At 41.0% G+C, this 72,089-nt stretch overlaps 2 protein-coding genes across 2 annotated transcripts; both read left to right on the plus strand.

The window, feature by feature from the left end:
* Positions 1 to 1,232: 1,232 nt before the first annotated feature.
* LOC145796030 (uncharacterized) lies at positions 1,233 to 31,103 on the plus strand. Its single transcript, XM_082881003.1, has 3 exons — positions 1,233 to 1,341; positions 29,961 to 30,674; positions 30,910 to 31,103. The coding sequence occupies exons 1-3, from the start codon at positions 1,233 to 1,235 to the stop codon at positions 31,101 to 31,103; spliced, it is 1,017 nt and encodes a 338-aa protein (XP_082737129.1).
* A 505-nt stretch (positions 31,104 to 31,608) lies between these two features.
* Positions 31,609 to 32,073, plus strand: LOC145796031 (uncharacterized). Its single transcript, XM_082881004.1, has one exon. The coding sequence runs from the start codon at positions 31,609 to 31,611 to the stop codon at positions 32,071 to 32,073; it is 465 nt and encodes a 154-aa protein (XP_082737130.1).
* The last annotated feature ends 40,016 nt before the right edge of the window (positions 32,074 to 72,089 follow it).

A 72,089-nucleotide genomic window follows, 5' to 3' on the forward strand; every position in this document is an offset into this window, starting at 1 on the left:
ATCTGAGTAACCTGGAAAAGATGTTTAAGAAATCCCAGGGAGTCAAGACCATCCCCGATATTGAAGACGGGTATACCGACGCAGCCGTGACGCTGTCGGACCGATTCAAGATGCTGTACATTGACCGATTCGATGGGTCCGGGGACCTCATGGTGCACCTGAGGTTGTTTTCCGATATCTTAAGGCCGATGGGCCTCACCAGACTACAGAAGCTATCTTTGTTCGGCCGGACCCTGTCAGGTGTGGCGGCCATCTGGTATGCCAAATTAGAAGATGACGTCAAGAGAAACTGGGATGAGATGGCCGAGGCCTTCATTGCACAATATTCGTATAACACGCAAATCGAGATTACGACCCGTGATCTTGAGACGACAAGGCAAGAACCTAAGGAGAGCTTTTCAGAGTTCGTAACCAGATGAAGGGCCAAGGCCTCGATGATGACCCTAAGGCCCACAGATAAAGATCAGATTAGGATGATTGTGCGCAATCTCCAGCCTAAGCTGATGCAGAAAATGATCGTGCTCCCCTTCCCTACCTTTTCAGATCTGCATGAGATGGGAGTACAGATTGAGGATGCCTTAAAGCAGGGCTTGATTGATAATGACCGGGAGCAACCCCGAAGAACTTTCAATCGCAACAACAATGCAGGCCTGAGCGGCACTACAACTGCAAGAGCCTCAGAAGTGAGCATGGTCACCACCATCCCCCCTTCCCCTCCAAGAACTGTAGCAGCTACGCCATTCTCCAGTGCGTCCGGAAGCAATACACAAACAGCCAAATACCAACCCAAAAGCCAAAGAGCCTTCGCCCCACTATACACGTCCTTGTCTAAGGCTTTAGGGGTTTTAATCAGAAAGGGGCACCTGAAACCCCTAGAGCCACGGCCATTACCGGAAAAACTTCCCCCTACCCACAACCCAGCCAAATATTGCGCATTCCACCAACAGCACGGTCATGACACCGACCAATGCTACCGATTACGTCATGAGATTCAAGATCTCATCGATAATGGGGTGATCCTGCCTCCAGAAAAACCCAACGTCACAACCAACCCTCTCCCTCCGCATAACCAAGCTCCACCTCCCAAACGTATCAACTTCATCCAGACTGGGGTCGTGTCTTACGATCCTAGCATCTACATCACTCCTTCCCACCTATCTAAGCCGGAGGTGTTCCTTCCCGACTGCACTGACTTGTGCATGTTGGACATCTCCAGAACCCAACCCGAATCAATGGTGGTGACTGTCGAAGACAGAGCAGGGGAGATTGCAGAAGAGGATGGGATTGCTGAGTCAAGGTTTGAGCAGTCTGGGAGTCTCACTGAGGAAGCCTACAATCCAAGTGATTACATTATGTCAGCAGGCTAGGCTAGGCCAAGTGTAGAATTGCTAGAGAGGGCAGAGCTGTGCGTGATCCAGGGGGATAGATTTGAGCAAGGGGCAGATGATTTGGCAGCTGTGGGAGAGGACTTTGCCAACCTCCATTTTTTCAATGACCAAGATCCAGGGGACACGACAGTCAACTGGTTTGATTATGAGGAATCGGCAGAGGTTACTGGGTGGTTGGATGATCAACCGGATGTTGTGGAAGAATTCCAACCAGAACAAGGCCCGGCAGGGGCGATAATATTAGTTATGGCCGGAAGCGCCGGAAGTCAAAATGAATCACCGGAGAGCGTCGGTGTCAAGAATTTCGCTCAGGATTGGAGCATTTTGAATACAGGAATTGATGAACAGCCAGCTGTACTGACACAGTTGGAACAGGAAAGGTTTGAGGATTCTGAGAAAATCAGGAAAGCTAAGGCCCTCGTAGGGACTGAAATTGCTGAATGCTGCGAGCATACAGATGGAGGGTACTGTGAGTACAAGAACGGTCATACCGGAGCCGGACAGGTGTCTATCGGCTACCGATGGAATGTGGTGGGAGGACGATGACCTATGCCTTGTCCACATGGATGAGGATTAGGGGAGTAATCAGCCAGATGATACCTGGTATATTGGTGAGGTCGATCATATGACGAGAAGCGGGCAGTATTTCAAGCCTCCATACCTAAATCAACCAGAGGCGTCTGGGAAGGATAGGGAAGCGGAGAAGCAGAAAAAAAAGTAACTTGAAGATGAGGCCGTCTTGAGACAGTTGAAAACGATACAAGCAGACATCTCCATCTGGGGACTGCTTATGGCTTCTCGAGTACATAGACAGGCCGTCCTATCGGCAATGGACAAGGCCAAGCTCTCGATAGAAACCACGCCAGAGCAGCTGGTGGGCTTAGTTTTTCCGGGAGGAGCTACCCCGATGTTAACTTTCTTCGACAAGGAATTGCCACTTGAGGGTGCGAATCACAACAAGCCACTCTACATCTCTGTGGAGTGCAGAAACAAATGGATACTCGTGGTGCTTGTCGACATAGGGTCCGCCATCAATGTGTGTCCAGCAAGGATCGCCTATGCAATCGGTTTGAAGACCGCGGACTTTGTGCCAACAGCCTAGGTGATTCGGGCATACGACAACACAAGCAGAGAAGTCATGGGGACAGCGAAAATTCAGACCAAGGTTGGGCCGAGGCAGCATGAAATTGACTTTCACGTCCTAGAGGTTCCTGCCACTTTCAATCTACTCTTGGGGCGGCCGTGGCTGCATCAAGTGAAGGTAGTTTCTTCTACCTTGCATCAAATGGTGAAATACCCCCATGGAAAGGGAGTAGCCATTGTTTTTGGGAATTCATCGATCCATCCACCGTCGGAGGCGTCTACACCAGTCCTAGAAATTGAGCACGGTATGGAGGATGTGTTCTTATCCGGTTTTACTCTAGCTGAGGCCCAGGTCGTGCAGGACATTTTGGCTGTTAATGAGGGGGTGTATGTCAGTGCTCAATCAGTATACCTCATGAACAAGCTTCAACACATCCCCGGGATGGGATAGGAAAAGAGCGGCCAGAAGGGCGTCGCAGCATTAGCCGAGGTGCCACATAACCCACATACCTTTGGCTTGGGCTATCTGCCCTCCAAAGAGGATTGGATAAGGAAGGGTAAGGAGATGGCTGGGAGAGCCAGAGCGAAGAAGGCGGGAAAACCTTTTGACTTAATGCACCGGCCCATTCAGGGTACCCTAAACGGACGCTTTGTTCGGGAGGGGGAGGACTTTCCGTTTTGTGGCTTCCCAGAGCCGTGGCTGAACGCGGAGAGGAAGCACGTGCCGGGGTTTGAGATCTTCTTTGATCTGGAGTTATCCGGGGATGATGTTGCTGAAGAGCGGACGGACCCATTGGCTGAGGCTGAGCAGAGTAAGAAAGTGCAGTCTGAGGACGCTGAAAATGAAATGGGGGTAGCACTGGCATGTCTACTTTCAGATCCTCCGATCGAGCAGAAGTGCTTGGGGGATAACTTCTCGGTATGCATGATTGGGAATGGAACGACTGCGGGCCTACCAGCAACTATTTTGGATACATCTATCGCACCCTCTCTCATTTGGCAGTATGAAGAGGGATTTTGTCGAGCAGCGCCGGATCAGGTAGTGAGCCGGAATCTGATTCCACCGAGTCTTGTGAGTCGGAATCAGGTTCCAGCTCAACTAAGTCTGAGTCCGGTATTCCTGGGGTGATAACCCGGATGCCACAGTCCTATCCAGGTCGTCTTTTTCTTTCTCTTTTGAGTCTGTTGTAACAGAAGAATCGGACGGTTCGGAAGCACTTAATGAGAATGATGTGGATGTGGTTTCTGAGTACTTTTCTGTGCCTTTGGTTTATTGTTTGAATCAGGACTTTCAAAATTTTGACAAAAACGACGAGAAAGAAATTCCTTCGGTTTTGCAACGATTAATTGATCAAGAGCAGGAAAGATTTGTTAAGCCTTTAGTTGATGAAATCACTACTGTGAATGTTGGTACTGAGAAGGACCCGCGGCTGGTCCAGATCGGGTCCACGTTGTCTTCGGAGGAACGCGAGCGCTTAGTCACTTTATTAAAAGATTTCAAAGATATTTTCGCGTGGTCTTACGAAGACATGCTTGGAATCGATCCTGAGATTGTACAACACCGGATCCCTCTTGACCCCGAGGCCCAATCCATCAAGCAAAAACTCAGAAGAATCCGCCCTGACTGGGCCATCAAGATTAAGGAAGAGGTCACTAAGCAAATCGACGCAGGGTTCTTACTGGTATCCGAGTACTTGACTTGGTTGGCCAACATTGTTCCGGTGCCGAAGAAGGATGGCAGGATCAGGGTATGTGTGGATTTCAGGGACTTGAACAGAGCTAGTCCGAAGGACGACTTTCCCTTGCCGCATATTGATGAGTTAGTGGATTTGACAGTGGGGCATGCTTTGCTCTCGTTTATGGATGGCTTCTCAGGCTATAATCAGATAGTGATAGCACCTGAAGATCGGGAAAAGACTGCATTCACCACCCCGTGGGGGACATACTGCTACAGAGTAATGCCGTTTGGGTTGAAGAATGCTGGAACTACATATCAACGGGCCGCGACCACAATATTGCGTGACATGATCCACGAAGAGGTTGAGGTGTACGTGGACGACATGATTGCCAAGTCCAAAGAAAGAGAGGACCACTACACCGTCTTGCAAAAGTTCGTTCAAAGGATCAGAGAATTTCGGTTGCGGCTGAATCCTCAGAAGTGTACGTTTGGCGTTACAGCAGGAAAAATGCTGGGGTTTCTGATTACACAAAGGGGCATTGAAGTCGACCCTTCCAAAATCAAGGCCATCTTAGAAATGCCGCCACCAAGGACTGAAAAGGAGGTGCGAGGCTTTCTAGGTAAAGTGCAATTCATAAGACGGTTTATCTCAAAATTAACCTTGACTTGTGAACCACTTTTTGGTCTCCTGAAGAAAGGAACGAAGTTCCAGTGGGACGGCCGATGCCAAGCTGCTTTTGAACAGATCAAAGAATACTTACAGAACCCACCCGTGTTGTCACCGCCAGAGCCGGGGAGACCGTTGATATTGTACCTTTCAGTAATTGAGACTACAATGGGCTGCATGCTCGCACAAGAATCAGAAGACAAGGTGGAGAGAGCCATCTATTACCTCAGCAAGAAGATGCTAGAGTATGAGACCCGTTACACACCGTTGGAAAAGGCTTGCTTAGCCTTGGTGTGGACTACCAGGAAGCTGCGGCACTACCTGTTAGCTCACTCCGTAATGTTGGTTTCACGACTGGATCCCATCAAATATCTTTTCGAGAAACCGGCACTTACGGGTAGGCTAGCTCGTTGGTCGCTGTTGCTTTCCGAATTCGATCTGAAGTATGTGACGCGCAAGTCAGTCAAGGGAAGAGCAGTAGCAGAATTCTTAGCCGATCATCCAGTGGAAGGGGGTGAAGCAGTTGAGTACTTATTCCCAGATGAGGCCATTTTGCATATCGACAACTTGTTTTGGACGATGTACTTTGACGGAGCGTCAAATCAGTACGGGTATGGAATAGGGGTGTTGCTGATAGCACCCAACAATTCCCGTATCCCTCTAGCCTTCAAACTCCGGTTCAAAGTCTCGAACAACGAAGCAGAATACGAGGCATGCATTGCTGGTCTAGAAGTAGCCCTGGAGCTAGGGGCAAAACGGTTGGACGTCATCGGGGACTCGAACCTTGTTGTGTCTCAAGCAAAAGGAGATTGGAAAGTAAAAGAAGAAAAGATGATAATGTACCACCAAACCTTGGACTTGTTAATTCCTCGATTTGAGAAGCTAAACTTCGCTCATCTATTAAGAGAGAACAACAGGTTCGCAGATTCACTAGCAACTCTATCTTCCATGATAGACATCCCGTTTGGAGTCCGGATACGTCCAGTCATTATTGACCAGAAATTTGCTCCAGCTTACGAGTCAATTGCTGCTATAGATGAGGTTCAAGACGAAAACCCCTGGTATTACGATATTTGGAATTTCTTAGAGAAGGAAGCATATCCGCTGGGGGTAAATGCCAAGGATAAAAGGGCAATCAGAAGAATGGCCGTTCAGTTCATCATCTGCGGGGGTAAGCTGTATAAGAGAGGTCATCTGGGAATGCATAAGCTATGTGTAAAAGCTGAAGAATCGAAGCGCCTAATGGAGGCCATCCATGGAGGAGAACGTGGAGCACATATGAACGGGGTAATGTTAGCGCGGAAGATCCTCAGACAAGGTTACTACTGGTCCACCATGGAGGAGGATTGTATCAGCTTTGTTCGGCGATGCCACCAGTGTCAGATCTACGCAAACCGCATGAATATTCCGCCGTCGAAGCTGTACAATATGACTTCGCCATGGCCATTTTCAGTTTGGGGAATGGACATGATCGGGGCTGTTACTCCAAAAGGATCGAATGGGCATGAGTTCATCCTGGTCGCGACAGATTATTTCACGAAGTGGGTTGAGGCCTAGTCTTATGCGGTGTTGAAGGCGTCGCACGTTGCAAAGTTCATCAGGAACAACATCATCTGCCGCTACGGGGTCCCGAACGAGGTCATTTTAGATAATGTTTTCCACTTCAAGAAGGAAGTGATTGACTTGTTGGAAAAATACAACGTGGCTTTTCATAAGTCATCCATATACAGGCCGCAAACCAATGGAGCGGTTGAGGCCGCCAACAAGAATGTCAAGCGCATTTTACAGAAGATGGTGGAAACCTACCGGGATTGGCCAGACAAGCTGCCGTTTGCTCTGTGGGGGTACCGGACTTCAATTAGAACTTCTACTGGGGCGATCCCGTACTCATTAGTTTATGGGATGGAGGCCGTTCTACCTATTGAAATTGAGGTTCCGTCTTTAAGAGTGCTGGCTGAGTGTCAAATAGCTGAAGCAGATTGGCAACAGGGCAGATTTGAAGAACTCATGCTCTTTGACGAGCGCAGACTGAAAGCACTATACCATGTTCAAGGTTATCAGCGCAAAATCGCCAGGGCTTTTAACAAGAAAGTTAAGTCCAGGAACCTGAAAGAAGGAGATTTGGTGCTCAAGGACAACCGAGCTCCCATTCACGACCCTAGGGGCAAGTTCAGACCCAATTGGACTGGTCCCTACATCATCAAGTCTATCTGGTCAGGTGGAGCTGTGGTTCTGATGGATCTAGATGGCCTAGAGTTCTCACAACCAATCAATATGGACAAGTTGAAGAAATATTACCCCTGAGAGGCTCGCTAGACCGAAAACCCGAAAGGGCGACCTAGGCAAAAATTAGAGCATGAAAAATTAGAAATTATAAAAACTGAGCTCGCAAGGTTGAAAACCCGCAAAGGGCAGTCTTAGCAAAAGTTAAAGCGCAAAAGGAGAGTGAAAATACTCGAGTGAACCCAAGTCTGAACTACGTAAGGCTCGATTCCCATCTTTGGGATGCGTAGGCAACTTCATCCTGAAGTTCATCCATAAACTTTTCCCCGATCAACTTTGTCCATTTGATCATCTCGGCCATCTTTGTCTATTCAGCATTCAAGAGTTTGGTTATGATCTCCGGTGCAGTGCTCTTTAGACTAGGGGCAACTTTTCGTTACTATGCAGTGCTGCGGTGCTATTCAGACTAGGGGCAACTTTCCAGTTGCAAGGATCCGGGGTTGTGCATCTCAGTGACAGATTTCAGGCGTGTCCAGTTCTGATCCATATCGAAAATGGTTTTTGAAAAGTTTTAATAAAAGTTGACTTTGTTCAAATTAATCTTTTTACAACTTAGACCATTTTTGGACCAAAGCGAAAAATTTTCAGTACCCATAACCTTCAATTTCATTGATTTCAATACAGAGTTCTCCAGCTCTTGCATACAAATTAAAGTTGCTTTTTATTACATTCATAAAGAAAACTTGAAAGTTCTAATTAAAGCAAATAAATCCGGGGCATAGGTGAGTCAGGTGTTCCTGCTCCCTCTCCCAGAGCTGGTCGAAGCCTTTGATGCCAGCTGGGCCCAATCTGTGCCTCTTCTTTAAGCCAATCTATGCACTTATCAGACAAAGTGCAACTAAAAGTGGGAGCGAGGGCCAGGAGTTCTCTAGTCCTCCATGCTGTGACATGCCGAGCAAGCTGTGCACCTCGGACCGGGAACGCAGCAGGATACTCTATCCCCTCTGGCGGGCAAGTCTGATCGTGGCCAAACTGACGCTGGAACCAGAACGGGAAGTAGAACACACAGTGAGTTAAGCCAATCAACTGAATCCCAGTCTGCCGGGACATGCTATAACTCATTGCCGGTAAGTTGAGCCAAGGACACTGCCAAGCAATGCGGTCTGCGGACAACTGCACATCCAGTCGAACCACCAGCCCTCATCAAGGGCATTGACTAGACAACGTCAGAAGAAGTAGCCGCGAGCTGAGTATGCTGAGCAAGAGTCTACAACTTGCAACTTATCCATCAACCACACCTGGGAAGGGATGAAAAATGAGAGAATAAAGAATAAAGAGATGTACGATGTGAGAAAAGTAAGAAAAGGGTTTTGTGAGAAAAAACGAGCTTGAGGGCCGAGTGATGTAAGCAATACAAATGTGAGATCGGGTGGGAAACATTACCTGTAGTAGTAGTGGACTCCCCGCAAATCTGGTTGTCTCTCGACGATAAAAGGCATCCAAGCCCATCAACGTCTCAGCCAGAGTCATGGCAATGCAGCCCTTGCCCTCCTCCAAGCCTTGGGCAACCTCAATCAACCGAACGCTAGACCCTCCGGAGCCCGAGACAAACAAGAAATGAGATAACATGCACAAACAGAGGGCATGTCGCCAAAAGCCTTGCCAATGATGGTCACTGCGGTCGCCGGCATCAGAAAACCGACAAATCAAACTCGGAACATCCAACATTCTGTCACAAATCAAAGATCGAACGTCGTGCATAGTAAGTCCACACATTCGTCCTAAGGCTTGGGCGTGGCCAAAGCGAAGCTGAGGCAAGATTTCTTTACCACGCTTGGATTCCATCAAAGCTTGGAAGTCTTCGAAGGTAGGACACACCTCTTGCCCGCCAAAGCTAAAGACATGTGTTACCGGATTCCAAAACCTTGCCGCGGCGTGGAGAAACGGAAAGTGCAGCGGAGTGCGATTCAGCGTGAATAGTGCATTCATACCGAAACCCCGGAAGTTCAGCTTTTCCGAGTCGTCCAAGTTGGCAATCCAAGCTGTGAGATTTTGGACAAGAAACTCTTTCATTTGGAGCAAATCAGTATGGAATTGAGAAAAACTACGAAGCTGAAGCCTTTTGTAGGGGATAAGGTTGAGTGGAGGACAGATGTCAGCATTCTACTGGTCTCTGCCATTTATGGCCGGCCAGCCAAGTATAGTGCTGACCGACCACAACTTTTGGCCGATTATCGAAGATTCTGGCCGATGGCCACTTGTTGAGGACCGATGGTTTTCCCCTGCGGCCGGTGGTATTCCTTCTTACTCCCTGAGCTGTTTTACATGTTGAACATGCTGAGGATTTGCGGAATACCACCATTTCCAATGCCCTCCGGTGATGATTTCTGCAAAGTCACGCCCATTTGCTTATCGAGTTGTTGTACATTTACTTATCGAGTTGTATTTCACTCTCTTTAAGTCTTCATTTTTGCTTACCAAGTTGTACTCACGCTCGGTTAACTTATCGAGTTTCTTTGTTTTGCTTATCGAGTTGTAAGTCGGTTCACTACCTGATTGTTACGATGCAAGAGCTTAATTTTCAAACAAATTTCAATTTCATCCACATTGTTATGTGATACCACGTGATGCGATGCATAGAACAACAAATGTAACTCCTTTTTTGAACAAAATAGCTGCATCATTTTCATCATGCCCTTTTGAAAACGTAAAACCTGCCTGAGGCAGTACAATGTGCTTAAACTACCAGTAAAAAGAAAAGTAAAGCAAAAGGAGAGTAGGGCAGCAGAGTATCGGGATTGATGCCGGTAACCTCCCCTTGCGGTCAATGCACCCCCCGCGCCCTTGTTCGGGTCAACTATGTGGCTTGGCACCTTCATTACTCAGGACAGTGCAAGGAAGTGCACTTTCAGAACATTAGTAAGCCTTCGAGTTGACCTCAAGCCGTGTCTTCTATGAGCGATGCTCGGTGCGTGCGGGGAACGTTCCTTCCCGTATCCTTTTCGTATCTTGTGAATTTCACAAATCGCTTCAATTATACTGTGTTGCAGTGCTTTGCATTTCAATTTCATGAATAGCATGTCTTTACCATGCTTCAAGTTGAATCGGCCCCTTCAAGTTTCTTTCTATACACATTGCATGCGTTGTTGCGTCGTGCTTTACTTACATGTGTTCAAGTTTCTTTCTATACACATTGCATGCATTGTCACGTTATGCTTTACTTACATGTGTTCAAGTTTCTTTCTATACACATTGCATGCATTGTCGCGTCATGCTTTACTTACATGTGTTCAAGTCTCTTTCTATACACATTGCATGCGTTGTCGGGTTATGCTTTACTTACATGTGTTCAAGTTTCTTTGTATACGCATTGCATGCGTTGTCGCGTCGTGCTTTACTTACATGTGTTCAAGTCTCTTTCTATACACATTACATGCGTTGTCGCGTTATACTTTACTTACATGTGTTCAAGTTCCTTTCTATACACATTGCATGCATTGTCGCGTTATGCTTTACTTACATGTGTTCAAGTTTCTTTCTATACATTATGCTTTACTTACATGTGTTCAAGTTTCTTTCTATACACATTGCATGCGTTGTCGCGTTATGCTTTACTTACATGTGTTCAAGTTTCTTTCTATACACATTGCATGCGTTGTTGCGTTATGCTTTACTTACATGTGTTCAAGTTTCTTTCTATACACATTACATGCGTTGTCGCGTTATGCTTTACTTACATGTGTTCAAGTTCCTTTCTATACACATTACATGTGTTGTCACGTATTGCTTTACTCACATGTGTTCAAGTTCCCCATTACACACATTGTACACATTGTCACGTGTCCTTTACTTACATGTGTTGGTGCTTTCATAGCATTGTTATGCTTGCCCCAAATTGCATTGTTATGCGTCCTACTCGACTTGCGTTGTCACGCACTTTCAATTGCATTGATTGCATACTGCTAACGATATTGTACCTATTAAGTTTTCTTTCTCTTTCAGGCACGATATTGTATGTACGGTTCATTTGAAGCTGGTGCAACCAGACGAACCGCACAGGTATTGTATTCTCCGCGTGAAACGTAGCGAGAATTACATGATTCTCTTACATCCTTTCTACATTGTAATATAGTTGGATTTGTGTTGATTGCTTAAAACTGTTGCATGTTATGCATCGTTACAGCTTTCTTTGTATGATCATTAGTTATGCTCGGCTTCTTGCATTTTCAGTTGCATTTCGCCCCTACCTTCGAGCGCATGTCTTTATTGTCTTGCATGTTTGTCTAAGTCTTCGGCCTTGTCAAAAATGGGTCGTCTCTGGGCTTTGACACTCACTCCCATTATTCTTACGACTTTCGAGTTCTGTCAAAGAGGGACAACTGTAGACACCCCATTTTTGACCGTCCTCAAGACTTGGACATCACCGCTTGAACACTCTGTGATCATCCATATTCGTGTTTGATTTGAGTTTTCGGAGGTCTTGGCTATGCGCCTTACCTCAGAATCTCTCGACTTGCTTGTTCTGTGCTTGGTTTTACACCAAGGACTTGTTTGTTTTTGCACCTGAGGGTAGAGAGCAACTTGTTAGCCCCCTCTGAGACCCACCGGCCGTGGTTTGAGGCCACCGGCCATGTCTTCTTGATACCGGCCATTGGTGAAATAGTCCATTGGCCGGTCGGCACTATGAGTGGTCGACCGGCACTTTATTTGGCCGGTGGCCTCATTTTCTGGCCGGTATCACTTTTTCCTCTTTTTCAGGCATAACGCATGCCAGCTGTGCCAGTTGGAGTGCACAAACCTGGCCGTCCATCCACGGGTGTGACTGGTTTGCACCTTTGCACCCTTTTAGTCCAATCTTTCAAGAGCTAGATTGACCCCTTTGCTCAAGCTTCTTGAGGAAGCTTGGACTCTTTATCTTGGTTTCCTCAAGAATTTTGCACCCTTTGCTTAGCTTCCCTTAGAAGCCTTGACCCTTTAGGATAGCTTCTCTTGGAAGCTTAGCCTTTTGCTTGGTCTATATAAGAGCCCCTCCTCTCTCCTTTGTTTTGGTTCAGAAAATCCAGACCTAATACATTCATATATCTGATATATCATCCTCTCTCTCTATATCTCCCTCTCTCTCTTCATTTTGTGTGTGTTTTATAGCCTAAAGGTGTGTTAGTTCATAGTATTGCACTAAGACACACACTCTTACACCTTACCTCGACTTTGGGAGGCATTGAGGGTTTGTTCTTGAGGTTTTGGACTGGTTTCGATCAGAAGAAGAGGGCTGCATTTGCTGTTATTCAAGGATTCTCCAAGGGTAACACTTTTACTTTATATTTCCCAATCTTGCACTAGTCTTTTACCTATCTTGCTTACTGTTTTAGACTTTGTGTATAACTGAAAAAAGTCTTATATTTGCATGCTTAAGATACTTCATTAAGGTTGTTTTGGTGTTGGGGGTCGACCTCCCCCTCTTAGGCCTTGTTTGGCCCTTTTGGTGCTTTCTATGCTAAGCTTTGGTTACTATTGTGTGTTGGCCTTCTGACCACTAAAATCCAGTGGATTTCCAGTGGTGAAGAAGAGGGTTTGAAGTCTTACATAGGGGAGGGACACCCCTCTCCCCTTTGTGTCTCATTTGTGCATGCTTTGGCCTCACAAGGGTAGCATATGTGCTTGGTTGTTTTTGGTTTCATTTCAGAGGTTTTTAGGTGTTGTTTGGTGATAATATGTCTCTGTTTTTGGTCGGATTAATGGCCTCTCCCATGCTTAATACACTTGCTTTGTATTCCCCCATTTTGCCTAGAAATGCACCTAGCCGTTAAACCCTCATGCTTGCATATTTCTACCTAGCTTTGTGAAGCTTTTGGTCATTATTTATCATGATTGAGGTCTGTTAGGTGCTGGCTTGGTTGTATTTGATATGTTTTGTGTGGCCCCCTTTGCATTCTAGCACGTTGGTATCGGGTGTGTGAGTCATTAGCATGTATTGGCTAGACTATTTCAGTGATTTGGAATCACTTATTAGGTCATTTCAGTTCACGTTTGATGCTTACATGCTTGCATTTGTTCCCCTTTTAATGCCTTAAAGAGGTGTGGTCTTATGCTCCATGTTTGGGCTTTTGTACATACCTATGTGTTTGGGGTCTTGGGTTGCCATATCAGTGGGTTTTGGAGGTCCATTTTGCATGCTAAAACTCTGTTTTGTATTGAAAGATCCATGCCATGTTTGCTCGGGGTAGGTGTTGAGCAATGCTCTCATTTGTAGTCTTGAATGCCATCTATGTTGCATCCATTCCCTAGCATGTATTGGTGTCACCTTTTGCATGCTTTTCGAAGTTTAATGTGAGTGTTTAAAGTCCAAGTATATTACCCTTAAGTATGCCTAGAGTTGTTCCCTTTCATGTTCAAATGATAGGCCTTGGCGTGTGCATGCTTGCATGCATAATTGGTACCATTTGGGCCCTTTTGGCCACTGTTTTAGGGCATGGCTGAGGCCTCCCATTTCATTTTAAGACCACTTTTGTACCTAGTTCCATACTTGGCATGATGTATGTTGCATTGCATTAGGAGCATATTTGCATTATATCTTGTTTGCATGTTCGCATCTTGTTTAGTTAAGTTGCATCACATAGTCTTGTTGTATACTTGGTATGCCCACATTGCATTAGTCTAGCTTGCATGGTTAGCTAATGTCTTGTTGCATTTGATTAGCTCGCTCGCATGGCATTGCATGAGTTGCATTACTTTGCATTGTACATTGCATACATGCACTGCATTACTTGGTTTGGGGTGTTAAACCAAGCATGAGGGGAGAGGTATGTTCGTACCCAAAGTGACGAAACACGTCTCAACCCTCGGTCGCCAATGCCCTTGACCTCAATATGAAAGGGTGTTAGCATTCATTTGTTTGTTTGCATGCATTTACATTAATTTGCAACTTGGCCTCTTAGGCCATCATGCATTGAAATGTGCAATTGATGGCCCGAGGGTCGAGGGCCACACTCCCTTGAGTCCATTGCATGATAGGGAGTGTGGCCATGCTCACATTTGCTTGAAAATTCCATTCCATACACTGCTTGCCCTCTGCTGCTGTCAACTGCAGGATTCTGCAGGAATTTCTGGTCAGCCGGCCATATACAGTGCCGACCGGCCATCACAGTCCAGCCGGTGTCACAACAGTGGGCCGATGATTCATTTCTCATGGCCAGTGACCCTTTTCTTTGGCCGGTGGCATCCCAGAATACTCAGGGAATGAGTCAAAGCAGTTCTGGAGACTTTCAGAATTTTCAGAGGGGCAGGACAGTGTAAACAGATGCAACAATGCTATGGCACCAAGTTTTCGGGCGAGACGAGTCAAGCATACATCATTCACACATCCCGAGGCGGGGCCGGGGCCACCTTCTTTTTGCATTTAATTTGTTAATTAATTATAAATTCTGTAATAATTAGTTTAGTATTTATTGATTCGGACTGTAATATTTATTCGGACCCTCCGAGCGAGGGCAGTTGTGTAATAAGTGTGCGTGAGTGTGTGCATGTCTTCCAAACCCACGTCTTTCTTCCTTTTTATTTACTAGCTTTCAATGGTTAGTCTAGAGCATGTTTCAATTAGCATACAGTATGATAGCATGTTTGCATCCATTCATTCGTTTTGCATGCACCGGGCTCGGCGCATCATTCTAACTGCATTTGTACTTCAATTCCAAATTGAATACGTGTTAGTTGTAGCATCTCACATGTCATTGTAGATTAGCCGAGCCTATCTTAGTTACATTTTGCATGTGTTGCATTAGCCATCTTAACATGAACTAGGATCATGCACATGATTACTAACTGGTTTCTGTTTTGGCTTGGAGTACTAAGTAAGCTTTTATGCTTTAGCATGCCACATGTGTGTGAATGTTGCCATGATAGCATAATTACCATGAGGCTAGCTGCTTATGTGATATAACTGCCTGAATGCCTGTGGATAGAGGTTGAATTACCTAAATTGGAATAATGCACTAAAACTGTGAGTTGTAAGCCCACTAGATAGTGGCAAAACCAACTTTTCTAAAGCCCACTTGAGGGTGGCAAAATCTGCATTTTAGCCTACTCGTGAGTAGCAAACCATTTCCAAAACAAACATAAAATGTTTTGTTCCAATTTAGGCGATTTGGTCTATACTTGTTTGCTGTGCGCATAACATAGTAATTCTAGGCTAATAACCGGAATAGGAACACATAATGCTTTCAAAACAAGATATCACAGTTAGTAGAGGCTGATCTTTGATCGGGCGAGAGGGGGTGCTCATAGCTGACCTTCCCCAATCGTACCCAAGTTCCCGAGCCGAGGCAACTTTGGTGATGACGGACACGTGGCCTTTGGCACCGAGTCAGGGTTTCCTAAATTTCCCAAAATAAAATATTTAGGTGGCAACTCTGTATCTGGCAAAGCAGTCCATGTTTGGCCCTTCTTTTCTAAAAATCTATTTTTCTCAAAACGATTTGCCGGATTTGGACTCTTTGGTTCAGATTAAGAACCGTGACAATTCGAGAGTCCGAACTGTAGTGAGCCCAATATGAACAGAACGGGACTCACCCTTCCCGGGCGTTCGGGGACGTCTACAACACCCGCTGGCTAGCTCACGTTTGTGTTTTCAAGTAGTAAAGTGACGACGTTTGGTGGAGTGCAAACTTGATCAATAGGATTATACGAGAAGATTATTTCATGCTCGTACAATTGGCGCCGTCTGTGGGAAAGAGTGCATCAACACATTCAGGCAGAAGAAGATAGCGCTCACGCCAAAACAAAATTTGGCATAACAACAATGTCAGATAGAAAGACTGTGGCAAAAGTCAATACAGTAGGTAGAGAAGAACAACCGAGCAAAAATGGGCGAGGTAGATGAGCCAACAGAGAGGACCCCCAAGCAAGGAAGTTGAGAGTTTGCACAGCCGTCACCACGGCATTTAATAAACCTATTTACCAGATTCTTAGCGAGATACGCGATGAACCCTTCGTTCGGCAGCCAACCAAGTTGAAAGAAACGCAAAGCGGCTACGATGATAGGTACCGTCGCACTTTCCATGATGAAAAGGGGCACCGAACTGAAAACTGTACGCCATTAAGGCAACATCTGGAGAAGTTAGTGGCCACGGCCACCTAGACCAATACATTGAAGCGGGAGTGCAACCAGCCCCCGAAGACTGCAACAGACCAGAAAGGATGCCAGCCGACGGTCTTCCCCAAGGTGTGATCAATGTGATACATGGGATCATTGAGCCTGAATAAGTATGTGAACTCCAAGGGATGATCAAGAAGGCTGAGCACATGAGAGAGGTACTGAGTGCACAACCTCCCGTGAAAAAAGAAAAAACAGAGGCAACGACCGTCATTACCTTCTTTGATAGAGACTTAGCAAGGCTACAAAGCCTTCACAACGACGCACTGGTAGTGACTCTACGCGTCAAGAATTTCGATATCAAACGGATCCTAATCGACCAAGGGAGCTCATGCGAGATAATGTATTACGATACCTTCAAGCAGCTCAAATTGGAGGACAAAGACTTAGCACCCGCATTGTCTCCTTTAGTCGGCTTCAACTTAATGCCAAAGTGGCTGGTCGACAAGATAATTTTGTCAGTCAAGGCAGGAACAATGACAAAGCAAGTGAAATTCTGGGTATTGAAAGTCCCGTCCACTTACAACATAATATTGGGAAGAGCATGGTTGCATGCCATACGAGCAATAGCCTAGACCTACCACCAGGTATTACGGCTCCCTAACGAAGCCAGAGTAATTGAAGAGGTCTTAGGAGACCAGATCATGTCCAAACAGTGCTTCGTAATAGTAAACGGCAGCGGGGCTGCAAAAGGGTTCCTACAAATGGTAGAGGAACCCGAAAACAACGAGTTATTCGTAGATTTCAGCAAAGCAGCCAAACAGAAAGCAGTGGAAGACTTGGTAGAGGTAAGGATAGATGACAAAATCCAGAAAGGTTCTTTTTGCTCGACTCGACTCTGTCCAGCACCGAGAGAGTACAGATTATGGAGTTTTTGATATCTGACATCGAAGTGTTTGCCTAGACTCCGTATGACATGCCTGGCATTAAGCCTAAATTCATCTGTCATCAACTCAATGTCCACCCGACCGCCAGACCAGTTATATAGTGAACTCGCCGATCAACACTCCACCATGCAGAGATAATGGTGGAAGAAGTGGGAAACCTACTGGAGGCAGGGGCAATTAAAGAAGTACACTATCCCAGGTGGATCTCCAACACGTAGTAGTACCAAAAAAAAAAGAAGGCAAATGGTGTATTTGAGTGGACTACAAGGCGGTTAATAAAGCATGCCCAAAGGACAACTTCCCTCTACCACGAATAGACCAACTAGTGGACCTAACTGCAGGTCATAACTAACTAAGCTTTCTGGATGCATATCGTGGTTACCATCAGATTGCTATGTATGAACCGGACCAGGAGGTCACATCATTTACAACACCAAGGGAATTATATTGCTACAAGGTTATGCCCTTCAGCCTAAAAAATACGGGAGCAACATTCCAACGGATGATCACCAAAATGTTTAAGCCATTGTTAGGTAGAACAATGAAAGCTTACATAGATGACATGGTGGTCAAAAGTAAAAATGAGGGGGACCATCTCAAGGACCTAGATGAGATGTTTCAAATTTTGAAAACCCACAGACTGCGACTGAATGCATCCAAGTGCGTATTCAGTGTGGGGTCAGGAAAATTCCTTGGCTTTCTAGCAACCAACTAAGGTATAGAAGCTGATCCGTCTCAGATCAAAGCCATTCAAGATATTGAGAGGCCCAACACAGTCAAGGAGGTGCAGCATCTCACTGGTTTAGCAGTCGTGCTAAACCGATTCATAAGTCAGTCATCAGATAGGTGTCGACCGTTTTTCCAGGCACTAAAGGCCAAGTTTGAGTGGGATGATGAGTGTGACCGCACTCTGGAAAGCTTGAAAGAGTGTATGACCTCTCCTCCAAGCTTGAAAGAGTATATGACCAGTACCAGGAGAGGAACTCTTTTTATACTTAGTCGTTTCCCAACATGCAGTTAGCGCAGTGTTAGTACGAGTTGAGGGAATACAACACCTATCTATCTTTTATATTAGCAAAACATTGCTGGACGCCAAAACAAGTTACCTACCATTGGAAAAGTTGGCCTTAGCTTTAATGATGGCTTCAAGAAAGTTGTCGCACTACTTCCATGCCCACACCGTGATTGTCGTAACGGTCTTCCCCTTATAAGCATTGTTTGAAAGAGCGGACTTTTCTGGGTGATTTTTGAAGTGGGGTGTGGAGTTAGGGCAGTTCGACATAAAGTTTCAACCAAGAACCACGATAAAGGCCCAATCATTGGTAGACTTCATAGCTGAGTTTGCTCCAGAAAGTCAACATGTTTGCCTGATCGACTTGACCGAGGCAACTGAAATAAGGGGGGAAAGTGTCACAGGGATAGCGCAGCCCCGAAGCAGGACGCTTAACAACATAGCGAACCATTCAGCCTTGTAGAAAGGGAAGAAGGAACAGACTGCAGAACTACCAGCAAGGACTCCCCCCAAAGTAAGGTCCTAAGACAGTCAGATAGTAAGGATCAAATCCTAATGACGGACAATAACTTAGAAGAAGGCATCATCAATGCCCTTGATCCTAAAACATCATTAGATCCCTCCACTTGCTGGAAGCTGTTCGTCGGAGAGATGTGAAAACTCTTCGTGGATGGAGTATCTAACAGGCACGGTGCAGGACTTGGCATAGCCTTCATCTCACCAGATGGCCTAACAATTGAACATGCAGTCAACCTTAGCTTTCCAGCATCCAACAATGATGCGGAATATGAAGCATTATTAGCAGGTTTGATGTCAGCATTTCGCATAAGGGCCACTAAGCTGATGGTATACAGTGATTCCCAACTAGTAGTCAACCAAATTTCGGGCGACTACGAAGCAAAGGATGATAGAATGGCCAAGTACCAAGAATTGGTGAAAAAGGAGATCATGAAGTTTGAAGTGGTTAGGATAGAGCAAATCGATCGAGAGGAAAATAGTAAAGCAAATGAGCTGGCCAGTTTTACGTCGATGGCAGATACGTCTATCCCACACCCATTGTTAATTGACTTCCTACCTAGGCCAAGTGTTGAAGAGCCAGAAGCGACCGAAGCATGTTGCGCCGATCTAGGCCCTTCCTGGATGGATCCCATCATAGTGCTTTTAAAAGATGACATCTTACCTAAAGACAAGAAAGAAGCCAACAATGGTCAAGGCATTTTGGCTTTTCCCATCACTAGCATTGTACAAAAAGTCCTTCACAGGACCATACTTAAAGTGTGTCCATCCTTGCAAGGTCGAGGCATTTTTGTTCGAAATACACGAAGGCGTTTGCAGAAGCCACCAAGGGGGAATATTGTTGACCTACCGAGCAATTTCACAAGGGTATTGGTGGCCGTACATGCAAGCAAATGCAGAGAAATATGTCAAGAAATGTGAAAAATGTCAAAAGTTCACACATCAAATATATCAACCGGCCAGAGAGCTCCTAACTTTGACCAGTCCTTGGCCCTTTGCGATGTGGGGCCTGGATATAGTGGGACCACTCCCAACCGCACTAGGCAACATAAAGTTCTTTCTTGTGGCAACGAATTACTTCACAAAGTGGGTGGAAGTAGAAGCACTTGCATCCATAAAAAAAAAGACGTCAAGAAGTTTGTTTGGCAAAACATCAGAACCCGAGTTGGCATCCCCAAGGCCTTAATATCTGACAACGGCACTCAGTTCGATGAAAAAATTTACAGGGGTTTTTGTGAAGAATACAAGATAGAATTCTACAACTCTACGCCGGCATACCCCCAAGCCAATGGCTAGGCTGAAGCTTCCAACAAAGTAGTCTTAGATGGCTTGAAAAGGAGGTTGGAAAAGGTAAAAGGCAAATGGGCTGAGGAACTTCCCCACGTCTTATGGGCTTACTGAACTACACCTCGGCAATCGATTGGCGAAACACCTTTTTCCTTGGCTTATGGCATGGAGGCGGTAATCCCTCTGGAAATTGGCCTCCCCACGATCAGAAACGAAACTTTTGATCCAGACTTAAATGGCGAGTTCATATCCCTAGAACTCGACCTTGCAGAAGAAAGAAGAGAGAGAGCATTGGTGCACATTGCCTCGTATCAATAGGAATTGTCCAGGAAATACAATAAAGTGGTACACCCCAGGCAATTCAAGATTGGAGATTGGATACTGCGCAAAGTTATAGGAAACACCTTGATACCAGGAGATGGAAAATTAGGACCTAATTGGGAAGAACCATACAGAGTGGTTGGTTTGGCTGGAAAAGGGGCATATAACTTAGAAGATGTGGATGGCAGAGCTATTCCACGACCATGGAACACGGCCAATCTCAGAGTATTTTATTTTTAGAAACACTTGTAGTTTTTTATTTTCAACAAAAAAAAAAGTAGACTTTTTTTCGGTAAAAACTCTTTCCTCTGTTTTTAAAGGTAGTTCGCCTGACTAGGGGCGATCAAGAAGGTTGACAAGTTTGACTGACACCTTTTTTCTTCCTCAAACCGAGATAAGGATCTAGGCTTAAGAAGGTTGACAGGTTTGACCAACACTTAGCTCGTTCTTCGGCCGATATAAGGATCTAGGCTCAAGAAGGTTGGCTGGTTTGACCAACACCTTTTTCCTCAAGCCGAGATAAGGATCTAGGCTCAGGAAGGTTGGCAGGTTTGACTAACACCTTTTTTCTTCCTAAAGCCAAGATAAGGAATAAGGCTTAGGAAGGCTGGCAAGTTTGACCAACACTTAGTTCGTTCTTCAGCAGAGATAAGGATCTAGGCTCAAGAAGGTTGGCAGGTTTAGCCAACACTTTTTCCTTCCTCAAGTTGAGATAAGGATCTAGGCTCAGGAAGGTTGGCAGGTTTGACCAACACTTTTTTCTTCAATCGAGATAAGGATCTAGGCTCAAGAAGGTTGGCAGCCGAGATAAGGATCAAGGCTTAGGAAAGTTGGCAGGTTTGACCAACACTTTATTCTTTCTTTAGCCGAGAGAAGGATCTCGGCTAAGAAGGTTAGCAGCCAAGATAAGGATCTCGGCTAAAAAAAAAAGTGGATAAGGCAGAGTTGGTGAGCTCGGCCAGACATGCAGTAAGGATGTTGCACTACAATAAAAGGAAAAGCATAGTGACTGAGCAGGAACAAGAAATGTTTTCATTAGGTAAAAAGTGGTAACATGAGGTGGGGCTTATAGCCCAGTTACATTTTCCCAGAACAAAAAAACGAGAAAACTAAGCGAAGGAGCCTTCCAGTCAGGCAAAAAGGTCGTCAAGGTCAGCATCCAGGTCACCACGAACTTCGCTCGTAGGCAAGCCGGCTCCGACATCAGCCTCCTAGGTTAGCTCGGTCCCAGGCACTTTGTCAACCATACTGGGCAAGGTTTGGCTCAGGAAATCCATCGGAGTGGGAACTGAAGACTGGCGACTGAGGTTAGTGTTAGTAGAATGAGCGTTAAGTAGATCAGGGACCTCATCCTCCTCTCTCTCCTGAAGGAACTTCTGTTGAACTGCATTTGTATAATCAGACATATAGCTCGGTATGAAGTGGGGAGGAGGGTTCAGGAAGATCTCGGAGTCATGTCCTTGACCGAGCTATTCAGCAGCAACTTTCCAACCACATTTAAAGAATATGTCTTTGGCTGCTTCACATTGCTGGACATAGGTTTCCTCTCCTTCCTTAAAACCTCAGTCCTTAGCATCCTCCATCTTCTTTCTCAGCTCTTGAAGCTCAGCATTTTTTTTCTTCTTCAACTTAGACAACTCTCGCAGATAATGATCTTTTTTCTCGGTTAAAGCTTTTTGCTTATCAGCCTCTACCATGTTGACTAGTTCGGCCTGCCTTGCATTATCAGATTCCAGCTCGGTCAGCTTGGCCTGGCCTTCTTCAGTTCGGCTACCTTGACATTTGCATCAGCCACGTCCTACTGCGCTGTTTTCTGCAATTCTAGCACACGTTTGTAGGGCACGTGGTTTTTTTACAGAGCCTGGGAGTGGAGAAAGAGTGGTCAGGTTGAACCGAGCAACCAGATAGATAGTATGGATATGAATAAATTGGTAGACTACTTACAAGGACCATTGACTTAGTCGCTGAGCGAATTGCTTTGAGCTCGGCTAGATGATCGTGATGTTCCATATCTGTTGGCAGACACACGCTCTTTGAGAAGTTGAAAGCAAGCATGTGGTCCTTCTCAGCAACCACTGAGTCTTTGGTAGACACAGTGCAGTTTTTATAGGAAACGGATGGTGCCTATACAGGCGGAGAGGAAGGACCTGCTCAACTAGAACGAACAGGCTCTGGGTTCGACAGTTGGGTCTCAGGGAGCATGGTCTCTTCCTCATCCACCAAATGTGGTTGTTCGGTCGACGAGGTGTGCACACGCTTGTTCTGCCGAGACATGGTTGCCTTGGTGGTTGGGAGGGCGACCATTGTCTCACACGGTTGACCAAAGGGCGCTAGTTCGGTATGAACTTCACTGGAGGTCTGCTCGATAATAAGAGCTTGCACGGCCCTCCTTTTTTCCGTTTCTTGTTCTTCAGTGTGGGGAATTAGATTAATTTGGGAAAGAGTGGGGTCCGGCTCGGGTGATGACTCTAGAAAGAAATCAGTTACTCCGGTCTTCCTTTTACCACTGTAGCGGTAGGTCTGTTGCACGTCGAGCAATTCAGTCCAATCTCGATGCCAGTAGCGTAGCGTGGCTCTGAGTATAGCTTGATTTGTGTATGCGTAAGTTGATTTCAGGTGGTTCAAATCTGTATAAAGACAAAGAACACAAGGGTTAGTACGGTAGTTGTTTTGATAACAAAGAAGATAAAACCGAGCTGTCCTTACCAGTTGTTCCCTTGTTCCAGTTGATGTTATAGCCCGGTATCTAGGCTTCGTGGTCTTCAAAATTTCCAGACACCCATAGAAAATCATCGTCGTTCAGGTCTTTATCAGGTGTACTCTTGACGATTTTCTCTTGGCCCCTTCTTATTCTAAGGTAATATACCCAACCGTCATCATTCTGACTGAGCGAATATTGGTGAAATAGCTCAGCCAATCTGAGGTTGAGGCCAAGGCAGCGATTCAGTTTAGCTATGCCGTTTATTATTCTGTACGTGTTGGTGGATAATTGTGTGGGGCATAGTCTGGTTTGCCTAAGGAATTCACAAATTAGGGGTTAGACTGGGAACCTGAGTCCACCCTCTACAATGGACAACAATGTGAACGGAACAAAGCCCGATCTACCCCAGGGTGTGGTGTCCGGCTCGGCTAGTTCAAATTGAACGTCTTCAGGGATGTGGTAATTTCTTCAGAATTCGGCTATGGCACCAGGTGAACTCACAAGGAACCTATATTTGCCCATTTTTTGGTAGCTTTTGTTTACAAGTATCTGCTCGGCACCTTAGCCCGGTTCTGTATGAATGGTGTGCCTGAGTAAACCTAGTCAGAGTCTGCACAGTGAAGAACATAGAATGTGTTATGGCCAGTTAGTGACCGGGCTAGGGCATCAGTATAAATTATTTTGCTTAGTCTCGAGAGAAGTAATGGTGTGTAGCTCGGCTAAAACCTGGGTCAAGGTTTTTACTCGGTCTTGGGAGTGGGCGAGATTTTTATCTTAGTCCATGGAGTGAGCTAGGCTATAGCTCGATCATGATTAGGAAACGTTGAAACGTTCGGGGAGGCGCATCTAAATGAGCACAAACCTATTATAGCTCGGTTTCAATGTGAATTATGGATTCAAAGTTTGTATGATTCCAGTTACAAATAAGCTGGAGTTTTTCCTAAGGTGTGGGGTTTTTGGGAAACTGATTCTAAACTCATTTTTGGCGCATAAACAAAAACTATGCATACTCTTGCAAAAACAATATAATGGTTTATGAAACTAAGAGAGTTAAGCAGTTGTGAAACATCATATAGAGTGTTTAGAAAGAACATGAAGCTTACGAGTTTTTGGATGTAATGTTGAGCAGCAAACGACATTCCTGTGGTAGTAGTGAAAGTACCAAGGTTTGAATAGGGGTAGAGGCAGAATTGGAGTTTTTGCTTTCAGAAAGCTGTTTTGGTTTTTGGGTTAGAAGATGAACAGTAACGATGGTGGTTTGAAGACTAAGGGGATAAATGTGAAATGGAAGTAAAACGACAGGACTATTCAAATTTTAGAGTTATGATTGACGGCTGTCTCAATGATAGAGGCAATCGTGAGGAGCCACGTGTCCTAGTAAGGACGTAGTGTTAGCAGCAAGGGAGAGCAGGCTATACTACGTAAAAAACGAGGAAAACCGAGTGAGTTTTTTAGTTTAGATAGCCTAAGTGCTTCACTTCGGGTGATATTTTAGCGTAGCTTAAAGATAATAATCCCAATCATGCTTCACAGATGGAATTAAGGAGCAATTGAGAAGGTAATTTAGGAGAAGAGATTGGGCCGAGCTTGATCCATCTACCTTAACTTTGGGCCAAACTACGGGCTGGGGTGAGAGCTTTAGATAGCTCGGTCCCAGGTCATCTGGGTCCCAAGATGGGCAGAGACGTCGTCAGGGGGCTGACCTAGCTATCTAAAGCTAGGCCTGGAAGGCTGGCCAAGGTGTTAGCAAGGAGACAGGCCAAGCTAAGTATATGTAACGCCCCAATTTTTCATACCCAAATAATAACACAATAATCATGGCTCTTTAAAGTAAAACTGAAAATACATCTCCACACTTGCATTACATGATACAAATAGTCTTCATGAGATAATACATTCACTTCAAAACAAGGTAACATAAACAAATAAATACCCTCATGGGTTTACAAGTTTCCAAGGCTTAGGCCCGGTTACACAAATCGGTTATTCAAACCCATACAAATACAGCCATTGGCTTACAAAATAGAGTCACGCAAAATGAGAGCATTGTGCTCCCAACACACACACACTTCCACGCCCTTAGTTCGGCGGAATCACCACATCCTTTCCTGCACAAAAATCCCGTAGGGTGTGCTTAAAGCCCAGTAGGAGATCCTTAACAAAGTATATACATTTTATACAAGTCTCAAGATGATGAATGCACATCCCATGCTATGTTCTTTTAAAAGTAAGACACATCTTCATCTTTTGAAAATCATCATGCTCAATGATGTCATGCAACTCCAACTATTCAAAATTAACCAATTTAACTCAAGGGGCGGTAAATACAACTCTGGTAATCCCTAGGTCAGTGTTTGTAAGTAGACTATGCAAGTATTACCAATTGTCATTTTTACCGGGATTAACCGGAAGGCTCGACACCTATCCGCGCGACTTTCTGGTCTTTTACCAAAGACACTCAGGCCACCTTAATCAATTTCATCTACACCACCTATCAAGGCTTACCACCGTATTTACCCCAAAACCATTTCATGAAAACCCATTTCCCAACATTCTTTTCTCAATGTAAGGTTTTCAAATCAACGTTCAAAGCTCAACATAATCAAATGAATTGGTATGCCCATGAAATGATTAAATGCAATACAACATTTCTTCCATTCTCTATATTTCTGCACAATAATTCCATTGTGAACAAATCTCCCATTTCTCTTTTCAAAACAATAATATCACAAAATGAATATATAAACTTTGATTTCCAATTTCCCCAAGGAACAACACATTTCCCACATTTCGAGCATTCTCTACAAATTAGCCATTTCAAGACTAAAACAACATTTTGAATAACAATTTTCAAAATGAACAACGATTCTCATATTTTACAAACTTCATCATTTATATATATAAATAAATAATTTTCAAAACATCCATTTATTTGACCCCCAAAATAAATATGTCAACATCATCCAAGGATTTTCAACATCTTTCAAAAATCCCTATTTCTAGGTTTTTTCACCAAAACCACTCATCTCCAAAATATTTAGAAGGATCTCACCAAAATCATCTTTCTTCAATCAATATAATTCAAAACCCTCAATTTCCATTTTAAAAGGAAAAGAAAGTAAACCTACCTTCAAAATTACTCTTCTTCTTGAATCAACAATCAATTTTCAAAATTAATCAAACAATGATTTCGAAAATCATCTAGATCTTGCAAAAACATATATATAACTCAAAGGAAATCCCTATCTCAAGTTTGAAGAATAATAGAGTTGAAATCTCAAAATCAACAATGCCTAAACTCGATCTCCACCGCACACAACGGATCTCAATCTCAATAGATAACCAACTTTGATGAAGAACTTTGATCTAAATCTCAATGGATTTGGAGAAATCAAAGATCTTGTGAGGTTTTTGGTAGGAAATGTAGAGAGAAGGAAAAGGAAATGTTTTTAGAGAGAGAAAGGTACACAAAAGTGATACAACTTTAACCTAAAGAGAGAGAAAAAAGAAAGAAAATTTGAATCTCACCTACTCCCGCACGTGCGCCCTCTTCCGCACCTCACTCCCGTACCTGCCTTTTTAGCAGTGTGCTTCACCCTCCTCCCTTGTTTCTCGCACGTGCGGCCTCACCTTCCGCACGTGCGGCTACTCTCCCGCACATACGGCCCAAGGCCCCACACGTGCGGCCCTGGTCCTCAGCCTGGAATTCTCTCGATTAAACTCCCAACACTCCAGATCGACCGAGCGGACAAGCAACTTCGAATGCATTTTGTATTTTTACTTCAGGGGCGCTGCCTCTCGACCCTGCCAAGGCGCTGTCCCAGACCCGCCAAGGGGCACTGCCCCCTCGACCTCCGCAAGCTGATCGGGCAGCTTGATCCCTGACATACTCAGCGAAGTGGCAAAACATGAAAGAGATGGGTTAAAACCGGGATCGCTATAGTATAGCTCGGCAGAACACCATCTATGTCATTATTGTATTGAAAGCACGACAAAGACAAGCTAGTTCGGTTGATCGCGTCAACCGAGCTGAGGTAAAAACCATCTCACTAGGTCAGCAATGAGCAGGGTGTTACCAGGATATGCATTATCCTTGGAAGTGTGATTCTTAGAAGGACTTTGCGATGGAGAGTTGGAATCCTACTAGGATTGTGTCGGGCGGAATCTATAAAAACTCATAACATGACCTATGTAGATGTATTGCAATTTTTACTCTCAAATATACAGAGCTTTTGTGTCTATTGGCTTTTTGTTGACTTAGACATTGGAGAGATTTCCGGCACACACCTGCTGGCTAACTCACGTTTGTGTTTTCAAGTTTGGAGGAATACAAACTTGATCAACAGGATTATACGAGAAGATTATTTTGTGCTCGTACAAGTGTGATCCTTTTACTATATTTGTTGGAGATTCCAAATGTAGGTATGTCTTATATGTGTATTGTTGTCTTATTAAACTTTTATTAAATGTATCATTTTTCTTAAAATATGATAATAGGATATTTGTGTACTGTTAATATTATCATATTAAACTTTTATTGAATGTGTCATTATTTTTAAAATATGACAATGAAACATTTATGCATTATTATCTTGTTAATTTTTTATTAAATGTATTATTTTTAAAATGTGATAACATTATTATCTTATTACGTTTTTAAATATGAATACCTTTATTTAAGAGATTTTAATGTAGAATAAGAGTTAAAAATTTATTAGAATGTTTACGATTGCTAAATGTACCCTATGAAATTGAAAAGTCTTGTGGCAAAGTCGTTTTGGGTCCAGAGTAATTCTTAGGTTAGTTAAGGGCACACCAGCAGGGTGATTATTAGGTATCTCGTAACATAGTTACGTAATAATCTATAATATTATAATTGGTGAAAAAAATAAAATATTATAATTTTATGTTGATTGATTGAAGAAGACGAAAATATATAATAAAAATAAAAATACTAAAAATCTCAGAAGTTCTATCAAAATTTTTAGTAAATATCTCACATAAATGTGAGACTTACATAAAATCTACATAGTATGTATCCTACACCCATATAAGATATTCGGTAAAAATTTAATAAAATCTTTAAAATTACTTTAATAAAAATAATAATTAATAAAATAAATATAGGCATGTGATATTTTGCAAATACGTAATAAGTTTCCCATGGTGTCCTATTTGTTGAGAAGTTATTCAATAATATCTCATGTTTTAGAAACTTTTTGCCTTCTCCCTTCCTATTAATTAATTAATTGGAAAAAGATAGAAGACCTACCGAGTAATAGAGTAAGGTCAAGTTTGGCAAGTTAAAAAAAAAAAATTAAAAAATTAAAAAGTTACTTAAAAAGTTAAAAAGTTATCATTACTCATCAAAAGTCAAAAATTACAGGTATACAACTCTCAATTCTAATTTTTCCCTACATACTAATTTATACATTTTTTAATACATATTTTTTCATAAAAAGTCAAAAAATTAATCCAAACATTCATATTTTTTTCTTTAATTTTTTAATTCAAAAAGATAAAAAAAATGCACTTATTTAGAACACCCGTTTCGGGTCCAGAGTAATTGATGGTTGCTTGAGGGCACATGGGCGGGCCCATTTGTGCGTAATTTTTTTTTTTTTTCGTTTTGGGATCATCATTTAAATTCAATTTATAAGAATTTGTCCATACTTATTCAAATGGAAAGAATTTTAATATCAGGTTTAAAAATTTATATGAATATTTATCAAATTTTTTGGTTAACCAGTAAATCTTTAAACTTGTCCTCCGTCGACTCTGGAATCAATTAGTTAATATCAATTATATTTATGAGATTTATTAGTAAAGATACCCTATGAAATTGAAAAATCTTATCAAAAAGTTGGGTCCAGAATAATTATTAGGTTAGTTGAGGGCATATCAGCAGGGTAATTATTAGGTATTTTCAGATCATGATCACATAATGATCTATGATATTATAAGGAATATTTACCAATAAATACGATCTCATAAACAACTATACCAATTAGTCCCACTTTTGAAATGTTTATCGGATAAGTCCTACTTGTGGAGAGGTTTAGATCTATCTGATCATATTTTCCAACTTTGGTAGTAAGGCTTGGACAGTTATCCCCTTTCCTATTTCATTGGGTTATTTTTTGTAAGATCACCTTCATTTTTGGTAACTTCAGTGATTCGGTGATACACATTTCTACAATTTGACTGTTAGGGTTTTGGGTTTTTTGGGGAGGGGGTTTGGTGCGCCGTCTATGTGACGTCGCAGCATGGGTAGCATTTACCAATCCTCAACCTCACCGTCATGCAGGTATGTATTTTTTTCCCTTCATAATAATGCACAATTGTTTTGTTTTGTTGGTAGTCTCAGTTTTTAGGATGAGGTTCTTTGTATCCATGTTAGGGTGTCATCGTTTTTGTCTCATAAGTGGTTGGGTGTGGCTCAAATGTGTTACGACTTGACGACATTAAGTGTTGTAGTGTAAGATCTGGGTAGGAGTGGGGGGTGGGGGACTCAATGGGTGGGTTGCATGTATGTGATTGGTAAGGGATTTGTGGCACTGGTTGAGTTCGGAGTTGTGGTAGTCGGGAGGAGTTGTGTGACATCGTCTGGTATGGGTTATGTTGTTGATGTTATGTTAAATGTATACAGGTAATGGACACGCATGTCATGCTGGTTTGTTGTTACAGTAATACAAATGGCGCCGTCAATTTGCAAGCCCCTTTTCGTTACCATGATCTGCTGAACCATGTGTGTGGCAATTTTTTGGGGTTGATAGCCGATAATGTGTGTTTGTTTTTCAAAATCCAATGATACAATAACTTCACGTTGAAGAACGATATTGATATGGAGAACATGGTCTCACTTGCGCGGTCTTTTCGCCTACAATGTGTTGATGTCATCATTCATTTGCGAGACGTCAAAGATGCCGATAACATTGACAGTCCACCTCACAATGCACGGACTATCCCATGTTAGACGTATGGTCCGTTTGACGAGATAGACGTGGATAATGAACAAGATTTATTAGCCAAATTTTGTCCTCATGTAGATAAGGTTTTTTTGTCTGCTTCGTGGGCTAATGGGATTCAACATGTTGGGCAAAGTTTTGAGGGGGGAGCTGCTGAGTTCCAAACGGTTCTCCGCAAGTATGCCATTGAGTGTGGATTTCGATTCAAATATGTAAAGAATGATTCTGTTCGGATTACAGCAGTATACATGATGAGGGAAACTAAAGGATGCATGTGGTCTATACACGCACGTGCCTTACATGGCAATGGATTTTTTTACATTCATAAATGGAATAACGAGCACATTTGTGGTGTCGTTGTTCGGACACCCACTAATCCGTGTGCTGGGTCTGACTTAGTATGTGATGTTATATTCGAGAGGGTACGTGACAAACCACTCACATGGCCTACCGATGTTGGCTACGACTTGAAGAAAGATTACGGTTTAGAGGTTAGTTATCGGGTCGCCTGGTTAGGTGTTGAGAAAGCTCGCGGGGAAATGTTCAGTGCACATTCAATTTCGTTTGACCAATTACGGTGGTATAGTAACGTAGTTATGGAGAACAACCCGGGAAGTTATATAAACATTGACTACGACGATCAAAACAATCATTTCATAAGGTATTTCATATCATTCAAAGCATGTATTGATGGATTCAACCATTGCAGACCGTTACTTTTCTTGGACGACACATTTTTAAAAGGGAAATTCAAAGGGAACTTGTTAGCCACTACTGCAAAAGATGGTAACCAAGGTATGTTGTTGCACACTATGATTTTTCATTATTTAATATCATATCCACATTTTGGTTTGTTTCCACACACTGGGGCTTTTGGGGAGGCTGTTATGGGTTTGTTTGTGCCGCGAACTTCGTACGGGTGGTGTGTGTGTTACGCCACCCGATTGTGTGTTGTCCCATTAAATTTGTTAACATGTTTTAATCAACATTGCTTGTTTTGTTCTTAATTGGAGAAAAATTAAAAAAATAGGATTGTTTCCTTTAGCTATCGCGATCGTTGATTCGGAGAACACTGCCAACTGGTCTTGGTTTTTGGGACACCTTGCGAATGTGGTGAATGGACATAGAACACTTATGTTTGTTTCAAACCGACAAACTGGATTGATAGAATCAGTACCCATCATATTCCCCACCGCTCATCATGCATTCTGCTTACAACATTAGCAACGCAACTTGCAAGACAAAATGCGTTACGTGAACAGTTCTTACTGGGCTGGGTTGTTGGCTGCATTTCGAGCGTGTGCATATGCTCCAACAGTCACTGCATTCAACCATAGTTTAGGGGAGTTCATGAAATTCGGACGTAATGTCGCTCTAGCATTTTTGAAGGATTTGACTCCCGCATATTGGGCGAACGCTTATTTCCGGTAACTTTTTCGAAACCATTTTCATTCATGCCTATAGCATATTCAAGTTACTTTTTATCACAACATGTGTCAATGTTTCACTTTGTTAATTGTTTTCAAATGTTTTTCATTTTTAATCCACTAGCGGTGCACGTTACGGCGAAATGAGTTCCAACGCAGTTGAGTCATTTAACTCATGGATATGAGATACGTGACACCTTCCAATAACTCAAATGGTAGACAGTATCTAGACTCAGATTATGCGGCAAAGGGCCAAACGTCGACGCAAGGCAAAAGCGTGGCATGGTGTTGTATGCCCGAATATGGAAGCACGTTTGGTTAAAGCGTATAATAAGGGCAGATCGTGGCTTGTGAGCCAATCAAAGGATGACGTATATGAGGTTCACTCTTTCCCATCAGTGCTGGTTGATGTTGGGAGGCATACATGCTCATGTTTTCAGTGGCAAATCAAAGGTTTCCCATGTGCTCACGCAGTCGTTGCAATCGGTAACAGTGGCAAAGACCTTTACAATTTCGTTGATGCGTATTACCATATGGCAGAGTACCGAAGTTCATATGCACACAACATTATCCCTATTCCAACTATTAAAAAATCACTGTTTAACATGGATGATTTTGTCATTCAACCACCAATTGTCAAAAGACCACCAGGCAGGCCCAAGAAGAAACGGATGCTTTTTAGGGGGGAACAAGTTCAACAAATTCGATATGGTCAGTGCCAGCGTTTGGGGAATCATAATAGGAAGACGTGCAAGGAACCAATCTAGCATTCAAGGCAACCAAAATGTTTCTGAACATTTATTTCCAACTTTCAAATTTTTTTTGAGTACAAATAAAGGAGTGTAACAAACACACACATTCAGACATATATGATGCTTACATACCTCAAACAGAACAATTTTATTTTCCATATGAACAATTGTGGCGTTGCATGTTTCCCTTCAATCTGATTATACCATTTACCATGTCTTTTCATAGCTTATTTTTAATTTTTGTGAAGGCAAATATGTGTAAACTGATACACAGTTATACTGCCACAACTTTCGTAAGCTTCTGCACACTCACCCCTTCAATACAACCCGCAACACACATTACCACATCTAACACTGCACTGTTGAGTGTATTGTCCCTAATGACACCACCACACCTGTAGCACCAGCAGATGCACCAGCATCCATCCAAAAATTCATTATACAACATGCTCCATAATTTTCCTGTTTGCTTATAAGTAAATTATTGTAATAACAAAATACGTATATACAACGAACTCAAAAAATGACTACAACAAACGTGAACAACATTTTTCCATCCAACATTGCTTATTCCATTTTCATTAAGCAGTAACTGTCACACACCCACAACTACACAATTCCCGAAAAGGTGTGTACATAATGCCAAAAAAATAGCACGACATGTATTGTCATGTATAACTGGATGCAACAATAACAACCCAAAAACATAAACAAAAATAAACAACCTTCAAATCCAACGGAAAAAAAACTATAGCATAGTGTTCATCCTTTTTTCCTAACCAACATGATGCCGTAACACAAAAACTTCAACTATAGTCCTTAATTCTACGCACTGGATCATTAACAATACCCTTAACCATGTTTGCACGAAAGATGCTACAGTTAGTGCCTTACAAAGATCGGGTCACGTCACACTGGTGCACATATTGCCGCATTATCGCACATACAATCACCCCACAATCAAGCCCGCGTATGAAGCCATTACGTACAATAAGACATATGTTTGCACAATTAACATTATACAAAAAACAAATTCCAACAACACCTAAAACACCTGCCATTTACGTGTCTGGTTTCTGCTGCGGGCATTGTGAGATAGCTTCTAGTGGCTGACTAAAATCGACTTCACTACCTGTCTCCTCCATTCCAAACGCACACAAGGACTTCTTCAGCACATTGGTGTCACGACCCAAACCTGTCCCTATGGGTTTAGCACCATAACCGGCCACTAATCCGTGATTACCGACGGCCTGCTTAACAGTAATAACAATAATACAGAGTACAGGGGCTGGCGGAAGCCAAAACAGTAATAAAAGATGTCCAATGAGCTGTGACAGTCTGTATGCAAAAAGACTTTTCATACATAATCACATTCAGAATCAAAACAGTATATACATACATACATATACAACCATCCAGGACAAGGACCTAATCCCTATTAGAACAGTACAGTACAGGTATAGTCAGTCTATACAAAAACAGAGACAGGAAGGATGAATCTAAAACACCCTAGAAAGCCCTAGCTTGAAGGACTTGGAACCTCGCAGTGAGGCACAGTGGTTGGCTTGACAAAAAGGGAGTTAAACCCAACGTTCCTAGCTCCGATCCGGTGCCTGGACACCTACATATATATATATATATATATATAAACAGTGAGCTAAAGCCCAGTGAATAACATATGCGTAAAGAGGTTAGGAATGAATGCCCTTTCAGTATGTAAAATAGTCATTTGAACAGTATATCAGTTATTCGATCATAGCAGTCATAAGTGGTACATCCAATAGCAAGCAGTACAGTAGGTCTTAATAGACCGAACAATCAGTTGATGGCCATCATATCAGTAAACAGTAGTGGTTCATATCAGTAAACAGTAGTGGTTCCAAACATAAGAACCGACAGAGATCTCTGTGACAGTAGCAGTACAGCACAGTAACAGTAAATTGCTATGGATGCCACGAATACAGTTCGCAAATAGGACAAGCATTCATTCAGTAAGAAATATCATTTCAGAAAGCAGTACAGTTGATCATTCAGAAAGTATTCATGATTGAATATATCTTTACAACATTATTACTCACAGAGCACTGGGCTACAGATAGGCTAGAGCGTCCTTGGATGCCAACCCTACAGTTACAGAATGAACACACTAAGTTACACACGTGGGAAACGATAACTTAGTCTCTATCTTGACTCGGTGTGGTTCTACATCAATAACCTCATTAAGATGCCTTAAACATGCCCTAGGAATGCCTAGGATGGAATGAGGATGCAAAGATGTACTTAGAAATACTTTTCAAAATTTTCAGAAAACAGGAGTCTCGCTCGAGCGTGGCTTTCTATGCTTGAACGGACATGCAGACAAAGGAGCTCCGCTCGAGCGTGGCTTTCTATGCTTGAGCGGACATGCAGACAAAGGAGCTCCGCTCGAGCGTGACTTTCCTCGCTCGAGCGGACTGCAAAAGTACTGGATGCATGAAATTCACGCTCGACGGGCGCTCAACCCTCGCTCGAGCGTGAGACACAAGTCCTCGCTCGAGCGTACATTCCCTCGCTCGAGCGGACTGTAAACACATGCAAAGTACTGGATACACGCATTTCACGCTCGAGCGTTACTTTACTCGCTCGAGCGGACTACATGAACTCAGAGTGTACGCTCGAGCGTGAAGTTCCTCGCTCGGGCGTGGACCCAAAATCTAGAATTTCCAGATTTGTCTCCAAGCATGAAACTCAACATTTAAAGCATCAAATTCGATCCTTTTGGATTAATTTTCTGAAAAACACTTTAAAACTCATAATATGACATGTTTCAAAGATCAATTTGCAAAATCAAAGCCCAATGGTAGTTTAATTGAACCCATTTTCAAACAAAACTTCAAGAACATGATGTACATGCAACATGCATGAATTTAATCAACTTCAAAGCTTCTAAAACAAGAACAAATGAGTCAATCCTTTCAAAACATGATGAATTCATGGACCAAAGCTAGAATATGGACATGCATGTGAGGATTCTATGAAAATAACCTCAAAATTCAAGAATGTTAATATGCATGCATGATTTAAGCTTCAATTCAACATTTTGAACCAATTCTAGACTCTAATCACCAAACTTCCATGAAACATGCAAGATACAACTTAAATACAAGTTCAAGAGGATGATTCTCCTACCTTAGGTCATCAATTTCAAGTCTAGAAGCTCAATTGTGCAATCTACTCTTCAATTCTTCAAGTTCTCCAAGCAATTCTCTAGATGAAACCAAGCTCTCCTAACTCTCTCTCTCTCTCTCTCTCTCTCTCTCTCTCTCTCTAATCGGTTTAGGCTCAAGAAAAGGCTGAAGAAATGTGATGCCAAGCCTAGGTAAATCAAGACTAATATATGGCCTAGCATTGTCCACTAATGGCAATTTGGTAAATAACCCAAATTGATGTAATACAACTTTTTAATCTAATTTAACCACTCCAAATCACATTTCAATCAAATCTACCATAAAATCATATAAATTCTAATTAGCATAAAACATTAATCGATTTCAGATTCGGCCGCCGATATGGCCTTCAATTACAGTTCAAACTTAAAACATGAACAGATAATTCAATGACAAACAGATAGAAATGCATTTAAACTAGTACACTCAATCAATCAGTTCAGAATGTCAGTCTAATCAGTCACTTAACATGCTTAATCATAGATTAGCACTAATCAGTGGTGAGGGTTGTTACAATTGGACACATGTTCCTTCTGCCATACATATTACAAATACAGAAACAAAAACAGAAACCATTTTTTAAAAATATATATATATATTATTCAACCACCCCATCCAACATTATCATCAAAGTGCATACTCATTTTTACCAGAAATATAGCTTCACTATAATGCACGTCTGTTCGCACTGAACGTTGCCTCATCGGATTAAAATGCTTTCAAGTACCATCTTCAGTATCATAAACGACAAGCATCAAGTGTGCGTCATGACAGATAGGGAAATGAATGTATCTACATGTGCTTCCTCCGTGATATTCCTTGTAACATACTTCTCCATCGCATGAACGTCATTATTTTTCACCATTTCCTGCCACAAATATGCCACCCACGTTAAACTAAACACATACACAAATTAAACATACAACATTCGCCCACCCCAAACTTACCAGGCAGATGGTACTAAAAAAATAGGAGTTGTCTGCGGTCTCATCATTTGCATACATTCTATGCTGTTCAGTTTTAAGCAACTCCGCATAAGCATCAATAACCTAACATGCACCAAAAAGAAATTGACCATATTAAATACATACAACATACAGTAACCAAGTGCTACTATTTTTAAAAATTTACACATACGCAAAACAAAACCATCTAATTTAATATTTTCTTTATAAAACGAAAATAAATAAAAAATAAAAACTTACATTGCCATGGATAAAACTTAGCCTAACAAGGGCCTTCACATCGGTGAAATACATGGACACTCCATTAGTACTGTCCCCCAACATGATGGCCCTACATAACAACACAGTATACACACATTAGTCCGCACATGTTCACATAAACGACAACGTAATATAGTACTAACCCGTTTCCGTGTCGCTCATAAGCAGTTGTGATCTTCGCCTTCTCTACGACCGTCATCATTTCCAAACACCCAAACGGTTGTTCATACCAAAACCGGACCACTTATTTCCATGTAAAACAACTACATCCACATCAATAATATCATTTCCAACAACACCTGTGTCTTCTCCTCCAACATTGCCTACAACCAAGGCCATTCTTGTCCCACGTCCAACTAATAATGGTTACTCAAGCTCAGGCATCTTTCACTTTTTTCTTACTTTACTCTTAATGTTACGCACATAAGACTTCTGGACACCAAACCCCAGACTTGCCTACAACACTTGTGGTAACACTTCTGTTTTAGAATCAAACATGTTCAAATCATAAGGCCCATCCACCTGCCCCATCCTATCATCCGTCCCCAAGTTCAAATCACTCTCCCCAAAATTATTTACACACAATCCAACTACACGTAACGATGTCACATCGCTATAACCTTCACCTCCAACGCGGCTACTACCTGCACCAAGCCCTTCAACATTACAATCAACTTCCACCGTACAAAATGCTTGTGTCACATCATGGACATCACGATCTGCCAATTGGTCTTCAAGAATCACAATTTGTTTAAGAAAATCCATGTTCTCCTTCTTTAACTTCTCAACCTCTTCGTCCTTCATTTTCAGAACACTTCCAAACCCACCTACTATATGAACAGCTTGCATCTCATTCTCTCTCTTCAACCTAGATGCTTCAACTTTAAGCATTGCAATCTTGCTGTCTTTCAATTTGTTATCATTTTCCAGTGCTGATATTGCATTGCGTTCTTGTTCATTAATGACACCATCACCACCGGCACACTTTCCCCCTTCATAGGAGCCACTCACAACATTTTCCAGTACATCACCCACATCACCACGCGGGCAATGAACATTCTCCCCACATTTATCACCTTCCTCCACCGTGTTTTCAATTTCATCCTACACACCAGACATAGGACGCTCACTTGTTTTATTTCCCTGGTTCTCCTCTTCAACAAAACTATCACTACCACCTGCCTCTTCCGGAATCCCATCAACAACATCAGTCACTTCTCCCCCACCCACTTCAATATCCAATCCCATCACCTCTCATTCATACTCAAAAGATCTCAACCTGTCAACCTTCACTAACAACAAACATCTACTGCACACATACCACACTCCTGAGCACAAATAACATACCTGAAACCTGACAGGCCTCGACAGATTTACCCCTTGACAACTAATAAGCAATTCCCCAATGTCCCACTTCAAAAACCTGGGAAACATGTTCTCGCTTTTTGGCTGCACTATGTCTGAATGTTCACAAAGCCAGAACTGCATGACAAACAACACATATTGTATACGTTATTCCAACAACGTGCAAAATTTAACAACACTTTGCCCACAAAAAAAAAAAAAAAAAAGAAAAAGAAAACAAAACAAAACAAAACAAAACAAAACCCAACAACATAACAAAATTAACCATACAAATCATACCAGCAACACAACGACGCAGCCAGTCACCTTCCTAGGTGTGCGATGGAACTCTTTTACTGATCCCATCAATGTTGTTAGTATCGCACCAGTCTAGTCAAACATTCTGACTGTAGTCAGGTCGTTGAGGTACCAAACAAACGCCCAGCTTATAGTTTCCCCCATGTTAGAAAAAAAGAGTTTCCTACACATGTACAAAGCTAACAGCTTCGCCGTGTCTTCTTCATCCTGCCTTGCGCGGCCACTAGCTGCCTCTAAGAATAAAGTCTTCACCAATTTTGACGTTACTCGCGAAATGCCACGCGCCTTACATTACACAAAATCTGACACTAGCCTCTGCCCGGGTAACAGATCAATTCGCCTCTTCCCATATTGTAATCCAAATAGTAGCCTTATGTCACAGCTCCCAAGCTTCACATTTGACCCACCAATGTTGAACGCATTTTCCCATGGGTTATATGCAGTTATAATCTAGGAAATAAGGTCGTCACACTTTCTGAAATTGTTGTGATTTAATTTATTCACATGAATTACCTCGACCATGATCCAAAACGGCGTCCTTTTCAGTTGCCGTAAATGTGCCTCCCTCAAATTTGCCGACTTGATAACCTTAATTATCACAGCTATATTTGACCGAAAGTTCAACCTTGTTTGAGGCTGATGTTGCACACCAGCAGCCACCTTTCCCACACTACGCCCAACCCCTTGCGTGACAACTTTAGCCTATTTGAAGAGTATACGACCTTCCATTTTCACTCCAAGTTTGTTTGACTTCGAACCAATACCCTGCTCAGCTAGCCTCCTTTCACATGAACGCGTACCCTCCGGAGAACCTGAAATAAAAACAACACAAACTTTTCAGCTTCATTGCAATTTTCAACATTTAGTAAAACACATACAGCGTCACACAACACACATGCATCATGTAACACCCACCCACACCAACATACTACAGAAAAATAGAGACAAAAACACACACCACACACATTTCAAATCAAACAAGTCCAGCTCACTACTCCCAACCCATTACCACCTCACCCATGACCTGACCCACACAACCCAACAACATTTACCCCAAACCTTTCACAACAATCAACTTATATTACAGAAATCCACACTACCTACCAACAAAAAAAGTAAACAAATGGGCCCCCAAACATGAAAAACAACTAAAAACACATACACATCTACACCCTACATCAACAAAAAAAAGTCATACCATTGGACCCCAAACATCAGCAGCAAATGACATCAAACACACTCCACAAATGTCACCACAAACAGTGACAACAAAAGACAACACATAATCTATTCAAATGGGTCCCCACAAATCCATTAAATACAAGAAACAAAACAAATTTGACACATTGCCCCACCCCCCAAATATAAAAATCACAAAAAAAAAAAAAAAAACAATTTCCACTTCAAAACCCCTACACACAACATAGACACACTTCAATTCAAACAAACCCATACCACAAACCCAGTTCACCTCACAACTAACCTCACATACACAACCCAACAACATCCAAAAACAAACAACATACATTACAGAAATCCACACTACGTACCAAAAACTAAAGTAAATAAATAGATAGGACCCCAAACATGACAACCACCTACAAAAACACATACACATCTAAACCCTAAAACAACAAATGAAGTGATAACATGGGACCCCAAACATCAGTAACAAATGACATCACACACTCCACAAACGTGAGCCCAAACTGCAACAACAAATCACAACACATAATCTGCGCAACTAGGTCCACACAGATGCTTCCAACACACAACAAAAAATAACAACGACTTGTCACATACCTTTACCAACCATCAATTCAGTCGACAGGGTTGATCACTGAAACTTAGACGATTTCGATTCACCCTCGTCCTCCCCAATTGCCTCAAGTGTGACGATCAAATCTGCAAAATTTTAGAATGTGTCGTCCTAACACTATCTCAGCTTCAGTACATTCCTATCATCCCCCCAAATCACGCACAGAATCTCATTTCAAATTTTTTCCAATTCCATGATTTAGGGTTTCACACAAATCTAAAAACGTCCCCTTAAAAAAGGAATTCAGGTCGTGGATATGGGTTGCAGGTGTGGTGCAAACAATCTTTTCGGGTGGGCTGTGTGCCACATCACAAGTGCCCCACTAATGCAATAAACACAAAAAACCCTATAGTGCGCTCCTCTTATCTGTGACACCCACAATGTGCCATGTACCTAACCTAACCCAAACATAACATACGTCCAATACACCCCTAATACACATAAGTCATGTGTGGCACACGCGCATTTCTCAAAACAAAACAACCCAACCCAACCCAACCCAACCCAACCCATACGGAAAACATTCAAAAAAATGGCAAATATGTCATTTACAAAATAAAAGGACCAAACAGAACATTAGAAAATGAATGAGACTAATTGGTCTACAAGTATAACTTATAGGATTTATTGGTAAATCTCCTATATTATAATTAGTAAAAAAATATAAGGTATTATGATTTTATATTGAATAAGTAAAAAATACGAAAATATATAATAAAAATACTCCATTTGTCTTAAAATAATGGTTCTTTTTGGGGAATCTAACTTTTTTTCGTAGTACAATTATAACACTTTTAAAAAATTAATTTTTCAAAATTATCCTCTGATAGTATATTTTTTGAGAAATATCAATGTCATAATTGTACTTTTTATATTGTTATTGAATTTAAAAGAAGGGTAAAATGGAAAATTTATATTATTTTTGTACTTAATTTTTGAAAAGAGACTAATATTTTAGGATAATAAAAAATAAAATAAGAGATTAATATTTTAAAACGGAAAGGGTAATAATTAATAAAAATAAATAAAAACACATAATATTCTCGTAGTACTTAATAATTTTCCCATGAGGTCCTATTTTTTGAGAAGTTATTCAATATGCGTTTGTTTGGACGGACTGGATAAGAGGGGATTGTAATCCATCGGACTATTAGTCCAGGGATACATTGTCCCCGGACTATTTGGTTGGACTGGACTTGTATCCTATGTTTGTTTAGTCATGGGATTAGATTTCTGGATTTGACTATTTTTAATGAATCCAATGTTTGGTTAGACGGACTGGATAAGGATAAATGTTCAAAAGACTATTTTATCCTTGTAATTTATAATTTAACAACACTAAAAAAATTTAATTTATAAGGTCATAATTTTTAATTTATTATTTTCAATTAAATTTAATTTATATTTTTTATTTAATATATAATTTTAAATTAACGACAATAAAAAAATAATTTTATTTAATATATAAATTAAATTTTCAACAACACTAAAAAAATTTAATTTATAAGGCCATAATTTATAATTTATTATTTTTAAATAAATTTAATTTATAATTTATAATTTTATTTAATATATAATTTTAAATTAACAACACTAAAAAAATAATTTTAGAGAAATATGTAAATTTAATTTTTTAGCAACACTAAAAAAAATTAATTTATAAGGCCATAATTTTTAATTTATTATTTTTAATTAAATTTAATTTATAATTTATAATTTAATTTTTTTATTTAATATACAATTTTAAATTAACAACACTAAAAAAATAATTTATAAATGTTCAAAAGGCTATTTTACCCTTTCTAATTGTTTACTAAGTAATAGTATGGAGGGTAAAATGGATATTTCACCAAATAATCTCATGGGATACCAATCCCATGGTTTCTATCCCACACCCCCCATGGGATAGAATAGTCCCATATTTGTGGGACTAATAGTCCGGGGGGACTATTAGTCCGGAGCAAAATTTTACAAACAAATAATGAACTCTTAGTCCGGTGAGACTAATAGTCCAATTCCACACTCTTATCCCTCAAAACAAACATGTAATTTCTCCTGTTTGTGGCGTGAGAAATTTTTTGCCTTCTCGCTTCCTATTAATTAATTGGAAAAAATATAGATGACCTACAGAGTAACAGGATTGCGGTCCAGAGTAATTGTTATGAAAATAAAAGTCATGTGGTAAACTCGTTTCGGGTCCAGAGTCATTGATGGGTGCTTGAGGGCACATGGGCGGGCCCATTTGCTGCGTGAGAAATTATTTGCGTTCTGGGAAGGGTCATTTTAATGAGCAAGGATCCTAGTGATTTTTCCTTAAAGTTTCTTAAAGTGCTACAGTATATGGTTGAGATTTACTGGCAAGTCACATCAATGTGACTTGCCAGTAAATCTCAACCACACAATATAGCACTCTAAGAAACTTTAGAAAAATTTCACTCTAGAAGATCTTTGGTGCATTTTAATTTAATCTGTGGGAGTTCTCCTTTGTAGTTGTCCATGAATTTTATCTGATCTGACACTTATATGAGGTGAAAATAAATTATATTTTGGTCACTAGCAGTGAAGATAGAGTGGAAGTGAGTATCGTCTCCACTGATCTAAACCTGACTTAATATAATTGATAATATATATAAATAAATAATATATATGTATATATATATATATATATAATATAATTAGATATAAGAAAAAAATATTAAAATTTTGTGATTTTATTTAAATATAAATAAATAATAATTCTATAAGTCTCACGGTTTATATATATGAAAATAAAAAAAAAATTATTTGGTTTACTAAAGATTTAAATGGTTCTCAATTTTTTCGGCTATGTGAATTATGGTCAAATATTTGCGGAGGAGGGGAATGCGGTTGAAAATTTTCACCCATAGCGGGGGTGGGGGTGGGGGTGGGGGTGGGATTTGTCCGCGGGAGCTGGGGCAAGAAATGGCAAATCTGCTCCAAGTCCGCCATGTGGTCATTCCTACCGGCAATGGAAACAGATAGAAGACCTACCATAGTAACAATCAGAAGACGTACATAGTATTAAATTTGATAATAAAGAGATGGAAATTCGAACCATATATAAAATTTATATAAAATAGGCAAATTATATCACAGTCTTTATAGTTTGAGATTTGTGTCACTTTAATTCTTAACTTTTTAATTATGATACATTTGGTTCTGAATTTTGAATCTTATTTTAAATAGTGACGATTGAAAACATTGTTGCTCCATTTGAATGGCAAACTTATCAATTTGATAAAATATAAACTAACTTGACAAAAATAAATGTGAAAAAATTATTTTTGAATTTTTTAAAATTATTTCTACCCAGCAAATATAAAATTATATAAAAAAAATATTTTTTTTACATTTTTATTTATTTATTTTACTTTTTTAACAATTAATTTTTAGTATGTGTTTGGATGTTAAATTGTAATTGTTGGTTGTTTTTGTTGATATATTTTTATGGTTATCATATAATAAATGATTGTATTTGTTGTTAACAGATATTTTTAGATGATTATCATTTAATTGACAATTATTAAGATTTTAATTTGTAATTGATATTTTTAATATATGAAATGTTTTTAATTTTGAATTTTTTGATTTAATGGATTAGTTTAATAATGATATCAAAATTGTCGCCATGTTTGACTTTTAAAAAAAATTAAAACAAATCATTTTTATATAATTTTATCTTCTGGGAGAGTAGAAATAATTTTTTTAAATATTTATTTCATTAAAATAGCTTTTATTTTTTCAAATGTCAAACATAGTGACAATTTTAATGTCATTATTAAACTAATCCATTAAATCAAAAAATCTAAAATTAAAAAAAAAATCATATATTAAACATATCGATTACACATTAAAAGACTAATAACCGTCCATTGCATGATAATCATCTAAAAATATATGTTAACAACAAATACAACCAACTATTACATGATAATCACAAAAAAAATAACAACAAAAACAATCAACTATTACATGATCACAGCTGGGTCATTTTGAATCATTTTTCAACATCCTTTCTCTCTCTTACTTTTCGAAAACTCCATTGGAGAGCTCCTCTCACTAGAAACCCAACTTCTCTCTAGGTATTGATCTAGTTAGAGTGATCTCCCACCTTAGTCCTTTTGTAAAAAGTGTGGAGCTTGTTGTGGGCTATCTTTTGATCCGAAAAGTTCTTGATTTGGAGCACTTCAAGATTTCTACATCTTCTTCCTTTGAGCTTCGAATTTGAGGTAGGGATAACTACTCATTTCTATAGTCTTTGATATAAACTATTGGTCCTTTTGATATAGTGTTGAGTTGGGTGATTTTGGGTGTTAGGGTTTCAAAATGTATAAAAGAGGGGTTTTGTATTTTGAGCCTATATATGTGTATTTGAGCCTAGAGATGAGAATATTGGTGTTATTGTTAATATTTGGACCTTTGGGTCAATATTGAGCTAAAAGGGAAAAATGTCATATTTGGGTATATTTGGGTCATTAGGGTAATTAATGACATTTGTTATGGAATTATGAAATTGAGTTGGGAATAATGAAATTGGCTCATTATGAGATAGAATGGTGGAGTTGGATTTATTAATCGCTCACTTTTAATAATGTCAATTATATATCTGTTGAGGCATTTATTATCTATTTAGAAATAACTGCTTTGGGCTATCAGTGGAGGATAGTCTTGATTGTTGTAGACACAGCATGATGATTAGGTGAATTGAAACTAATCAAGTCGTGTAATTGAATACATGAGTGTCGAATTCCGCGGATGCAATATCTGTAAAATGGCAATTCGAATATAATTATACATGGGTACCAAATCTCGTAGACGCAATTTCCGTAAAATGAAAAATCCGAAAATATCTATACATGGGTACCGAGTCCCGCGGATGAAATATCCGTAAAATGACCATAAGAGAACAAAAATGCATGGGTGTCGAATCCCGCAGACACAATTTCCGTAAAATGGCAGTTTGAAATATTATTGGCATAAGATGTAGTCTCACTTAAGTTGTTTGGCCAGGTTCTGAGCCATGTTTATCAGTTGAGTTTTGTTAAGTGAAAGATTATGGAATTGGTTATACTGTATGCTGGTTTATATGAGTTAAACATTTATCAAGTGCTAATGTTTTAGTCATTGCTCATATTATGTTTAGCATATCTCTACTGGGCGTTGACTCACTCTATATGGGACATCATTTTCAGGTATAGGTAGCATGCCACCTCCAAGGATGTAGCTTGTGAGGTATAGTGGCTGGGACATCTTTTATAGTTACATTTTTGTATTACATGTATATCAAGCCAATGACATATTTTGTGTAGAGTTAGTACTCTCCTTTTTGTAACCAAGTGTTGACTTGGAAAGTTGTAAGTCCGTAGGACATTTATTTTTGTTGTCAACATGTAATACCTTTTGTAAGAATACTCTGATAATTGTAATATGAAATCTCTTCTTTTTATCGTAAATGTATGTTATGATGGGTTTATTTTTGAGGGCGTGACAATGATCATCATCCAAGTACATATTAAAAATTAATTTGGTAGAAAAAAAATAAAAAATAAGTAAAAATTTAAAAGATTTATTATTTTTATATAATTTTATTTTTGGTGGGTATACAAATTCAAAAATAAATTTTTTTCACATTTATTTTGTCAAACTAGTTTATATTTTTTCAAATTGACAACTTTACCCTTGAAATAAAGTAACAATGGTTTCAATTGTCCTTATTTGAAACGAGATTCAAAATTCAGGGTCAAATGTATTACAATTGAAAAGTCAGGAATCAAAGTGACACAAATTCAAATTACAGGAGTATAGTTCACCCATATAAAAAACTTGACAAAAATGATGTGGTAATATTATTATTATAAATAAATTCATCTTCAATAATATTTTATTTTAAAGTGAAAGGCTCACAATTAAGCATATCATTATGTATAAAAATTATATTTGAATTGTTTATTTGTATAATATTTCTCTAAAGAGAAACTATAAATAAAAAACATTGGGCCTACAAGAAGAAAAAATTCAGAAATTTATTAGAATAGTAAATTACCAATATATCCTACTTTTGGGACTTAATACCCTTTAAATCTTATTAATAAATTTATCAATCTCTTTTTTTTTTTATGAATTTATCAGTTAAGATTTTTAGGTAAAGGAATCTAATTAATAGCACTGATTAAAGCCATACTCATCATCTGAAAATCTAGAAAAAGTCCCTTAGATTTATTCATGAGATGACTCACAATAACAAAATTAAAACCATACTCATCATCTGAAAATCTAGAACAGTTTCTGGATAAAATTTTTGATTCGTAGACTTATCGATAAAAAAAGGAAAAGAAAGAAAAAAAAAGAAAATCTATTCTTAAATAAAATTAATACAAAAAAAATTAATAAAAATAATGTGACAAATTTATTATTATAAATAAATTTATTTTCAATGACACTTTGTTTTGAAATAAAAAAAGTCAAATTCTACTTACACAACAGTTTGAACTCTTTACACCTATTTTTTTAATTTTTTTATTTATAAATTTATCTTTGCATGAAATCACATCTTAGTCCATAATCCTAACCCTAATTCCTCTTCCCTACCCCTATTTCCAGAAAAGCCAATATTGCCCACTTCACCGGCACTGGCACCGACGCCGGTGAAGTGACCTTATCCCAACATTTTGCCCGCTTATCTCATTCCCTACACCTCCGGTGACCACCACCTAGCCCTCTTCTAACCCGACGACCACTACGCAGCCTTTTTTCACCTCTGCCAACCACCACACTACAACCCTCTACCTCCAACAACCACCTTCGCAACTTTTCTGATATGCTCACGATCTACTCCAGATCTAGGTTTAGAAGAAGAAAATAAAATAAAGAAGAAGAAGAATTAGAGAGATCGAAAGAGGGTTCAGTTGCCAGCGGCGAACATGTGGCTGGAGTTTGGATTACGAACATATCGAACATAAAGCTTTCGTTCGACTACTTAGTGTCAAATCAATGGTGTTTCTCTGGAGATTGATCACCAAATGAATTAGTGATTGCGTCCTTCCTCTTCCTTCTCTATTCCAAACCCTAACCCTAATTTTTGTTGTTCTTTTTCGTCCCTAAACCCTAGAAAGGGGGGTCACAGTTGGAGGGTATGAGAAAGAGAATGAGTCATCAGTGGGAGAGGACGGGTTGCGAGGAATCGAGGGTGGAGGTTTTTGGCGGGAGAAAAAAGAAACTGAGAGGGATCGTTGGTAAGGATGGAGGGAAGGGGAATGAGGTCATAGTGAAGAGCGAGGATGGACTGGGATTTAGCAGCTAGATGTGGTGGCAATAGGAAAAATAAAAAAGGATGGAGAGAGAAAAGAGAGGAACATGTGTGTAAGAAAAATGTAAGGTTGGGGATAATGACAAACTTGGAATATTGAAAAGTGTAAAGGGATAAAATAAAATTTTTAAAGTTTAAGGCGATCAAATTATTGTGTAAATAGAATTACTTGAGTCATATCATTATGTATAAATTTTTTATTTGTATTGCATTACTGTAATATAGATATATATATATATATATATAAGTAAAACTATCATGTATTGTCAAGACTACTTGCATTTTCAGTAATATTAATTATCATTCATCATATCTCATCATATTTCTCAATTACCTAGCACAATACTCTACATATCCACATTCTCCACCAATCACAATACCATGAAGTATCGTATGTCTATACTCCAGGACTACTAAATAATCACCCCTCATAATGATATGATAAGTGTAAATTTTAATTTATTATACATTAATAATATATGGTTCAACTCTCTTATCATATCATTGTGAATCTAAAATTGTGATTTTGTAATACTTTTTTGTAATATTATATATACTTTTATATTTTCGTAAACGTTAAGGGGGTGTATTTTGTTGGGTTGGACTTTTCTCATATTTATATATCAACATAAGAGAACTTGAGGGACCTGTGGAGCACACCACAAGTCCCGTTTCGATGATCCGAACTATTTACTTTCTAGGACTCATTGAGTAAAATATTCACACAAAAAATCAAATTGATCGGACATAAGTAGCTATATGTTTGAATAAAATTTGTATTACAAAAAATGAATGGTTATTCTTGAAATTATATTTGTCGTTTATTGTTTTTAAAACTAATATGATTCGAACATATAGCTACTGATGTCCAATCATCTTGATTTTTTGTACAAAGATTCTACTCAACGAGTCCAAAAAAGTAAACGGTTTGGATTACTGAAGTTAGTTCCAAAGTAGGCCTACCAACCCAAACGCTCTATCAAATTGAGATAACAACTTAAGAGAAGTCAAATCCTATTTTGTTTACTTCTAGTCCAAAGTACTGTCTTTTATTTCCTCTTCAACTCATTGCAAGACTTGTAGATATGTGAGCAAAAAAGCTAAGGTGAGCAATGTTCTTTGCATGACCTATTGTTGTTTGATCTCATCCTTCGTTTAAAAAACCACTATAAACTTTTGCAGTTAAAACTTCGATTGATAGTTTCTATTTCATTTATGTTTGTTCATGGTTTCATCATGTTTGTTTTTGGGGTGGCCGAATAAAAGTGACCGCTCAGGTGAGCTGCTCAAAGAGGATGCTGAGAAGACTAGTGAGGGTAACTCTGCATGACCAGACCCATCTAAACAAGACCACGGCCGAGTAGAATCTATCTGTGGACCGAGTATTCGGTATATCTTCTGGCACATCTGGGGTCCTAGATGTGATGGCGAAAGGCGATGATGGGAAAGTGGGCCCTAGAGAGTAATATAAAAAGGAAAAGCATTAGCCAAACTAAGGTATGTGAAAACAAAAAAGATAACTTGAAATAGAAGAAAAACTTGAGAGGATACTGACTTGTCTATCGGAGTGCTAATTCTAGTGCCCCCGGCCGGAGTGTTCATTCCTGTTTTAGGTAGCAACCTAAGGATCAAAAGCGTTTACCTAGATCCAAGAGTATTTCTGAAACCCCTTTTACCACAATTGGCGTCGTCTGTGAGAATACTCAAGTGCGTTCATGGCAGGCATAATAGATGATCATTCGCTCATTGTTGACGATAAGACACAAAGTGATGATGTTACTCCAAGAAACATGCTTGGACCGAAGAATATCACAGTGTGAAGGGCCCTGAACTTCGATTCAGTGGATCAAACCTCGCCTTCAACCTCTATGCAGGAAACTATGCAAACGATCATGGATCAAGAAAAATGAAATGAACAACGTCTGGAAGACATGGCGGCTAATAACGAGCGCTTGCGTAAGGAATTGACCCTGGAGTTAACCAAATCCCAACAAGCCACACGTCATGATCGGGGTCGATCACCAGATAAGAAGGATGATCGACAGCGTCGGCATTGGAAACATGATAGTAGCAGTGGTTCTGACTTATCTTAGGAACCCAAAAAAAAGGGTGAGTTGACGTATCTAGCTCATCGAAGGGAAGTCCATATGTACGACATAAGCGAGGGAAAGGAAATGATGATTCAGATGAAGAGGACAAGCACGATCCTTTTGCACGACATATTGCAAGGGTTGTACTGCCTAAAAAGTTTAAAGCACCAACATTTACCCTGTACGACGGAAAGTCAAACCCAACGGATCACATTCGTTACTACAAACAAGCGATAACATTGCATACTGATGATGAAGCACTCATGTGTCGAATGTTTCCAAGCAGCCTAGGACCATTGGCCATCAGATGGTATTACAAGCTGGAGCTGGCCTCAATAAAAAGCTTTCATCAGCTTCAAAAGTTCTTCAGGGCAAGATTCATCATCAACGAGGTCCAGCCAAAGCAAGCCGACTCTATCTAGGCAATGCAAATCAAACCCAACGAGACCCGCTGTGAATATTTGGCGTGTTATTGGGAATGATTCAACTTGGTAGACGATGCGTGCAACGACTCCATAGCCATCATCGCTTTTACGACGGGATTGCACCTTGACAGTCCTCTCAGAAGCTCCTTGACCAAACGGCCTCCTAAAACAGTCTGGGCGCTAATGAAGAAAGTTGAGTAATATTACAAGGTGGAAGACGATGTTGTTCGCATCAAGTCTAAACAAAAAGTCGTGAAGTTGGCCCCATCTAGTCTGGTTCAGCCAATAAGCGTTGTACCACCGGGAAGCCCTAAACCACGACGTCAGGCTAAACAAGACAACTAGCATGACTCACACCGATCAGGCCGATCAAACAAGCAGTGTTCTCATCGTTCGAACGAACAATATCAAGTGGATAGCAGGCACACCAGACATTCATACAAGAAGTATACGGAGCTAGCAGAGCCGATCGATAAAATCTTACCCAAGGTCCAGCATATGTCGTACTTTAAGTGGCCATCCAAGATGCTTAAACCCCAGACACTAAACGAAGGGATAGGTGGTGCGAATATCACAAGGAGGATGGCCATGGCACTGACAGCTGTTATGCACTGAAGGACCACCTGGAGGAGCTAGTGCAAGACGGCCAGCTGGCGCAACATATCCGAAAGAACAATCCACCGAACATGGTAACTCTACGGCCAGATTCACCTCCATTTGGTGTAATTCACATGATATACAGTCTACTACTGCCAGCACAAGTACATACAATTCAGTTGCATCCTAGCCCGTCTAAGCCGATCACACTAGCCAAACCACCCTATGAAAACTAGCAAGATTAACTTTGACAACACTGATCTAGATAGAATAACTCTCCCCTACGCTAATCCCTTTGTCGTCGAGCTACGTGTGAACAGATTCACGGTCGAGCGTGTTCTCATCGATCAAGGAAGCACCTTAGAAATAATGTATTACCAGACATTCATTAAACTCGGCTTCACCAATTCAGATCTGTTACTAGCCAATTACCCACTGTTCGACTTCAACGTCAGCCCCGAGTACTATTTGGGCAAGATCACACTACCAACACGAGCAGGTACCAAATCAGTCGACGTGAAATTTCTAGTCGTTAAACTCTCGTCACCAAACAATCTTATCATGGGAAGAACCAGGTTGCATGCTATACAGGCTGTGCCAAGCACCTACCATCAACTACTCCACTTTCCAACTGAATATGACATTGAGCAAACTCGGGGTTCTTAGAAATCAACACAAGCATGCTATCTTATTGCTTTTCCAAAACGGCCAAAGGAACTAGAAGTGAACTCGATTAAAGTATCGGATCGGGAAAACCTCGAGGACATTAGGAAAACCCCTAGCGAGAAGGCAACTATAGACCTTGATCGGGTCGAAATCAATAGGGACCCTTACAAGTTTTTCATGACTAGCACTTCCCTGAATGAAGTTGAAAGACGCGAGCTGGTTTCCTTCTTACTCGGCAACATTGACGTATTTGCCTGGACACCATATGAAATGCCGGGGGTGGATCCAGTCGTGGCCTAACACCGCTTAAACTTCGACCCAAAAGTCAAACCAATCATTCAAAAAAGTCGGCATTCAGCCGTAGAGCATGTATCGGTCGTTCTTAATGAAGTTGACAAGTTGCTTGATGCCGAGGCAATTCGTGAAGTAACTTATCTCACGTGGCTATCCAATACCGTGGTTGTAAAGAAGAAAAATGGATCTTGGCGCGTTTGTGGGAATTTCATGGACTTGAATAGGGCCTGTCCCAAGGATTGCTTTCCTTTTTCCAGAATCTACCAACTTGTGGATGCAACGGCGCATCATCAGCACATAAACTTCTTGGATGCCTACAGGGGTTATCACCAAATTGCCATGCATCTAAAGGATCAGGAAAAGACTGCATTCCTCACCTCAAAGGGAACCTATTGCTACAAGGTCATGCCTTGCGGACTAAAGAATGCGGGGGCAACATACCAGAGGTTGGTTACCACTATGTTTAAGGAACAACTCGGCTGCACCATAGACGTATACATCGATGACATCGTGGTAAAATCCAAGGAAAAACACGCCTATCTAGCTGATTTAGCCAATTTCATTTATGTCTTGTTTGTTTGTCCAAGTCTTACGGCCTTGTCAAAATAGGTCGTCTTCGAGCTTTGACATTCACTCATGTCAATTCATGACTTCGAGTTTTGTTAAAGAGGGTAACTGTAGACAACCCATTTTTGACCGCCCTTATGACTTGGGCACCGTCGATTGCACACCTAATGATGAACTTTTCTATGCTTGTCAAGTGCTCGAAGTCTTCAGTGAAATGCCACAGCTTTGAGCCCTCAAACCCTATACACCTTGTGCCTTGTTTTTGGACCAAAACAATAGTTTTTCAAGCCTAAACACCCTGGGACCTGCAGGCCCATTTATGTGGGATGCCGGTCACTGATACTGGTTGCCGGCCACTTATGAAGGTTGTCGGCCATCTGTGTGGTCTGCTGGCCATCATTTGTGGCCTGTCGGCTACTTGTGTGTTCGTGCAAATATTTATGCCAATTGCTTCCACAGGTGCTTGCATCTGCTCACACGTGTATGTGTGGATGTTTCTGAGGAAGTTTCATGTTTTTCTATAAATAGAGGACCTCCCCTTTCATTTTGGAGGGTTAGAAAATTTAGAGCAAAAATATTTTCTCTCTCTACAATTCTCTCTCTCTCTCTCTCTCTCTCTCTCTCTCTCTCTCTCTCTCTCTCTCTCTCTCTCTCTCTCTCTCTCGCGCGCGCGCGCAAGTTCTTAAGCTTTTGCCTATACACTCTAAAACAAACCTTGTGGACTTTGAGCTGCAGTACTTTTGAGCTTACTTTAAGCTCTTGAGGGTGTGTAAGTGTTGATTTGTTGCTTAGAAAGGAGTTCTTCTCTTTAAAAGGTATAAGTCTTGGCTTGTTTATTTGATTTATTTGCTATTTTTCCTACTATTTTTGGGCTTTTAAAACTTTGTATTTTTTGGCTAAAAATTGTGGTTTAAGGCCAACAAGGGTGGAGGCGTGGATCACCTTTCTTTGCACCTAGCTTCTTAAGCCTCTGTCCTTGTGTTTCCCACATCTTTGTCAACTTTTTTTGAGCTTTTTAATACTGATTTTCAGAGGTTTTTTAGAGGCTAAAACCATGTTTTGAGGTCCTAAACAAAATGGAAGGGGTAGCCTCCCCTCCTTGTACTTGTTTACTAGCTGTAGACACCCCATTTTGACCGGCCCTAAGACTTGGGCGCTTTCTGTTGATTATCCAATGATGACAATCAGAATGTGTTCGCTAACAGTCCTCAACAAGAAAAATGGAATTTGAGTTTTAATCCCTACCTTCACACATTTTTGGCCAAACTATTTTAGACCTTAAAACCCACTTTTCAAAATAGTTTTCCAAATGTTTCTACGATGTTCCGAGGCTCCTATTTCAATTAAAATATTGCACTTTTCAGTAAACCAACTAAGGACAAAGTGGAAATAAATGGAAGAGAGGTGAATTCTTTGAGAAATATTTAAAAACATCTTGTTTATATGTTTGGAGTTGAAGGAAATGGGAGGGGATGGAAGAAAACAAGTTGAGGAAAAGAATGAGCATCAAATCATTAAGAAGAAAATGAACAACCATTACTAAATTAGGAATATCTCTTTGTACACTTGGAATTTAGATGTGAGGCCACCACCATTGGAAAGTAGACTTCTGGAGCTTCAATTTAGACCCAAGAATCACCTAAAACCAAGTCCAGATAATGGAGATATGCTCATTTGAAGTTGGGCTTGAGAACAGATTTTGTTGACCTGGCCCAAGAGAAATGAACAACCTTCACTAAATTAGGCATATCTCTTTGTATACTTTGAATTTAGATGTGAGGCCACCACCATAGAAAAATAGACTTCTAGGGCTTCAATTTAGATCCAAGAATCACCCTAAACCAAGTCCATAGACGGATATGCCCATTTGAAGTCGGGCTTAACAACAGATTTTGTTGACTCGGCCCAAAATAGCAGCAGCCCCATTTTTCTTGGTTTTGGTTCGGTTGGGACACCTCATTTACCTATTTTTTGATCCATTCAAGTGCACCCACTTATCCTCCATTATCTCCACTCATCCTCCATTATACCTAATCATCCCCCATTGTTAAAAAGAGGTTTTGTTGGCATCCATAAAGGAGTATCCCATGCAACCACCTTGAAAATTTGTCCTTCTATCACATTCTTGTCTCCCACCTTCTTTTTTACCTTTACTCTCCCTCATTGCCTATGTAGAATGAACATATTATAAGAGAGAGAGAGAGAGAGAGAGAGAGGACTACGAAATTGAAGAGAAATGAATGAAAAAATGGTGAAAAAAGAGAGAAAAATTAAGTTTTTGAGCCAAAAATATTCCTATCTACCATATACACCCCATACCTTCCATAACTACTGAAATTCCTCATTTCCATACACCAAAATCACTCCAAAAATTCTGATATAGCCAAAGATCAATTGCCTTCATCATAAGGAAGAGTGTTAAGTGATTAAAAGTGAGAAAAACTACAAAGTTAGCCACTTTCCATATCACAAACTCCATAAACTCCATAATTTCGAATTGAGGATTTGAGAACACACTTCCTACACCTAAGGGTGATCAAGAGGAAGTTTGGAAATCAAGAAGTTCAATCTTTCTTTGGAAGGTGAATTTTTAGTCTTTCATTTTCTTATATTTTATATCTTATATTTATTTTCTTGCTTCTTATTTCATTGTGTTTTGTTATAATTCAAGCGGTTTGTTTATCTCATATTTATTTTCTTACTTTATATTTCATAGTGTGTTGTTATAATCTTAGTGGTTTGTTTAGCTCATAATTATTTATTTATTTATTTATTATTTTTATTCGCATGCTTTAATTTCATATTAGTTTTGTTGTAATCTTGCATGTTCTACCTCATATTTATTTTTTTCGTGTATTAGTCTCACATTAGTTCTGTTGTAATCTTGCATGTTCTATTCTATATTTGTTTTATTGATTTAGGTTTATGTTGTGAGTCTGCACTTTTTTATTTTATTTTATATTTGTTTTCTTTTTTTTTAATCTATCCGATAGTGGTTAGTTGAGCCACCTACATATTTTTTGTTTGTTCCATTCTTGGTTTCACAACAAGACAGGTTTTGCTTGGCCCAGTTGGCTGGCAGGCCTGTTTGGCTGGTCGGTTAGCTTCTTCCGAACAAGATGGCGTAATCTCCCAATATTGACCAATTTCCGCTGGTGGTTCTAAAGAACATGAAGCTTTTATTTTATTTATTTTTTATTTTGAGTATATTGTGAGGTTTTTATTTTGTTGTAATATTCTCCTCATCTCTCTCCAATTTGGTTTGTAATTATTCTTTAAAATGTTGTAATAATTCCCCGCCCCGCTTCTTTCTATCCCGTTCTTTTACTTGCTTTCTTTATTTGTACATAAACATCATATTTACTTTTCATCATAGTTATGCTTTGCATCCATGTTTCATGCATCTTGATTCGGCTAAGTTTGCATTTGTGGATTTAATCAATTCCTATGTGATTATGTGCGCTACCTCATGTTCTTGAGATGATTCACATATCATATTTTAGAAGCCGAATCTTTAGTTGCATCTCATGAGTGAATTGCATTAGGATGTTGTATATAAGATCATGCATATTTTACTAACTTTGTTTTGTAGCTTGTTCGTGGGACATCAAACATGTACGTTTTTATGCTTTAGCATCCCGTTTGTATGTCTTTTTCTTACAATGTCTAGCATTCTACCATGAGGCTATTTGCTTATGTGATATAACTCTATGAATGCCAGTGGATGGAGGTTGTGTCGCTTAATTTGGAATGATGTTGATTTTTCATGCTTGTAAACTCAATTTATTTGGGTTGTACATCGTCAAAACTCTTTCAAAATGCATGATATCAAATTGTTCCAAAATGAATGGCATAGTCTATACTTGTATGCTTCACATAGTGAATTTTAGGATTTATTAACTAATCAGAACATGAACATATAAAAAAAATAAAATTCATATCATGGTTAGTAAAGGCCGATCTTTGATCGGGTGGGCGGGGATGCTCATTATTGACCTTTCCCTCTCATACCTAAGGTTCCGAGCCAAGCATCCTTGGTTACGATGAAGAGTGGCCTTGGCACGAGTCATAGGTTTCCTAATTTTTCCAAAATAAATATTAGGTGGCGACTCTGAGATCTGATGACGCAGTCCATTTTTGACAAAAATTGCAATAAAATGGATTTTCAATAAAATTTTCAAATCTGGACTCTCATCTATGTTTCACATTGCACTTGTGAGAATAGATCAAAGAGATCTCGAGGGTCCGAACTGTTTAACGCACGCGGGTACCGCCTGGGCATGTTACAGTTTCTAGCGACTCTGCTGGGGATTTTATGATACCTTGACTCGAACTCCATGTTATGACTTTTATTTTCAATTATGTGCTCATTGCATTGCATTCATTGGTGCACTTCAAGTCCTTGTGCTGCCCAGATACTAGTGGGAGCACAGACATGCTTTTTGTGACACTACACCTATCTTTACGATACTTTAGAGGCCTTGTGTTGTAACATTTTAAGATCTATCAAAAAGGTAGCTCTGATACGTAGCTCTGCTATCTAGCTTTGCTATCTAAGCTTCTCAGACTCCGAAGAGAGACTATTTGACTCTTCTGATTTCCTGGGATCTTTATTGGTTATGACCCAAAGGACTCTTTGGTAACGTCACCTTGACTTCAACCCCTAAAGTAGAGCCAACCTTGTGCATATAATGAGCTATAGTACCTTCCAAAATTAGGACAGGATGCTCTCCCATTTCTTGGATATATGATGCTGCTTGTTTGAATAGTGAAACCCTAAATCAATTCAAAGTTAGGACAGGGTAACCCTAGCCCCCATAGGGGTGTTTGTTCTCTTTTATGCTATGTGTTATGCGCAATGTGGGGATTCTTAGATTCTGATGAGTGGTTCAGTCATTTCAGTTTGTGGGGTTGAGTTCAATTTTTTTTTTCCAACATGAGTTAGCAGTAATCAGTTGAGCTGGGATGCTGATAAAATTCTGATTGGGGGTCCCATTTTGTTTCAGGAAGGTAGTCGAGCACTATAGCTTCCGAAAGGTCTGATATCTCCCAAGTTCTGTGGACTCGCGTTGGTAGACTTTGCAAAAGTGCAGATTTGGTTCAGGGTCAGCCAGTGTTAGTTTTTTTGCCGCCAGTTACACGAAGAAAAGAAAAAGCTTCATCAACTGTCCAGAATACCCCTTCTTCACCTACTAGATCATCACCACTCAACTCACCAGAATCAGTGATGGCTCAGATTCTAGAAAATATAGTAGACATACTATTGGCCATTCAACAGAGCATGTATACTGTTGCCACTACGATTGCTGCCCAAGGCACTACTTTTGCCGCTCAAGGAAATACTCTTGCTGAACTGCAACGCTCATCTGGGGTGTCCATTACTCAACCACCTCCAGTGGCTCATCCAGTTCCACCTCCACCTCCACTAGCTGACGAGTTTCCCGAACTTAACTCACCAGAAGATCTGAGGGTTCCTGCACAAACTTCAGGAGGATCATTTCCCCTTCCACAACCAGCGGGAGGGATCTTTCCCTCTGAAGCACCTGAGTCTGACCCAACTATGTTGAAGCTGTCCAAGTTGGAAAAACTTTTCAAAAGGTCACAAGGAGTCAATTTAATCCCAAACATCGAAGATGGGTACATTGAGACAGTTGCGAAGTTGCCAGAACGGTTCAAAATACCACACATTGATAGGTTTGATGGCTCCAGTGACCCAATGGTGCACATTCACCTCTTCTCTGATGTCTTAAAGCCTATGGGTTTGACTCGTCCGTAAAAGCTCTCTTTGTTCAGACGAACTTTGTCAAGAGTGGCTACCATCTGGTATGCCAAGTTAGAAGACTCGGTGAAACAAAATTGGGAGGAGTTAGCTGAGGCTTTCATCACCCAATATTCTTACAGCACCCAGATTGAGGTAACTACTCGGGATTTGGAGGCAACTCGCCAAGAGCCTAATGAAAGTTTTGTAGCTTTTGTCACCAGATGAAGGGCAAAAGCCGCAATGATGACCAACAGACCACTTGAAAAAGACCAAATCCGTATGATAGTCAGAAATCTGCATGGAAAGATGTTACAAAAACTGACAGTCCTCCCGCTCTTCACTTTTAATGACTTACATGAAATAGGGGTCCAGATAGAGGATGCCATCAAACAAGGAATCATTGTGGATGATAAGGAACCTGTTCGGAAGCCTTTTGGTCACAGTTCCAATGCTACTACTAATAGTAGTACAGTTGTAAGACCTTCTGAGGTCAATTCAGTCACTACCACCACTGCCAAAATGGCCGACCCATTTGCCAATGCCAGTCCACAAATAACCAACTCAACCCGAACCACGACTAGATCCTTTAACCCTCTCTACATGTCCCCAGCCAAAGCTATGAAAATCTTGATAGAAAAAGGGTATCTCAAGCCCCTAGACCCCTGACCTCTTCCCGATCCTCTCCCAGCCAAACACGACCCTACCAAATACTGTGCCTTTCATCAACAACCGGGACATGACACTGACTACTGTTTTCGCCTTCGCCATGAAATCCAAAACCTCATTGATAATAAGATCATAGCTCCTCCACAACCACAAAAACCCAATGTCACCACCAACCCGTTGCCACCCCATGACAAAAATCGACCACCTCCTCACCTCAACCATATCCATACACTCCTTCCCACCGTTAACCCTAGTATATACATCACACCTGTCCATCTACCCAAACCCGAGATATACATTCTAGAGAGCATTGATTTATGTATGATGGATGCACCTCTAACCCAGCCAAAGCTAAAATAGACCATAGTGGTGGTGGTGTTACAAACTGAGAAAGAAAAGGCCGTATCAAAAGAAGGATCCAAAGAAGACATAACCGAAGTACCAATGATTAAGACTAGAAAATTACCGGAAGAAGGATATGATCCCAACAAATACATAGTACCTGTTGGCCAGTTGAAACCGGAAGTTATCTTACCAGACTCATGTACCATCAATGTTGTTAAAGAAGACATGCATGAACAGGGATTAGATGACTTGGCCAATCTAGAAGAAGACTTGAACAATCTCAAATTCTTTGAGGAATTGGATTTGACCAAAAAGTTTTAATGCTACTCACAGTTGGGCAAGCGATGGTGAAGGTTCTGATGGGAAAACTAAGGGAAAAAATGAAGAACTAAAAACTAACGCCAGAAAGTTTGAAAACAGTGGCAACGAAAGGGGTTCCAAGAGAGAAAAAGAATCAGAAAGTCTATTAGAGTATAACGTGGGAATGATTCATGTAGAGCCTGACAACTGTCTTTCGGTTAACGAAGGTGAATGGTGGGATGATAACGATCTGCAGCTCGCTCACACCGATGATGAGTGAGGTAGTACTTTGCCTGATAAGACTTGGTATTCTGAAGAAATTGATCACCTAATTAGGAGTGCGCGTTACTTTAAACCTCCACAACTAGACCAAGGCAAATCCTCGGGTAAAGATACAGACATTGATAAAGAAAAAGAGAAATAGATGGAGAAAGAAGCAGAAGAAAACCTAGTTTTAAGACAACTAAAAAAGATCCAAGCAAACATCTACATCTGGGGACTTCTCATGGCTTCCCGAGAACATCGACAGACAATGTTGAACAAGGCTAAGCTATCAATTGACACCACTCCCGAGCAGTTAGTGTCATTAATCACCCCAAAAGAAACCATCCCAGCAATAACTTTTGCTGACAAAGAGTTGCCAACAGAAGGATCAGAACATAATAAGCCTCTGTACATATCACTGGAATGCAGAAATAAATGGATCCCGATTGTTCTGATTGACACCGGATCAGCCATCAATGTCTGCCCTACACGCACTGCTTATGCAATTGGGCTAAAGCCAGCAGATTTCACGCCCACTACTCAATTGATCCGGGCCTATGATAATACTAGTCAGGAAGTGATAGGGACAATCAAAGTACAAATAACAGTGGGTCCATCTGAGCACGAAGCTGAATTTCATGTCATCGATGTTTCCTCAACGTTCAACTTCCTATTGGGAAGGTCCTGGCTTCATCAGATGAAAGCTGTATCATCCACACTACATCAATTGGTAAAGTACCCATATGGCGGAGGAATTGCCACTGTCTTCGAAAATTCATCCATTCATCCTCCCCCAGAAGTCACAACACCACTGCTAGAAATACAGCATAGAGAAGAAGATGTATTCCTATCAGGTTTCACATTGGCAGAGGCCCAGCTAGTTCAAACGCTCATGGCAAAAGACGAAGGTGTATACGTCAGTGCCCAATCAATCTATTTCATGAGTAAACTAGGTCACATTCCAGGGATAGGATTGGGACAAAGTGGCAGGAAAAGTATTACTACAGCGAGTGAAGTACCTCATAACCCACATGCATTCGGACTGGGGTATGCACCCACGGCTGATGACTGGAAAAGGAAAACTGAAGAGATCAGGGAGAGGATTAAGGCCAAGAGAACCGGGCGGCAGTTTGAGTTGGTTCATAAGCCAATTCGTGGGACCTTGAACGGACGCTTTGTCCGCCAAGGAGAAGACTTCCCTTTCTGTGGTTTCCCTAAGCCCTAGATTGATCAAGTGGAGAAAAAACGATACCCTGGGTTTGAGATCTTCTTCGATCATCAGCTTTCTGATAGTGATAAGGAGTGGGTAGATCCTAGTATCAACATCAAACAAGATAGAGAAGTCAGCTCGGAAAGTAGCACAGAGGAAGTTCTGGGTCTAACATTGGCTGACTTACTGACAGAATCGCATATTAGCGCTAAACCGATGAATTTGGGGGATATGACCATTGCCGTGACCGGGGAAAAGGTACCTACTGACTGTTCAAGCTTCATCATGGATGCGGTGAATGGTTCACAAATAAATTGGCATTTTGAAAAAAGTTGTATTGAGAGTTCTGAATTGGCTATTGAGTCTGAGTTTGGTGGGCCTGTGGGGTTGGAAGCAGATTTAAGTTTGTCTAAAATGTTTGAGTCTTCTTTTTCTTTCTCTTTTGAGTCTGTTGCAACTTGTGAGCCCGAGGCTTTGAATGCATATGTGATTTCCGCTTACTTTTCTGTGCCCATAGTTCATAATATTGACCAAAATTTTCAAAATTTTGATAAAAACGAAGAGGAAGAAATTCCTCGGGCATTGAAAAATTTAATCGACTGGGAGGAAGAAAGGCGTGCTAAGCCACTAGTGGATGAAATTGTTTCTGTAAACGTGGATACTGAAAAAGATCCTCGCTTGATTCAAATTGGTTCTACATTGTCTTCAGAGGAACGTGAACAATTAGTTGCTTTATTAACAAAATTCAAAGATGTTTTTGCATGGTCCTACGAAGACATGCCAAGAATTTACCCTGAAATTATACAGCATAAGATCCTTCTCGACCCTGAGGCCCGACCTGTCAAACAGAAGCTTCGCAGAATTCGTCCCGATTGGGCCTTAAAAATTAAAGAAGAGGTTACTAAGCAAATTAATGTTGGGTTTTTGCTAGTATTAGAATATCCTACTTGGTTAGCCAATATTGTGCCATTTCTGAAGAAAGACGGCAGAATCCAAGTTTGTGTTGACTTCCGGGATTTGAATAAGGCTAACCCAAAAGATGATTTCCCATTGCCACATATTGACGAATTGGTAGACTTCATAGCAGGACATGCCTTACTGTCATTCATGGATGGTTTTTCAAGGTATAACCAAATCCTTATGGGTCCAGAGGACAGAGCAAAGACAGCATTTACCACACCATGGGGGACATACTGCTACAGAGTTATGCCATTCGGTTTGAAGAATGCCGGGGCCACTTATCAAAGAGCTGCTACCACTCTTTTGCATGATATGATCCACAAGGAAGTTGAGGTGTACGAGATAACATGATTGCCAAGTCCAAAGATCGAGAAAGCCATTACACTGCTGTAGACACCCCATTTTTGACCGACCTTAAGACTCAGACATCACCGATTGAGCATTCGGTGACGTTGCATATCGTGCTCGTTCAAAAGTCTCAGAGTCGCGGCCGTAAGCCCTGCCTCCGGATTTCCGAACCCTCTTCTATGCCTTGTCTCGGTTTGCGAACCAGACTCGATTTTCTCTGTTTCTTTCCCCGAGGGGAGGGAGAGGTCCCGTAGACCATCTCTCAGTGGCCGTAGGCTACATTTGGTGGCCATAGGCCATTTTGCCCATTTCGGAGTCTGGTTCCCGGTTTTCGGGATCGTTGGCCGTATGCCTCGGTTCGGGACCGCTTAACCATCTCCATTTGCTCCGATATTTTGGCATACATCTTATTTTCTCCCTTTCAAGGGACACTGGGGCCTGAGAAACCCACTTCGTGGCCGAACGCCGCTTTCGGTGCTTGGCAGCCCATTTTCGGGACCCCGAACTGCGTGTTTTGGCCCCCGAGCATTCGTTTTGCATTGTTTTTCGTTCATTTTTGGAAGGTGCCTCTGTTTTATCACTGGGAAGGTCACTGGAGGGTGGGAGGCCAGCAATTATCTTGGCAACCAGTTATGTTCCATTTTCGCCCTCCGACACCCATTTTTCGCACTTCCGGGCCAATGTTGAACACCTTGGAGCCATTTTCTTCAAACCCAAACCACATATTTGTGATGTACACACATGGGAGGACCCTAAAAGTTCATGGCCGGCCACTAATTCCATTTGACCCTTTTGAACCCCTCCTTCCGGGCCAATGTTGAACAACCTGGGCCATTTTTCTTGAACTTTGAACCACATATTTGTGATGTACACACATGGGAGGACCCTAAAAGTTCATGGCCGGCCACTAATTCCATTTGACCCTTTTGAACCCCTCCTTCCGGGCCAATGTTGAACAACCTGGGCCATTTTTCTTGAACTTTGAACCACATATTTGTGTTGTACACACATGGGAGGACCCTAAAAGTTCATGGCCGGCCACTAATTCAAATTGACCCTTTTGGACCCCTCTTGAAAATGGCTTGTTCTCTCTCCTGTTTTGGAATTTCCAAATTCGAACCACAGGGTTGTGAAGAGGAGACCTGAGAGGCCACCTTTTTGTGGTGGCCGGCCACTAATTGAAGTTGACCTTTTTGACCCCTAGCCGGTCGGCTAGGGGGGGTGGCCGGCCGGCCACCTGTAGCAAAAGTAAGGGGCCGGCCATACTCCTCATGCTTGGTACTTTACAGCTGTGCAGTTGTTTCCCCCAGAAAATATCCCAATCCGGGGGATATTTTGTGGGGGAAAGCTTGCCTCCTTTTCCCCCACCTTTACACCCTCTTTTTGTTCCATATAACCAGCTGCCAACATACATTATAGGGGTTTGAACAAAATTGCTTTGAGGCTTTACATACAACTCTCCCTCTATCTCTCTCATTTTCTCAAAAAACGTCCAAGTTTTGGCCTCATTTCTTCATCATCATCAAGCTCTACCACCACCCCTCCATTCCAGCAGCTTAGAGTCATCAAAGTTAGTCCAAGAAGCAACAAAAGCATTGGTCTTCAAGGGTAAGTCCACTTTCCCTCTTTTCTAGCACATTTTTGCAACATTTGTAAGCCATACATGCTTATTGATTTGAGCTCCGAAAAAAAATGAAAATGTCATTTTTTTGAGCTCATTTTCTTGTTTCATTAAGGGCTTAACCCTGTTTGAGCCCTCCATATTGCACTTGCTTCAATATCCTCCTTAAATACCGTTTTCTTGCATGCTTTGGCAGCCTATCATGCTTCCATTTTTGGACGATTTATAGGCCTAGAGATGGCCTTATTTTGACCTTCTTAACATGTTTCATTAAGGGTCTTTGGCCATTTGTGGAACATTTTGCATACTTCATGTTATAGCCTCCTTTGAGCCTCATTTTGCATTGCATTTCTAGCATGTTTGTATATTGTTTTGGAGTTTTTACAGTTCTGAAAATATGCTTATTTTTGGTCCCTCTTCAATGTTGTAGAAGGGAATTTTTCAGTTTGGGCTTTGTATATACCACTTGCCTCTTTGGCCACCTTTTGGTCTGTTTTCTTGCGTAAGAACTTAGCCTTATCTATGTTTATTTTTGAGGTTTTTACAGTTCTGTGAAAGTGCTTATTTTTGGTCCCTCTTCAATGTTGTTGAAGGGTCCTAACCCATTTGGAGTTTTCAGCTGTGAGTTGCTTCATAATCTCATGTTTAGGGCCATTTTCGCATGCTAATTTTGCCCTATCTTTGCTTGCTGTTTGGCCATGTTTTGTACTAGAAAAAATGCTAATTTTGGGGCTGCCTTGCTTCTGTCTATTCATTGCATTTCCATATTGTGCATGTTTGGTATAGCCATAGGCCATTTCGGGTGCCAAAATTCATGTTTCGAGACCATTCCTCGCATCGGGTGTGTTTTCGCCTCATTTCGGGGCTGTTTCCCCCCACATTTCAGCGCTTAAATTCTATTACCATGTTTTCATATCATTTCCCATGCCATAGTTCGCATTTTTGCATTGGCTCGGTTTTGTGCACGCATCTCGAGCCACTTCATTTTCATCCACCGGCCTCTTATGTGAGTGCGGCTGAGGCTCTCTCATGTTAGTATAAGTCCATGTTGCATTCTGTATGCCATTTCTGTGTTATTTGCATTGCGTATGCATTGCCTCAGTTTGCGTGCCCGTGTGCGCGCATTTCGAGGCACTTCATTTTCATCCATCGGCCTCTTATGTGAGTGCGGCTGAGGCTCTCTCATGTTAGTATAAGTCCATGTTGCATTCTATATGTCATTTCCATGCCATCGCATTGCGTATGTCATCGCCTCGGTTTGCGTGCCCGTGTGCACGCATTTCGAGGCACTTCATTTTCATCCATCAGCCTCTTATGTGAGTGCGGCTGAGGCTCTCTCATGTTAGTATAAGTCCATGTTGCATTCTATATGTCATTTCCATGCCATCGCATTGCGTATGTCATCGCCTCGGTTTGCGTGCCCGTGTGCACGCATTTCGAGGCACTTCATTTTCATCCATCGGCATCTTATGTGAGTGTGGCTGAGGCTCTCTCATGTTAGTATAAGTCCATGTTGCATTCTATATGCCATTTTAGTCATATTGCATTGCGTATGCCATTGTCTCGGTTTGCGTGCCCGTGTGCACGCATTTCGAGGCACTCCATTTTATTCATCGGCCTCTTATGTGAGTACGGCTGAGGCTCTCTCATGTTAGTATAAGTCCATGTTGCATTCTATATGCCATTTCTATGGCATCGCATTGCGTATGTCATCGCCTCGGTTTGCGTGCCCGTGTGCACGCATTTCGAGGCACTTCATTTTCATCTACCGGCCTCTTATGTGAGTGTGGCTGAGGCTCTCTCATGTTAGTGTAAGCCCATATCATATTTCTCTGTCATTTGCATTGCATATGCCATTGCCTCGGTTTGCGTGCCCATGTGCACACATTTCGAGACATCTCATTTTTACAGCATAGTGCATACTAGGTTGTATCTTAGATCGCATTCTGTCATTTTCTCAGTTTGCGTGTCCGTGTGCACGTATTTCGAGGCATGTTATTTCATAACATTGTGTATATTAGAATTGTATCTCTTAGTTGCATTTCATGCATGTCATGCATATTGCATCGTGTTCGGAATAGGAGTTAGCCCGGGCACGGGAAACGAGGTGCATTTCGTACTCCGAGTGACGGAATGTATCTCAATTCCCCAGTCACCGACACTCCGGATTATCCATGATGGAGTTAGGTCTTGTTATGTTTTCATGTGCATTCATCCCATATTAAATTGTGCAATTCGACTCCTCGGCCATCATGCCTCGGTATGCGTGATTGGTAGCACGAGGATCGAGGCATGCATATATTTGTGAAAATACATTGCTATGCCCCTTTCCTGCTCTCTGTTGCAGCAAATAAAGAATCAGCAACTTTTCGAAGCTTGGCGCGCATTTCAAGAATAACTGCTAAACAGAGGCTAATTGGGGCATCCCGGTGGATTTCCGCGCAAGACAACCCGGACATGCATCATCCATCAGAAACAAGGTAGTCCCTGGCTTGCATGCCAGTTTTACAGCTTTCGTAGTTAATTCATTAATTAATTAGGAATTTGTATATTATTCGGACTGTAATATTTGGACTGTAATATTCTTTTATTCGAGACTGTATTATTTATTTGGACCCTCTGCGCGAGGGCCACAACTGTAATAAGTGTGCGTGTGTATGTTGTATGTCTTCCAACCCCACATCTTTCTCCCTTTTATTTATCCGCTTATGATGGTTAAATTAGGGCATATTTCAATTAGCATACAGTATGATAGCATGTTTGCATTCATTCATCTGTTTTGCATGCACCGGGCTCGGCGCATCATACTAACTGCATTGTACTTTCAATTCCCAAGTTGAATACATGATAGTTGTAGCATCTCATATGACATGTTTAGAATAGCCGAGCCTGCTATAGTTGCATTTTGCATGTGTTGCATTAGGCATTTTTGTATAGTTAGGATCATGCATGAAATTCTAATGAGTTTCTGTTTTGACTTGGAGTACTCGGTAAGTTCTATGCCTTAGCATCCTTGCATTCGTGTGAGTGAATGCCATGAATAGCATGCTTACCATGAGGCTATGTGCTTATGTGATATAACTGCCTGAATGCCTGTGGGTGAAGGTCGGGTTGTTTAAATTGGAACAAATCATTGACTGTGAGTTTTAAGCCCACTAGATAGTGGCAAAATCACATTTTTCTAAACCCACCTGAGGGTGGCAAAATCTGCATCTTAAGCCTACTTGCGGGTAGCACCATCAAACCACTTTCAAACAAACAAACATGAAATGTTTTGTTCCAATTCAGGCGATCCAGTCTATACTTGTATGCTGTGCGCATCACATAGTAACCTAGGCTAATAACCGGAATAAGAACTCACAATGTTTTCAAAAATAGATATCATGGTTAGTAGAGGCCGATCTTTGATCGGGCGAGCGGGGGTGCTCACGAAGTGACCTTCCCCAATCGTACCCAAGTTCCCGAGCCGAGGCAACTTTGGTGATGACGGACACGTGGCCTTTTGGCACCGAGTCAGGGTTTCCTAAATTTCCCAAAATAAAATATTTAGGTGGCGACTCTGTATCTGGCAAAGCAGTCCATGTTTGGCACTTCTTTCAAAAATCTGTTTTTCTCAAAACGATTTGCCGGATTTGGACTCTTTGGTTCAGACTTAGAACCGTGACAAATTTGAGAGTCCTGAGCTGTAGTGACCCCAAAATGAACGGAACGGGAGCTCGTTCCTCCCGGGGCGTTCGGGGACGTCTACAACTGCATTGAAGAAATTCTTTGAGAGAATTAGGGAATACAGGCTAAGGCTAAATCCACAGAAATGCACCTTTGGGGTAATTGCGGGTAAGATGTTGGGATTTCTGATCACACAACGGGGAATCGAAGTTGATCCATCTAAAATTAAGGCCATCTTAGAAATGCTGCCACCAATGACTGAAAAAGAGGTGCGGGGTTTTCTAGGAAAGGTGCAATTCATAAGGAGGTTTATTTCAAAGCTAACCTTGACTTGTGAACCACTGTTTGGTCTCCTAAAGAAAGGGAAGAAGTTCTAATGGAATAATCAATGTCAGTTTGCATTCGAGCAAGTCAAGCAGTATCTACGGAATCCACCTTTGTTATCACCGCCCGAGCCAGGGAAACTGCTAATTTTATATTTATCAGTGACTGAATCAACCATGGGATGTATGCTTGCGCAAGAGTCAGATGAGAAAGTGGAGAAAGCCATCTACTACTTGAGTAAGAAGATGCTTGACTACGAGATCCACTATACTTCCTTGGAAAAGGCTTGCTTGGCTTTGGTTTGGGCCACCAGGAAGTTGAGACACTACTTGTTAGCTCACTCGGTAATTCTGGTTTCAAGATTAGACCCTATCAAATATCTCTTTAAGAAACCAGCTCTTACCGGTAGGCTAGCTCGTTGGTTACTCTTGCTTTCTGAATTTGACCTTAACTATGTCACTCGCAAATCTGTCAAAGGAAGGGTTGTAGAAGAATTTTTGGCTGATCACCCAATTGAAGGAGGAGAAGATGCGAAGTACTCATTCCCAGATGAAAAGGTCATGTAGATGGAAAAAGACACTTGGAAGTTGTACTTTGATGGAGCGCCCAATCAATTTGGCTACGAGATAGGCGTGATTTCTCATAGCGCCAGATGATTCCCATATTCCCTTAACTTTTAAACTCCGATTCAGGGTATCTAACAACCAAACAGAGTATGAGGCGTGCATTGCCGCATTGGAAGCAGCCCTGGAACTAGGGGCAATAAGGTTGGATGTGATTGGGGACTCAAATTTGGTCGTCTCTCAAGCCAATGGAGATTGGAAAGTTAAAGTGGAAAAATGAAAGTCTACCATCAGACCTTGGACATGTTAACCCCAAGGTTTTAAAAACTGACTTTTACACACCTGGTAAGAGAGAATAGCCAATTTGCTAATGCGTTGGCAACCCTGGCATCAATGATAGATATACCGGTCGGGATCAAGATGTGCCTGATCCTTATAGAACAAAGGTACGCCCCCTCGTATGAAATGATAGCCACAACGGAAGAAGTTCAAGATGAAAAACCTTGGTAGTTTGATATTTGGAATTTTCTAGAAAGTGGTATATACCCACAATGGGCAAACACCAGAGATAAAAGGGGGATACGACGTCTGGCCACTCAGTTCGTCATTTGTGGAGATAAGCTATACAAGAGAGGGCATCTGGGAATGCACAAGTTGTGTGTAGAGGAAGAAGAGGCAAAGCGTATCATGGAAGCCATCCATGGAGGAGAGTGCGGAGCCCATATGAACGGTATAATGCTAGCCAGAAAAATCCTCAGACAAGGATACTACTGGTTAACCATGGAGAGTGATTGTATCAACTTTGTTAGGCGATGCCACAAATGTCAAACCCATGCCAATCACATGAACATCCCGCCATCAAAACTCTACAACATGACTTCACCTTGGCCTTTCTCAGTCTGGGGCATAGATGTCATTGGGGCAGTCACACCGAAAGGTTTAAATAGGCATCGGTTCATCTTGGTTGCCATTGACTATTTTACCAAATGGGTTGAAGCACAGTCGTATTCAGTGTTGACAGCATCACACATGGCCAAATTTATCAAGAACAACATTATCTGCAGATACGGGATGCCAAATGAATTAATTTCAGACAATGGCTCACATTTCAAAGGAGAAGTGGCAGTTCTACTTGAGAAGTATAACGTGGCTTTTCACAAGTAATCAACTTACAGGCCACAAACTAATGGAGTCGTTGAAGCTACAAATAAGAATATCAAGAACATTCTCTGTAAGACGGTAGAAACTTATAGAGATTGGCCAGATAAGTTGCCTTTTGCACTTTGGGGATACAGGACATCAATCCGAATGTCTACAGGGGCAACCCCTTACTCTTTGGTATGTGGAATGGAGGCTGTTTTTCCGATTGAGTTGGAAGTGCCTTCATTGAGGATTATGGCTGAATGTCAGATAACAGAAAGTGATTGGAAATAGAACCGATTTGAGGAACTGATGCTATTTGATGAGTGAAGGTTGAAGGCATTATACCACATTCAAGGGTATCAACGCATGATTGCCAGAGCATTCAACAAAAAGGTTAGATCCAGGAATTTGAGGGAATGGGACTTAGTGTTGAAAGACAACCGAGCTCTTATTTATAACCCTAGGGGCAAGTTTAAACCCAATTGGACGAGTCCCTACATCATTAAATCAATTTGGTCAGGAGGAGCAGTCATTCTTATGGATTTGGATGGTTTGGAGTTCTCACAACCAATCAACATGGACAAGCTGAAAAAGTACTACCCTTGAGAGGCTCGCTGAGCCGAAAACCCGAAAAGGCGACCCAGACAAAAGTTAGAGCGCAAAAAAAAAAAAAAAAAAATTAAAAGCTCGTAAGGTTGAAAACCCGAAAGGGCGGCCTTGGAAAAAGTTAGAGCATAAAAGGAGAGTGTCAATACCCGAGTGAACCTTAACCGGAACTACGTATGGCCTGATTCCTATTTTGGGATACGTAGGCAACTTCATCTTGAAGTTCGGCCTTAATCATTTTTCAACTCACTCATCTTGTCCATGTTTGATTGGTGTATCTTTATTTGACTCGACTATCCATAGTTGATTGGCTCGTTCCCATTTCATTCAGTTGTCCTATTTCTCCTTTATGACAGATTCAGTTACAAGAAAAATTCAGTTGTACATCTCAAGGGTTGATTTCATGTTGATCGAGTAGTGGTCATTTGCAAAAATAGATTTTGAGGACTTTTAATGAAATTGACTGATTTTCAAAAAAATTATTCCATTTTTCCAAAACTCAAACCATTCTTTGGACCAAAAAGAGAAAATTTTCAGTGCTCATAATTTGGCTCATATGATTTCAAGATAGAAAATGGAACAAGTGTGCTAATTTACCTCTCATGTTGATCAAAATCGCTTTAGCAGAAAGGAAAAACAAAAAAGGGCAAAGTGATAAACTAGGGGCACAGTTAAGTCAGGTTTTCTGTCTTTTACCCACACTACCAAGTTTTCGTCACCTTAATCAACCAATCGCTAGAAAATGCACAGTAGTTGCTGCCGGCAATGCTTTTTTTTTCGTCAGGTGGTCGGTCGGTATTATTCTGTTTTGCGTTCATTTTGCTCCAACAAGCGCAAAGGGGTGTGTTTTGGGATGGCTTTTGCTTCATTTTCATTTCATTAAGTTATGTTTTGTGTTTTGGTCAGTGATAGGCTCAATATTCAGTTCAAAATTCACTAAAATGCAGCCATTTTCAAGTTCAAAATTCAAAACAAAATGATTTTTATGCTCAGTGTTGTGCCATTCATGCCATCCAGATTTGCAGAACAAACTCATTTTATTAAATACCAGGGATCAACCCTGATCAAAGTTGTACAAAAAGAAGTTGAAGCTATAGGTGCCCACTCCAAAAAAAAAAAGAGTAGCATTTTCTCAATTTTTTGGCAGCAACACGGTGGCGAAGATTACAGCTGACTTCATTTACACACAGCTTCATTGCCTAACTTTACCATCAACTGCCTCACCTTCTCTTTACTCCTTCGAAGCTCTTGAAGACTCTGCCTCAGCCGTGGCAGAGCTTCCGAAGGAGATTATTCCTCGCCGACCATCAAATTGGTTGTGCGAAGAAGCTCTGAATCGAGCCACAGAGGTGACTCGTCGTTTCATCTCTTTGTTCTTCTTTTTCAGCACACTAATTTCTACTCAAGTGTCTTTGTACATACGTTGGAGGAGGGAGAGTTGTGCATTTAACTGATACACCTCACATGTCCTGTTCTGCAGTCGATGGGACAAGTTAGAGACCGCAGTCACGGTCTCCACACATGACCTCAGCGTATACGAGTTTTCTTCGATGTCAGACTGTGCCGCCATGATTTGTTCAATTGACATCGCTGGGAAGTTGAAAACAGGGGAATGAGGAGGAGCCCGTGGTTGAGGTTCAAGGGAGTCGGAATCAGTCATCTCTATCGTGGACTCATTCAGGTCTAGAAAAAGTGTGAGAGAACCGTGTGAAGAGGCCATGACAGAAGAGAGTAATGCAAAAGAAAGAGGTTGCAGAATGGTGGCAGAGAAAGTTTGCAGGTTTTTACTCTGCCCTCTCTCGTAGGCCTCAGCTTAAAAAGATGATGAAACCAAATAAGAAGACAAAGAGGGAGGAAGGCCGAGACGATCATTGACAATCGGGACACGATTGGATAGCCTATCGGTCAGGCGCCGCGATTGTTGAAATCACGCGACAGACACGACGCTCGAAGAAGATGAAGGAAGAGAGAGTGAGACAAAAATAGAAGAGGCGGGAGAGTTGCATACATATGTATATATGTATTGTATATTTATGTATTATATACATTTATTCGACTATTTTTGTCACAAGAGTGACTTGGTGAAGTGGTCTGATTCAGCATTTGAGCGTTGAAAGGCTAAGCCTGAGGTCAGGGGTTCGACCCCTATAGCAAATGAGTGTTTCTTTTGTTTTGTTTTGGTTTTATGTATATATATCTCATATACCTATGTATTATATATATATATATATATTCGGTGGAATATTTTGTCACAAGAGTGGTTTGGTTCGATAGTTCGGCTCAATGGTTGAGGATTGGGAAACTAAGCTTGAGATCAGAGAGTCGAACCCCCGTATCCATGCATTTTGTGTTTTTCGTTTCTTTTTGCGTGTTAT

Source organism: Camellia sinensis, chromosome 7, assembly GCF_055761805.1.
Source record: "Camellia sinensis isolate YWXY chromosome 7, ASM5576180v1, whole genome shotgun sequence".
NCBI classification, from domain to species: Eukaryota; Viridiplantae; Streptophyta; class Magnoliopsida; order Ericales; family Theaceae; genus Camellia; species Camellia sinensis.

What these genes read in the sequence shown, in the direction of transcription:
- LOC145796030 (XM_082881003.1), top strand. Translation starts at nt 1,233, where the DNA reads ATGGTGGTGACTGTCGAAGACAGAGCAGGGGAGATTGCAGAAGAGGAT. An exon ending in TGAGGAAGCCTACAATCCAA is followed by an intron (nt 1,342 to 29,960) that starts GTGATTACATTA and finishes GTCCTCATGTAG; the next exon opens with ATAAGGTTTTTTTGTCTGCT. An exon ending in TGCAAAAGATGGTAACCAAG is followed by an intron (nt 30,675 to 30,909) that starts GTATGTTGTTGC and finishes TTAAAAAAATAG; the next exon opens with GATTGTTTCCTTTAGCTATC.
- LOC145796031 (XM_082881004.1), top strand. Translation starts at nt 31,609, where the DNA reads ATGGAAGCACGTTTGGTTAAAGCGTATAATAAGGGCAGATCGTGGCTT.